Source organism: Helianthus annuus, chromosome 17 (assembly GCF_002127325.2).
Source record: "Helianthus annuus cultivar XRQ/B chromosome 17, HanXRQr2.0-SUNRISE, whole genome shotgun sequence".
NCBI lineage: Eukaryota > Viridiplantae > Streptophyta > Magnoliopsida > Asterales > Asteraceae > Helianthus > Helianthus annuus.
In genome coordinates, this window is record NC_035449.2 from 22,757,691 (window position 1) to 22,829,779 (window position 72,089).

General features: G+C 38.2%; 2 protein-coding genes, 3 long non-coding RNA genes and 2 other non-coding genes across 18 annotated transcripts; 6 read left to right on the plus strand and 1 right to left on the minus strand.

Annotated features, from left to right (window-relative positions):
* Positions 1-13,549: 13,549 nt before the first annotated feature.
* On the plus strand, positions 13,550-14,426 carry LOC110925870. Its single transcript, XR_004886343.1, has 3 exons — positions 13,550-13,701; positions 13,852-14,158; positions 14,232-14,426. It is a non-coding gene; the product is annotated as an uncharacterized LOC110925870 (long non-coding RNA).
* Positions 14,427-16,965: 2,539 nt separating this feature from the next.
* Positions 16,966-17,465, plus strand: LOC110925871. Its single transcript, XR_002584827.2, has 3 exons — positions 16,966-17,128; positions 17,215-17,284; positions 17,389-17,465. It is a non-coding gene; the product is annotated as an uncharacterized LOC110925871 (long non-coding RNA).
* Positions 17,466-17,902: 437 nt separating this feature from the next.
* Positions 17,903-18,961, plus strand: LOC110923837 (putative F-box only protein 15). Its single transcript, XM_022167894.1, has one exon. The coding sequence runs from the start codon at positions 17,903-17,905 to the stop codon at positions 18,959-18,961; it is 1,059 nt and encodes a 352-aa protein (XP_022023586.1).
* A 251-nt stretch (positions 18,962-19,212) lies between these two features.
* On the plus strand, positions 19,213-23,845 carry LOC110923836. Its single transcript, XM_022167893.2, has 5 exons — positions 19,213-19,624; positions 19,708-20,093; positions 20,479-20,716; positions 20,819-23,646; positions 23,798-23,845. Exons 1-5 carry the CDS (start codon positions 19,213-19,215, stop codon positions 23,843-23,845), a joined length of 3,912 nt encoding a protein of 1,303 aa, XP_022023585.2.
* An 8,083-nt stretch (positions 23,846-31,928) lies between these two features.
* On the plus strand, positions 31,929-35,151 carry LOC110922566. Of its 12 annotated transcripts, none has more exons than XR_004886349.1 (11): positions 31,930-32,186; positions 32,536-32,599; positions 32,684-32,861; positions 32,968-33,096; positions 33,336-33,432; positions 33,902-33,967; positions 34,066-34,185; positions 34,282-34,319; positions 34,421-34,532; positions 34,648-34,705; positions 34,839-35,151. It is a non-coding gene; the product is annotated as an uncharacterized LOC110922566 (long non-coding RNA). The 12 variants fall into 12 exon arrangements; XR_004886350.1 differs by having other exon boundaries at positions 31,931-32,186; positions 34,471-34,532; XR_004886344.1 differs by having other exon boundaries at positions 33,209-33,432; positions 34,471-34,705.
* Positions 35,152-53,398: 18,247 nt separating this feature from the next.
* LOC118489515 lies at positions 53,399-53,505 on the plus strand. Its single transcript, XR_004887535.1, has one exon. It is a non-coding gene; the product is annotated as a small nucleolar RNA R71 (small nucleolar RNA).
* A 12,146-nt stretch (positions 53,506-65,651) lies between these two features.
* Positions 65,652-65,758, minus strand: LOC118489578. The gene has a single exon (XR_004887599.1). It is a non-coding gene; the product is annotated as a small nucleolar RNA R71 (small nucleolar RNA).
* Positions 65,759-72,089: the final 6,331 nt, after the last annotated feature.

A 72,089-nucleotide genomic window follows, 5' to 3' on the forward strand; every position in this document is an offset into this window, starting at 1 on the left:
AAAATAGGATTAAGTTACTCTTTTTACTTTATAAAATATTTCTTTATTTAGCGTCTCGGGATTTTCGACGGGAAAAGATTGGTGTGGTGAAATATGGTGTTGATATATGTAAATCATTGTGTTTATTTATTAAGTAGTTATTATTATTAGAATAAAATGAGAAGTTGCCCTACAAATTAGTAAAACAACCCATGACTCAAAATGTTAGTTGTATTTTTATGCATATTTTATTACGTTTTTAGCACCTATTTTCACTGTATTTTATGCATTTAGACCATACATATTACATCATTTTGGACAATACATGTTTTGGTAAGAATCTACTTTGGTTAGTTTTTTTTGTTGATTTTGTATGTGTGGACGTTGACGACAGATGACAATGAGCGTTTGCGATTTTGAAGGATTTACAATGATAATAGAAGGTCGTTTTGACAATGAGCGTTTGCGATTTTGAAGGATTTACAATGATAATAGAAGCTCAAAGCGACCGTCTCAATAATCAGTTTAAAAAAGAAAACAAGCAAAAATTGACACAAAAAGACCGTGTCAAAAATCAGTTTAAAAAGAAAACAAGCAAAAATTGACAAATATATTCAAGCGGACGCTCGAGTTGTAATGCCTAAGATCAACAAGATATCAAAGAAATATTGAGATGATAATTTCATGACAAAGAGCTCATATTCCACATGGAGTTGAATTAATCTGATAAATTAAATTGGGAAGCATATTGGTCACTTTGCAAGTATCAAAAGAACAAGACAAAGAACGAATCGGCTTGAAGTATGGGCTTTATTTTAATTATAGTCAAGCTACATTTAAAGTATGTGTTGGGCTATATTGCTATAATTAAATTAGAAATATATAAAGAAGAAAAGCAGCCCACATAGATTAGACTATAGCCTATAAGGTGTGAATAGTGTCACGGGGTTAGTTTTCAACCCCCGTGTGGCGTCCCCAAGTCCCCGGGGACAAGCCAATCCATCCCGCTTCTTTGTGTGGGTCACTGGTTTCGTCCTGCCTTGGACTCATCAGGAGAGCGGCGCCAGCTCTCGACCAGTGGTGCGTTCGTCGTTTGCACGACTAGGCACGTACACCTCTTCATTGACACTGACTCCGTCCCCCGATAAAGTCCAGGACTAGCCAGTGACCCAAGCGTTCAAGCACAGCCCATAGCATTGCGATCTTCAAACATTTGGCCCGTGACACTCTCCCACCACCATTTCATGCACGTCCTCGTGCATGCTCGCCGTCCCATACCAGCTCGCATACTTGACAATGCATGATCCCCTTATGTTGAGCATGATTCACTTTGGGAGGGTAGGACACCCGAAAGCACAGCAACAATGATCTTCTGTCGTGCATGTTCAATATAGTACGTCAGTTTTGGTTTTAAGTGGCGCTGACGTCCGCCGCATCGGATTAGGTGCCGATGTTTCACCTTGTTTCAGGAATATGGGGAACCTGAATAATTGTAGCAGCTTTCACAAAACTTCATTTTTACGGCGCTGCTTGGACCGTATATTTTTGAACATAACACGGAGGGCTTCACTGCAACTATACTTGAGCGGCTCTCACGATCCCATACTCGCGGAGTACAAAGACCTTTACCGAAGCAAACCCATATTTGGTCTTCTCCCACCACCATTGCGCAACCATACTCTAAATGTTAAGCTCATTTGGTTAAGAGTCACGTTCCAACATATCCGAGAATCGTTCTGCTCTGATACCACGTTGTCACGGGGTTAGTTTTCGACCCCCGTGTGGCGTCCCCAAGTCCCGGGGACAAGCCAATCCATCCCGCTTCTTTGTGTGGGTCACTGGTTTCGTCCTGCCTTGGACTCATCAGGAGAGCGGCGCCAGCTCTCGACCAGTGGTGCGTTCGTCGTTTGCACGACTAGGCACGTACACCTCTTCATTGACACTGACTCCGTCCCCCGATAAAGTCCAGGACTAGCCAGTGACCCAAGCGTTCAAGCACAGCCCATAGCATTGCGATCTTCAAACATTTGGCCCGTGACACTAGGCTTGGTTATGGGCATTGTTTGATATGTGGTAGGTGTGGGTTTTACTAGTCCACACCTAAAAAAGTGGGATGTGGAAGGGGTGTGGTCAGGCCGGCATTGGATGCCATGTGGCTCCTAATTTTCTTTTTTTATATTAATCATAGAATTTAATAAAGTAATTTGAAAAACACATTCTATTTATATGAAATAACTACAATAAAAAAAATGCATTACACTATTAAAAAAATCAATCATCTTCATCTTCATCTCCATGGGAGTCGAATCTATGAAGTGTTGAAACATGTTCTACCAAATCAGCTCGAAGGTTTGAATTTATTTGTCTTGACTCGATTAGATATTGGTTTTGCGTTCTCTCTTCGTCACTAATGTCTTCATTATTTGATTCGGGCTCCTCGCCATGATATTCAATGATTGCACGCCCTTCATCCTCTAAAATCATGTTGTGTAGAATGGTGCACGTGTACATCACATTTCTTATTTGATCTTTTTTATACAATCGACAAGGCATGCTCAAAATGCGCCACCTTTGATGCAAAACACCAAATGCTCACTCGATGTCTTTGTGTGCCGCCATCTGAACTTTGTTAAACTTTATTCTTTTAGGATCTAGGGTTTCATCTCTTGAAAATGATGTCATAAAAACAGCATACTAAGGGTAAATTCCATCAACAAGATAGTACCCATACTTGTATTCAACCCCATTTACAAAAAATGTTCCTTTCGGTCCAATACCTTTGAAAATGGGCGAGTGGTGTATAATGTTTATATCGTTATGTAAACCGGGCATACCAAACAATGCATGCCAGATCCAAAAATCTTGTGATGCAACCACTTCAAGGATCATTGCCGGCATTCCATGATATTCACTTGTGTGAGAGCCTTGCCATGCAGTTGGACAAAGTTCTCACTCCCATTTCATGCAATCTAAACTACCGGGGAGACCATGATATTCAGCATGATGTTCCAAAATTTGTTGCATATCACTAAACGTCGGTTTTCTCAAGTATCTTTTCATATATAGTTCAATGATATACGCACAAAAATTGTGAAAACTTTCCCTAGCCACTCGTGCCGACATTTTTAAACAGTCGTTCATTATGTCGAAACTATTGCTGTAAGCTAATTGTCTTAGGGTGGCCGTAACCTTTTGCCATGTGGTAAATCATAAATTACCACGCGCATCGGGTCTTTGTCGGAAAAAACATAATTATCCTCTAAACCCTTTGATATTCTTAAAAATAAATTTTTACTCATACGAAAACGACGCCTAAACATTCTTTGATCATACGTTGGTTCGGGTGAGAAATAATCGCTTATTAGCAAAACGTTTGCGGTTTCGCGTTCACGAATAATATACTTCCTCCGTTTGGGTTGGGGTTAGGAAGTCCCTTCATTTACATCTTCAATAATAGCTTTCACCACCATCGACACTGTTGATAATAATAATTCTGTCCTATCGTCCGATGAGGATGACAAAAAAAATTATCATTCGCTTGAACTTAAAGAAGCCATTATATATATATTTTTTTGAGTTTGATAGTGGTTTTTCAATTTTTGGATGGTAAAAATGAGTAAGAAATGAAATGTTTATATAGGAAAAAATTAAAAGATTTTTTTTTTTAAATAGCCATTGGCCAACGGCTATGCCTAACGGCTAGCCATAACGGTTACCAAAGAATAGCCAACCATGGCCAGCCACGTCACCCCAGGCCAGCGCCCCAAGCCATGCAACATTGCCATGCTAAGCTGACAACACTGACCAAAACGCAAACTCGGGGTGGAGCAGCCGGCCTTAAAGGGCTAAAACGCAAATGGGCTACGCTCACACCCCATAGTCTAATCATGGGAGTAGGTTTCAAAGAGAAGTGGAAGTCGAAACTTGTGGGGTTATTAAATGACCTTCGACGGAGATTGATGGGAGGACTATGATTAACGGTTATTAAACACCAAACGGGCCACGCCCACACCCCACACCTCATAGCATTACCGAATTAGGATATTTTTTTTTGGGTGTTACGAATGATTATTGTTTAGTTTCTTTTAAGTCTTTATTTTTTGGGTCTTTATTATTTACTTTTCCATCTTTAACATATTTATTTATCTAGCAGTTATGTTCAGCTACATCAAATTTAAATTTCAATACTATGGTTTGTTCTTTGATTTTGATTCAACATTATGTATATGTTGGACTGTTAATAAATTTGATATTAATTTTTCTACTAAAGTTTATCCTTTTTAAAACCCTACTCGAGTTTTACTTTTTGATACAAAGAACAAATAGCATTGGCGTCTCTGAGAATTTACGTACCCTGTTCGAGCTTGAAAATGTGCCCATATGCTTTAACGATAAACAATATAATTATAAAGCATAAAAATGTATTGGGTTGGGCCCAATAAACCTAATGTTAAGTTGGGTAATTATAAAGCATAAAAATATATTTGATAATGAGCCTCTATATTGGATTTGGTATATGTGTACAATTTTTTTTTTTTTAAATAACATATATATATCGAATTTTTTTTTTAAATCTCTTTTCCCTCGAAATCACAAGCCTTGTGCGGAAGTCCTCCCCACACACCATAAGAGCCGCCCCTGACAAATAGAATTTTGTGTTTGTTTATTAACTCAGAATCATTATAAAATCATTCAATCTAATGGAACATTCCAAAAAAAAAAAAAAAAAAAAAAAAAAAAAAAAAAAAAAAAACAAAAAAAAAAAACAAAAACGTGAATGTTTAGCTATAATCGATAATTCTGTCACTGCAACCCGCATACTAAGAGTTAAACGGCATGAGATTAGAGTAGCGGGTTGGCTCTAATTAATGAACTGAGCTTGGTTAGACATTAGATTGAGTGAATGTTCGAACGGCACGACATCTAGTATCGACACACGCCACTTAACTAAAAGAACAGTACACCATAATTGTTAATGATCGTAAGCCTAATCAAACTAAGAAATTGTCTTGGTGTTGAAGTTAGTTTTTAGTATTTGAATTACCCATATAGTCTAATTAAAGTTTTGTTTTATAATAGAAAATCTAAATTTTATTAGTAATTAATTTAAGAAATTTTGTTTTCGTTAATTTTAAATTCAAATCAAAATCCTCCTTTTAAAACAATCGTGTGTGAAAACGGTGAAAAGTGTGAGAACAGTGAGAACGGTTATGGATCGTCAGATCAAAACAATCTATGGACTAAATGGCGCAGTGCCATTTTCGTAAATAACATCAATTTTATTAAGTGGATGTGTTTCATTAAGGGTAAAAAAGTTTTTTGACTTCTCGACACAAAACGCCAAACTCATGAATAAAACACCATTAAATTTCCGCCTTAAAATACAGAGCACACATCATCCTAATCTAAACGCCATTAAATATAAAACGCCAAACTTTGTTTTTAAACGATAAAGCTGAACAAACAGTAACTGAAATGACGGAACTTAATTACTAGCATTTATTATAATAAAATCTTTAACAACCCTCCTAAAACCCTTTTAAAACACCCCTAACGTTCCTATTATACCTCGAATACTTGTTAACGGGCTTAAATTACCTTAATATTTATAAAAAACAAATAAAACAAATAAATAGAGTGTCTCGCGGCCCGCGACGGGAGAGACCTAGGGTCTCGCGAGGCGCGACGGTCATTACTTGTTGGACACTGCATTGCGCCACGTGTCCTAGCTCGTGGCAGGTCTACCCCTTGACTTGACAAACCTAAACCCTAGCTATAGGGGGCTCGCGGCCCGCGACAGGCTTACCTTGGGGCGTCGCGGGGCGCGACGGAGTGTCGGATCAGCCTAAAAAGGGGGTTGAGAGCTCATTTGCAAACCGTTCAAAATTCTATTTTCTCTCAAATTCTCTGATAGTCAAAACTCTCGGGTATTATACCCCTAAAAAGCGAAGCTCTGCCTCGTTGTAAGTATTATAACCCCCGATCACGTATTTGTTACCCTACCCGATTGATCTAGGGCTCTGTAACGCATGTCAAAGCTCTACCTGACTCAGTTCGTTGGAGTTCTGTCTCGTGTTGTACGGCTAATGTGATTTGGGTTATCTTACTAACGCGTGTGCATTGTTTAATTTTAAAAGATAATAACCAGGAGAAACACCAGGAAGCTATAGTTTTATCTAAGTCAGCAAAGTGAGTCATTCTTATTTTTGTAAACCTTTTTGTGAATACATTCTCCTTTCTAAGCAAACTGTTTTTACAAAACCTCAAATGTTTTCAATTATAATTACCAGTGCTTGAGTCTATGTATTCTACAATTACTGCCGGTATGTTGGGGTTTTGTATACATTATTTTAATCTGTTACTATTGGACATAGAGTTAGCCAATGAGTAACATGACCCACAAGTCAGGTGTTGACAATACTGAATGAGTAATTGTGTAGATATAAATATTATAATCGCTCTCAATACCGTGAAATTATAAAACTGGTTTGATTAAACTGAGATGCACTCGCCATGCTGATAAAACCTTTTTAAAACGGCAGGTAACTTAATGTGAAGCTAATAGAAGCCAGCTGGAGAGCACTGAAGGCTTAGAGATGTGGCTATAAAAGTTACCTAAATAGAAAGCAGATTTTATTTTCAATAAATTTAGGGTTTATCCTACAAATATATTGTAATTGGAAACTTGGGTTTTATTCCATCTACTTATTATATATAAAAAGTTTGGTGTTTTCACTCTAATAAATATTTCCTAACTACGGTTCTGAAGTCTCATTTGTGCTGCCAAATTAATAAACACCGATACCACCCGCTCTGAGTATCCCGCGGTCGCCCGCTCCCGAGACAGGGGTCGGGGGCTGCGACAGAAGGTGGTATCAGAGCTACAGCCACTGGTTTAAGCCAATGAAGTGTTCTGCTGACACTTAATTTCTAAATAAACTATGTTAGGAAATAATTTATGTGATTATGTGTAAATATGTATATTATTATCTTGTGTTATTTGACAATTTGTTAGTTTACAGTATGAGTGAGCAAGGTACATCCGACGCTTATCGTCAATTAGCTAGTTCCCCAAAAGATGTAGGAACCTCATCTCAGCCAAATCCCTCAGGATACTCAGCTGATACTGAGGAAGGAATATTTATCTTTAAGGCACAGTCTGAGGAATCATTCCCTTCTAAAAAGAGAGGATGGTTTAGTAGAGGAGCACATGAGAGAAGGAAAAGGATGGAGAAATTACAACAACAGAGAGCGATAGCAAAAGCCAATAGGGAAGTGAATACACAAACTCAGGAAGCAGTCAATAGACCACTGTGGGAAGAGGAACTAGATAGACAGTTAGCAGATTTCCATATGCTAGTAACTACATCAGTAGACTCTAATCAGAACCAAATAGCTAAACCACCACTGTTACCCTTATTCCCAGACCAACAAATATTAGAACCAAACCAAGAAGACCAATTTCCAATCCCAGATGTCGACCCCTTTGAGATCCCCAGAATTCCCCCACCAAACCCCATAGCTCAGTATACCGACTTGAACCCTTTATACCCATTCTGGAACAGTGGCTGGTATAAGCAGAGTATAATATGCAACCCATACCCTTACGGAGACCCCATACCTCGATACCCTGACCCAGTACCAACACCATTACCTCTCATGAGTGAAGAAAATGTGCAGGAAATTCGCCAATGAGGCGATAAGTTAGTTGAAGAAGGAGATAGAATTCGTCAGATAGGAGAGAAACTCGTATGGAAGCATGTCGAGCGTGAGATACATGATTGGATACATGACACCTAGAATAATACATAGATATGTGTGTAATTTTATATTTTGATAATATATATATATATATATATATGTATATATGGCTAATTATAATGAGAAAACCCATTCTAGTTGAGAAAACCCAGAAAACTCTCACATGTGGCTAGGATTGATCCACGTTTGATATTAGATTGAGAGGAGACAAGGGCATAATTGTCATTTTCTTTTAACCTATTGAGTGTATGAGATGTGTAAGTCTGCACACGCAGACTTTTCTTCTTTTCATCTTTTCATCTTTCTCACATTTAATACCATTGTACTTTATAATCTCTCACCTCTCTCACATATCTTCTCATTTGTTTTATTACATATCCATAGGCTCCTCCATATCTCACATCTCATTTATCCCCACCAGAAATTGGAGTGAAAGAAAGAAACTATTCTCACCATTAAAGAGTTTTTGCATTTAACATGGCAGATTTGAACAGGCAACAACCTCGGACTGTTGCCGGTGGTACGGGGACACTCAAAGATCATCCGGGTTCACCCTTAAATGTTGCCACACATAATCTTTTACCTGATTTTGCATTTTAATGAAGATGAAGATGCATTGGGTGAGAGTAGAGTTGTTGAAGATCCTGAACCTATTTCTTCAGAGTTTCTAGGTGAGTGATACTTTTTTTCAGTTTTATTAAATGTACAGCTTTAAATGCATACGAGTAGTTGTGTAAATTAAGGTTTTCTTGTTTAGATTTTCATTGGATTCTTCTTGATTTTTTTTTGTTTTTTGGTATTTTTTTATGTGTAGCCTCGGCTCTGAATCAAAATGGCACAAATGGTGATGAGGATGGTGTTCAGAATTGTACTTTTACACAGCTGCTATCCACAGGTCATTGTTTATGTGAAACCATGAATTTTTTTTTTCTATAGGGTTATTGTAACACCCCTAGTTTTAATGTTTGTAGTTTGTTATTATTATTATTATTTTTTGTTTTTTTGTTGGTAGAGGAGGAAAAAAAACAGATGATGTGTTGGTTAGTTTGGTTGAAAATGTGGTAAACTTGTAGAAGGTAAAAACAAGTGTAACCATTTTTATTTTTTATTTTTATGAAACAAGCTTTTATATTTTGTAGAAGGTAAAAACATGTGGTTACACTTGTATTAATTTTTTATATTTTTTGGAAGGGGAAAACATTCGAGATTACATTTTTGGATTACATAAAAAAAATGCATCAGCATCTACACTTTTTGGTGAGATCAAAAAAATGTACCACCATGTTTTGTTTGCATTTTAGGAAAATGTATTAAACTTGTATTGAGAATACAGTAAAATGCATCAGTTTGTTAGGTATCATGTTACAAGTAAAAAATTTTTTAACCTATACGTGTTAAAATTTATTAAACAATACCTTTTTTGTAGGTATTCATGCGGACGAGGAATTTTATGTTCACCACACACTCAATGGCACTAGAATGTGGTGTCCTAATGTTCCTATTGTTTTAAAGCCTGTTGTTGGCTGTGTGTATGAAACGTGGAAGGACGTTTTCAGTATGTACAAGGACTATGCTATGTATTCTGGGTTTTCTATTCGTAAGGGGCAAACCAAGAGATGGAAGGGGTTTTGCAAACTGGCATTTTTTTCCCTTTAACATATTATTAACTTTTGTTTATTTTCTTCGCCGCGCAAGTACAACATCATTTTTGTTCTTTTCACTGGGGTTGATAATCATAAACAATGTGTGGCATTCGGTGCTGGCTTGTTATTCAATGAAACCACTGATTCTTACAAGATCACGTGAAGCCATCTACATCTGAGACGCGTTGGCAACTTTTGATGGAGGAATATAGGTTACAAGATCACGACTGGTTGAATGATATGTACTCAATTAGGGACCAACGGGTACCTACCTACTTCCGTGATATCCCAATGTGTTGTCTGATGAAGACTACATCAAGATGTGAAAGCTCTAACTCAAGCTTCAAGGTCAACTCTTCTAGCGCTAACACACTAGTTAGCATTGTTTGTTGAGGTTTTTGCCATTGTTTGTTGAGATTAATAAATAGGTGGTACTTAGTTGGATTATCCTTGTTAGTATGTTAATGACATTTTCGGTAGTATGTACTTGTTGATGTTTGGTTGAATCTGAGAATTTTCTATGTTATGGATTTTTTGGTTTTATTTTTACCATGTTACATTTTTTTCCCTGAGATTTTTGTAGACTTTTGTTGTGTTGAATCTGAGAATTTTCTATGTTATCGATTTTTTGGTTTTGTTTTTACCATGTTACATTTTTTTCCCTGAGATTTTTGTACATTTTCCTTGAGATTTTTGTACATTTTTTTTCCATGAGACTTTTGCTGTATCTAGTGATCGTTGATTTTCTCCGGCAATTTTGAATATATTAGGCGATTTTTCTCCGGTGATTTTGGGTATACATGAACATGTCCGATGATTTAGGTTAGATGAAGAAGGGTTGATGAAGACTTGGAAGAGAGAGAATGTATATTTTGTTTTTAAAGTTTTGAAAATAATGAAGCGTGATGTGATTGTTCTTACACCATGCAGACTTTTGTCTCTTTGTAAGAGATTGTATTACTGTTTCCTATATTACCCTTAACATACATCAAATGAAATAAATAATAGAGAAAAAAGGAAACAAAAGCAACTAAATGCTCAAAATCAATCTCAGCCATATATTAACTATGATCAATGGTTATTAATGGGTTTTCAGGGTTTATTCAACTCAAGTGGGTTTTCAATTATATATATATATATATATATCTATACTACTTTAATAAGGATATGTGAAGGACAAGATGGTAATTGAACAAGGTGTTGAAAAAACACTTAATGCACAATGTACAACTGTTAAGGCACAAGAAAACACAAACCCTTTTACCCTTTACAAGGGTATACATCTGCCGTCCAAATGTTTTACTTTCTCACACGGATCAACATCGGGACCGTCCATTTGACTTCACACGGATCACCATATGCTTTCTCTCTCAATGCTCACACATCTCACAAAACAACATCAGATCTTCTTCTCTCTCTTCTCTCTCTCTTTTCTCTCTTCTCGGCGATCTAGGGTTTCATGAGATCTATCACCAGATCCGTTTGAATCTATCACCAGATCCGTTTGATGAGCAGATCAAGGGTTTCATGAGATGTTCTGGCAAGGGATCCACAGATTTGAACAAGGGATCCGTTTTATCTGGCAAGGGATCCACAGATTTGAACAAGGGTTCCGTTTGATGTTCTGATAAGTTGCTTTATCTTTAATCTTGATGTAGATTTGTTAGTAGATATCTTACCATGTTCTTTTGTGATTCTTACTTTTCAGGTGAAGCGGTTGACGGATGTTCGAAGGACGAAATCTGAGGTTTACGAAGGATTTTCTCATGTGTTTTGTGATGAATCGACTCAGGTTAGGTTCTAAATGTTGATTTATCTTTAATCTTGATGTAGATTTGTTAGTAGATATCTTACCATGTTCTTTTGTGATTATTACTTTTCAGGTGAAGCGGTTGACGGATGTTCGAAGGACGAAATCTGAGGTTTACGAAGGAGTTTCGCATGTGTTTTGTGATGAATCGACTCAGGTTAGGTTCTAAATGTTGATTTATCTTTAATCTTGATGTAGATTTGTTAGTAGATGCGGTTATTTCAAATTAGGTTGAAAGTCTTGTGATATTTGAATTTGTATTTTTGGTGATGATAGTTAGATTAATTTCAGATATGACATAGTGAAAGGATAAATTGTTTTTGTAGTTTTGATTTTACTTTGTTCTGTTATATTTTGATCTTTTGCTTCATTTTTTGGGACTGATAAGTGTCATGGTTGTGTGATAATTATGATATTTAGGTCATTTAGATATGGAATTGTGAAAAGATAGATTGTTATGTATTTTTGATTTTGGTTTGTTCTGTGGGATGCTCGATGAGCAGATCTAGGGTTTCATGAGATGTATCACAAGCTTTATCTGGCAAGGGATCCACAGATTTGAACAAGGGATCCGTTTGATGTTCTGATAAGTTGCAATGAGTGTTATATATCTTACCATGTTCTTTTGTGATTCTTATCTTTAATCTTGATGTAGATTTGTTAGTAGATGCGGTTATTTCAAATTAGGTTGAAAGTTTTGTGATATTTGAATTTGTATTTTTGGTGATGATAGTTAGATTAATTTCAGATATGACATAGTGAAAGGATAAATTGTTTTTGTAGTTTTGATTTTACTTTGTTCTGTTATATTTTGATCTTTTGCTTCATTTTTTGGGACTGATAAGTGTCATGGTTGTGTGATAATTATGATATTTAGGTCATTTAGATATGGAATTGTGAAAAGATAGATTGTTATGTATTTTTGATTTTGGTTTGTTCTGTGGGATGCTCGATGAGCAGATCTAGGGTTTCATGAGATGTATCACAAGCTTTATCTGGCAAGGGATCCACAGATTTGAACAAGGGATCCGTTTGATGTTCTGATAAGTTGCAATGAGTGTTATATATCTTACCATGTTCTTTTGTGATTCTTATCTTTAATCTTGATGTAGATTTGTTAGTAGATGCGGTTATTTCAAATTAGGTTGAAAGTTTTGTGATATTTGAATTTGTATTTTTGGTGATGATAGTTAGATTAATTTCAGATATGACATAGTGAAAGGATAAATTGTTTTTGTAGTTTTGATTTTACTTTGTTCTGTTATATTTTGATCTTTTCCTTCATTTTTGGGACTGATAAGTGTCATGGTTGTGTGATAATTATGATATTTAGGTCATTTAGATATGGAATTGTGAAAAGATAGATTGTTATTATTTTTGATTTTGGTTTGTTCTGTGGGATGCTCGATGAGCAGATCTAGGGTTTCATGAGATGTATCACAAGCTTTATCTGGCAAGGGATCCACAGATTTGAACAAGGGATCCGTTTGATGTTCTGATAAGTTGCAATGAGTGTTATATATCTTACCATGTTCTTTTGTGATTCTTACTTTTCAGGTGAAGCGGTTGACGGATGTTCGAAGGACGAAATCTGAGGTTTACGAAGGATTTTCGCATGTGTTTTGTGATGAATCGACTCAGGTATGTCACTCGCAACTCGCAAGGAAACCTTTTTTTAGGATCTGAATTTAATTAGTTATACCTTTGGTTAACGACTGTCACGATCACTATTATTACAGAACAAGCTCACTCCGATCTTCTGGCTGCCGGAGAAAGTGTATCTGCTTGGAGAGTCTCGGAATTGGCTTTTGCGACGCTGAACGCTGCTTCATTCGAATCGATGGGGGCTTCATATGCAGAATGTTCCCTCACTTAGTGGTCTCATGCTCACTCAAGCAGAGGTAAAGTAAAGTTTATCATCATTCATCAATTTTCTTTTATTTTTTGTTTATAATAAAGGTTTTTATATTTGCAACTTGACAAAATGTGATTTATATTAAATTTATTTTAAGTTAATAGTGTACTGGTTATAACTAATATCAAATCTTTACTAATACTTGATTTCTTTTTATGATGGTTGACTTTGCGAGAACTAACGGAGCATTAGTGTCAAGAATGGGCTGAGATTCGAATTCAGTCGGTTTTTCGCTCTTTTTTGGTAATTTCTAAGCCTTGAATATTAATTTTTAACATGCTATGCTACTGAGAGAATATAAACTTGACTATATTCTCTGTTTTTTTATCAGAGGTAAAGTAAAGTTTATCATCATTCATCAATTTTCTTTTCTTTTTTGTTTATAATAATAAAGGTTTTTATATTTGCAACTTGACAAAATGTGATTTTTATTAAATTTATTTTAAGTTAATAGTGTACTGGTTATAACTAATATCAAATCTTTACTAATACTTGATTTCTTTTTATGATGGTTGACTTTGCGAGAACTAACGGAGCATTAGTGTCAAGAATGGGCTGAGATTCGAATTCAGTCGGTTTTTCGCTCTTTTTTGGTAATTTCTAAGCCTTGAATATTAATTTTTAACATGCTATGCTACTGAGAGAATATAAACTTGACTATATTCTCTGTTTTTTGATGTGTTTTGTTATTTTTATGCCTTTTGTTTTTTAACTGATCTTAACCCATTTGACTTATGCTACAGACAAAAAGGGATCAAGATCGGGACCGTCCATTTGACTTCACACGGATCACCATCTGCTTTCTCTCTCAATGCTCACACATCTGACAAAAAGGGATGCCAAAAGCAGGGAAGTACAATCTACAGGAAAAAGCAACACTTTACTTTTGTGTGAAAGACAGCTTGCTTGCTGCAGTCTCTATAATATATCAACACTCTTCCATACACTGTTTGAAAGACAGCACTGCTTCCTTCAGTCTCTATAAATAATCCAGAGATATCTACACTCTACTCACACTTTACAAACTCTCAACTACACTCAACTGAAATTGTAAGTTTATCTCAGTTGAATAATCCTACTTTCAAAACATCAACTTAACAACTTCTATTTACTTCGATTTCAGAATATATCAACTCTTTGCATTCGGATCTTGCGTTGTTTCTCGGCTCTCACATCAAGGTTTTAAAATTTTTGTCGGCTTTTCACATCTCCCTCTTGCATTGTTGTAAGTTCTTTCAAATATGACATAGTGAAAGGATAAATTGTTTTTGTAGTTTTGATTTTACTTTGTTCTGTTATATTTTGATCTTTTCCTTCATTTTTGGGACTGATATGTGTCATGGTTTTGTGATAGTTATGATATTTAGGTCATTTTTGGGGATGATAAGTGTTGTAGTTCAATGAAAATTATGATAGTTAGGTCAATTTTAGATATGGAATAGTGAAAAGATAGATTGTTATGTACTTTTTATTTTAGTTTGTTCTGTGGGATGTTTTGATATATTTTTTCATTTTTCGGGATAGTGAAAGGATAAATTGTTTTTGTAGTTTTGATTTTACTTTGTTCTGTTATATTTTGATCTTTTCCTTCATTTTTGGGACTGATATGTGTCATGGTTTTGTGATAATTATGATATTTAGGTCATTTTTGGGGATGATAAGTGTTGTAGTTCAATGAAAATTATGATAGTTAGGTCAATTTTAGATATGGAATAGTGAAAAGATAAATTGTTATGTACTTTTTATTTTAGTTTGTTCTGTGGGATGTTTTGATATATTTTTTCATTTTTCGGGATAGTGAAAGGATAAATTGTTTTTGTAGTTTTGATTTTACTTTGTTCTGTTATATTTTGATCTTTTCCTTCATTTTTGGGACTGATATGTGTCATGGTTTTGTGATAATTATGATATTTAGGTCATTTTTGGGGATGATACGTGTTGTAGTTCAATGAAAATTATGATAGTTAGGTCAATTTTAGATATGGAATAGTGAAAAGATAAATTGTTATGTACTTTTTATTTTAGTTTGTTCTGTGGGATGTTTTGATATATTTTTTCATTTTTCGGGATAGTGAAAGGATAAATTGTTTTTGTAGTTTTGATTTTACTTTGTTCTGTTATATTTTGATCTTTTCCTTCATTTTTGGGACTGATATGTGTCATGGTTTTGTGATAATTATGATATTTAGGTTCATTTACTTTGTTCTGTTATATTTTGATCTTTTCCTTCATCATTGCAGGAATTTTTTTTAAAACAGTACTGTATTCAAAACAAAATAAAACGCCGTATTCACAAAACAATACTGTATTCACAAAGCTGTATTCAAAACAATACTGTATTCAAAACAATACTGTATTCAAAACAATACTGTATTTAAAACAATATTGTATTCACAAAGCTGATTGTTATAGTTATTATGTGTATGTGTAAATTATAGTAAATTGTTTTTGTAGTTTTGATTTTACTTTGTTCTGTTATATTTTGATCTTTTCCTGCATTTTTTGGGACTGATATGTGTCATGGTTTTGTGATAATTATGATCTTTTCATTCATTTACTTTGTTCTGTTATATTTTGATCTTTTCCTTCATCATTACAGGAATTTTTTTTAAAACAATACTGTATTCAAAACAAAATAAAACGCCGTATTCACAAAACAATACTGTATTCACAAAGCTGTAGTCTCTATAATATATCCTCACAAAACAATACTGTATTCAAAAACAATACTGTATTCAAAACAATACTGTGTTCAAAACAATACTGTATTCAAAACAATACTGTATTTAAAACAATACTGTATTCACAAAGCTGATTGTTATAGTAATTATGTGTATTTTTCAGTTTACAAATCACTCCAAACACATATCAATTGAGAGGTATGGGCGGTGGTTATCCAATTCCCGTTGAATCACTAGGATCAACAAACCATTTAAACCTTCCTGATTCAAACCCTCTAACTTCAAACCCACCTCCGGTGTCAACCCCACCTCCGGTTTTAACCCCACCTTCGGTTTCAACCCCACCTCCATTGGCAAACCCTGAATATGATGATCCATTTGGTTGGACGGATGAAGAGTTGAATTGGGCGTATGACTATACCTTCGCTCAACTACAATTTGGTGGACTACAAATTGAGGGGTGCCATCGTCCGGTGCCAAACACTCCTATACTTCCTATGCATCCTCCACCTTCAAACCAACCTTATTTGGAAAACTACAGTCAAACACAAGAACTACCGACCTGGGCTGAAGGGTACGAAACTGACCCTGGGGCGGTTTACGAACCACCATTGGATGAAAAAATGGTTTGGGAACCTTAGAACAAGTTTTATGATAACTGTAGTTTTTTTTTTTTCTCGAATTACTTTGAATCTTAATTATGTAACTTTTAATTATGTATTAGTTTAAATTTAAATTTGTTGCTGTTTAATTTTAATCATGTTTTAGTTTAAATTTTATTTCTGGAGTTTTTATTTTTTTAGTTAACTAATATTGAACACTTAATAGGATATGTCTGATCATTTTTCCGTTGAAGAATTTTCATCATTGACAAATGATAGAGCATGGTATAATATAATCTTTGTTAAGGTGGAGTTTATTTGGCATGACGTCGATGGAAAGAGATTAGTGGTTATATTTCTTGATCAACACGTAAGAACATTATTTTAATTTACTTTGTGTTATATAAGCGTTTTTCCACCACTAAATTTCTTTTCATTTTAGAGACAAAAAATTGTTGCGTTCGTCCCACAAAATTTGATACACAAATATAATGACGCGTCATTGATGGGTGGTTTTTTTTCATTGAATCATTTCCAAATTGAGAATCTCAACTATCTTGAGTGCCCAAAGTACCAGAATTACGTGTTAGTTTGGTCCGAGAAGAAAATTGTCATCAACGAATATACAAAGCTTTCTTCACTTACGCTTACGATTCCAAGGGGTGCTTCTTTATATCCATTGGTCCCTTCCATTATAGAATTGAAGCATGACAGGAGACCTCAAATGGATATTGTTGGTACATATTAATTCTCTATCTATAATTTTTATTAAATATATAAAACTTTACATATGGTCTATACGATTTAACTGATTTGGTTTTAGATGTGGTTGGGAGAATAATAGAAGGCAAACGTGATCGATGTTGTTTTGAACTTTCTCTTCAAGATAAGACGTACGTTATTATTTATTATTAACATATTACAAACATAATATTTACGTTATATGTAAGAAAATATTATTATTAGAAGAACTTTAACCCAAAATCGTAATATACAGTGGTCACACAATACAATTGTTTTTGTCTGCCCTGAAGCCTTCCGATGTGATACGTTCCATTCGAGCCGTGCAACAAAGGTCCATCATATATGTATCACGTCTTAAGTTGGTTCATCTACCAGATAGTATGTTATGCTTTACACATGAACATTCTAATAATTAGTTAGATCTAATGGCTCATGTAGTTTAATAAAAGTTATATTTTATTTGTTATTTCAGTTAATATTTTGAAGTCTACGGAGTTGAGTACGATTACGTACGAACCGGATATGGTCGAGGCACGGGATATGTAAATTATGGATCGTTATCCAATTTGTGTTTAAGTTAGAAACATTTGGTGTTGTTATTTGTTTAGTTGTTGAATATTAAAGTCTCTCTTGGTGTTTCGTGTTTTGCTTTTTGTTTCCCTCATATTGATGTAATTGTAGAAGTATTTATAATCTATCACCAAGGTATAATCTTCTTAGATTGGACAACTAAATAATCATTATCTGTATTAAACGAATGTATAACCATGGCTGACCTTCCTACTCATACAATCGTGTTTGAGATATTAACGAGGCTGCCAGCAATGGATGTAGGTCGTTCTAAGAGTGTATGTAAGCAATGGTATGCGTTATTGTCAACACAAGATTTCGTAAAGATACATTGTTCTCGCTCAGTAGTTTCATCTAACCAGAGAGTTCTACTAATTGACGACCTAACGTGTTCTGTTCGTCCAATCATCTCTAATAACAATGACTATGGTCCAAGCTCAACAGTTACATTTCCATTCCATCACCAAAATAATGATGTCTCAATACTTTCACATTTGAACGGATTGTTGTGTGTTTGCTTGAATCATACATACGAGCTGCTTCTTTGGAATCCAACAACTACTGCTTTCAAGCGTTTGTCAACCCCTGATTCTCATGGATTCTATATAAATAACCTTGATGCCATTGGTTTGTACGTTGACGCTGACGATGATTACAAGGTCTTGCATATAAAGCGTAGGAGTGGTGTACTTGGTGTCTATGTTTATTCTAGGGAAGTAGACTCTTGGAGAAATATTCCTTTCATAACAAGACAAGAGTACCTAAGCCCTCATTTCAATTGGTCAGCTGGCACATTTTGTGGTGGTACTCTATATTTCACTGTTTGCGAATGTTGGATTGGAGGTACGAATGTGGTGATTTGTTTTGATGTTAATTCGGAGCAGTTCAAGGAGATAAGCTTTCCACCCGTTCCTTCTAATGGAATGGTTCAAGGTGTTTTAGTTAATGTAAAAAATGTGCTTCACATGTTTGCTAGCACTGGCATGTTTGAGATGACAATTGACCTATGGACACTACAAGGGGATTACTGGATTAAGGTCTTATCATGTCCTCCGATCCCCCCGATATCATTGTCATTGTGGTGCGATATAACACATTATGTGACAAATGGTAATTGGTTTGTGATGACTAAATTAGGGAAGTTGTTTACAATTGAAATGGATATGAAGCCCTTCGAATGTTTTTATCCCGTTTCTTGGTTTCGAGGTTTTAAGGGTGCGGTGTTTGTGCAGACCATTGTTTCACCAAGTATTTAGATTGGCTTTCACTTAATGTTATCATTATGTATGTCAATGTTTTAAGGATTTGTGTTTTTTTTTTCTCTAAGTCATGATATTCCGTTTAAGTCATGTATTTTAATGTTATCATTATGTATTTCAATGTTATCCTTCGGTTTGTTTTTCTCTAAGTTATGTGTTGGAATGTTGTTATGATTTGAGAATTTCATCATCTATGATAACTCTCTTTTATTTAATTTGCAAGGTATTTGTCATTTTTTCAATTTACAATGACTAATGGACTCTCAAACCCTCGAAATCATGCTTCTAGCTCGAGTGCATCTACTAAAGCTGAAAAACGAAAAGAGTATCAAAAAAGATACTATGCTGCACGCAAAGAAAATAACAAAGTATCTAAATTTGGGAGTGGTGATGCCCCCCAAAGTGCTTCATCAATATCTTTAATGAATAATAGGTCAACAGAAAGGACACCGTTAAGAAGTTTACAAACTAATATTACTCAATTTCTACAAACAACAAATGAGAACGCCTCAAGTGTTTCTACTACAAAATGCAAGGAGTACAATGAAGGATGTTCTAATACACCAAACAATAATGGAATGCGTATTTCAAATGGCAGTCAAGTCAACCAAACCCCGATAGATGATGTAATTGACGTAGTCAGGCGTAGAACATCACGAGGTTTCTATTTATTTAACAAAGATTTCTTTTTCGAACTTGACATCTTTTACAACCTTCATTACTTAATACACCAATTTTTTTAGGTATTCAAATTCATCCGCGTACTTTATTACCCCAATTTGCTGAAGTAGTTGATCAACCTTCCCTCCAACATGGGAGCGTAGAAGATGATCCTTATAATTTTGTTTACAATGGTGTACCTGGAGAGCATCGTGTTTTAAAGGAACGAGGCGCATGTCCTAATTGTGGAGCAAAACGATTTCAATTTGAATTTGATACCTTTTGTTGTATGAGTGGGAAAACCGTGTTAGCAAACTTAGAAATTCCAGAGGAATTGTACCGACTTTTCACGTCTCAAGATGAAATTGGAGATTTGTTTAGGCAAAACATCCGTGCTTATAACACCAATTTTTCTTTTGCCTCAATGGGTGTGACATTGGATGATACATTGAACAATATGAGAGACGGCGTATATACTTTTCGTGCACATAAAGGAAATATCACAGAATCGACCAATTAGTTCCGAGGGATGGGACTCCTAGGTACTTGCAGTTGTATTTTTACGATCCTGATACTGAGTTAGATCACAGACTCCGATGGCCAAATCTTGATCGGCGTATTACTCAGATTTTAACACGCGTTCTTTCTACAAACCCATATGTCGATACATTTAGAAGACTTGCGGAACTAGGACCTCTGGACAACTATAGAGTCACTTTGAATACTTCGGTTGAACTTGACCAAAGGGTGTACAACCGACCAACGACATCGGAGGTATATATAATATATTATATTAATTGCAATTATTTAATATAATTGCTTATTTTACTTACTTATAGTTCACAATTATATAGGTTGCTGGTATTTGGGTTGAAGGTAATGACAATATCACTTCGTATAAACGAAGTATTGTAGTGTACGGTAGGTCTGAATATAGACAAACTATTCAGCCGTACTTCAGTTGTTACGATCCATTGTCGTATCCTTTATTTTTTCCTAATGGTGAGTCGGGTTGGCATGCTAACATACCACGTCAAGGAGTATCAATCAATGAGGTTCGCAACAATGACAACATCGAAGGAGAAATGGAAGGTACCAACAATTTGTTATCCTTTTTAAGTGAAGATCATAAAAATAGCGTAATGCGTTTTATTTTTATTAACTGTTTGTTTTTAATACATCTTCATCGTTCAGAGGCTAACACACGAAGTGGTAGAACAACCGTGGCTATGCGAGAGTACTACTGTTACAAGTTCCAGATTCGATCTACCGATAATGTGCTTTTGTTCGGTGGTAGGCTGCTACAGCAGTTTGTGGTTGATGTTTACATCAAAATTGAGACGTCACGCTTAGAATTTTGTGAGAGAAACCAGGAAAAAATTCGAGCCGAATTGTACCAAGGTATTGTGGATTGCGTCAATACTGGCGAGGTTCATGCAAACAGAGTCGGGAAAAGAATTGTGTTGCCTGCATCTTTCATCGGGGGGCCTCGCGACATGCGACGTCGGTTTCTAGATGCGATGACGTTAGTTCAAGACGACGGCAAGCCTGATGTATTCCTTACAATGACATGTAATCCTAAGTGGCCTGAGATATGTGATAACTTACATGTTGGTCAAACTGCTACAGATCGTCCAGACCTTGTTTCAAGAGTGTTCCGGGCTAAATTAGAAGATCTTAAGGATCAACTCTTCAAGAAACATGTCCTCGGGGAAGTTAAGTCATACGTCTATGTCATTGAATTTCAAAAGCGGGGTTTGCCGCACGCACATTTTCTCCTAATCATGTACCCGCAACACAAGATCAATAACGCGGACCATTATGATAAGGTTGTGTGTGCTGAAATTCCTAACAAACTAACACATCCCAGATTGCATGAGATGGTTGTCAAGCACATGATTCACGGTCCTTGCGGCAATTTACGATCAAGCAGTCCTTGTATGCAGGGTGATCCTAAAATTTGTCGTTTTCACTATCCTAGACAATTTAACGAACAGACGACACAAGGAGAAGATTCGTATCCGTTGTATCGAAGGAGAGACACCGGGATAGAAGTGGACCTACGAGGACAAACACTTGATAATAGATGGGTGGTCCCATATAACCCAAGGCTTTTGATGATGTTTAACTGCCACATGAATGTTGAAGTTTGCTCAAGTATAAAATCTGTGAAATATCTTTTCAAGTATGTTTATAAAGGACATGACAAACAGGTTATTCAAGTCGATCAAAGTGAGCCAGGGGTTGTTATTAATGAGATAAAAAGATATCAAGATGCACGCTACATATCGCCCCCAGAGGCTATGTGGCGAATTTTTTCCTTCTCTCTTTCTCAAATCTTTCCTGCTGTTCTAGCCTTACAACTTCATCTCCCAAATAATCAGATGGTTAGATTTAGAGATGATGACTTGATGCCTAATATTGTTGATAGGGAAAGGGATAAGAGAACCATGCTAACAGCATTTTTTGATCAGAATAGAAACGATGAAACAGCAAGGGTACATTTGTATAAAGATTTTCCAAAACACTATACTTGGAATGGAAGCACACGCCGTTGGAGTCGTCGTTTCGGTAAAAAACAAAGAGGTCGTATCGTTTCCGCTAATCCAGCCGAAGGAGAAAGGTACTACTTACGCCTACTTTTGTCAAATGTCAGAGGGCCTACTTCTTTCGAACATCTTTGCACAGTTAATGGTCAACGGTGTGCGACATTTCGGAAAGCAGCTCTTGAGTTAGGCTTAATAGAAGACGATGAATATCTATCACAATGTCTCGAAGAAGCCTCTACGTTTCAGTTTCCCAATGCTCTTAGAAGGTTATTTGCGACCATAATGATTTTTTGCCAACCTGGAGATGTTCGAAAGTTATGGAATGACCACTTTGATTCACTATCTGAAGATCATCGGTTACACTGTCAAAGTATAGAACGAGTTCAAAATATGGTTCTTACCGAAATAAGTGTCTTGGTACAATCCATGGGTAAAAATTTCAATGAATTCGACCTTCCTAAGATAACTGACGATGTTAACTTACAAGATGCAGGTTATCGTGAGTTACAAGAAGAGTATGGGATTGTTTTGGAACCTGAACACTTGAGTGCCAAACATTCACTTAATCCGGACCAAAAAAATGTGTTTGATGAGATCATGATGCATGTTGATAATGATCTTCCAGGCGTGTTCTTTATTGATGGTCCAGGTGGAACTGGAAAAACATTTTTGTACATTGCCTTGCTTGCTGAAATTCGGTCACGTGGTCTTATTGCTCTCGTAACAGCTTCATCAGGTGCAGCGGCTAATAATATGCCAGGAGGTAGAACGGCTCACTCGAGATTCAAGATTCCTCTTAATCTTGAAAATAATTCAATGTGCAATATTAAAAAACAGAGTGGGGCCGCTAAACTGATTCGCTCTGCCAAAATAATCATATGGGATGAAGCGTCGATGGCTAAACGACAAGCGATAGAGGCAGTCGATCGTACATTCCAAGACATTATAGGTGTTAGTCTCCCATTTGGTGGAAAGATAATGGTTATGGGAGGTGACTTCAGACAGGTGTTGCCGGTTATCAAACGTGGCACTCGAGCACAGATTGTAGACTCCAGCGTACGAATGTCACCTCTTTGGTCTTTGACTAAGAAGATGCGGTTGACCATAAATATGAGAGCGCTGAAAGATCCATGGTTTTCTAAATTTCTTTTAAGAGTCGGCGATGGAACTGAAGAACCAATCGAAGGAAACTATATCCGCATGCCCGATGACATGACAATTCAGTGCAACAACAGAGAAAACGCTATAAAAGAATTGATCCATGCCATCTTTCCATCAATTGAAGATAATGTATATTCTTCAGATTATATAATCTCTAGAGCAATATTGTCCACTAAAAATGATAGTGTTGACGAGATTAATAATCAAATGATTGAAATTTTTCAAGGGGAGGAAAAAGTTTATTACAGTTTTGATGAAGCTGAAGACGATCAGCGCAACTTCTATCCGGTCGAGTTCTTAAATTCGCTAAATGTTAGTGGATTGCCGCCTCATAAGCTTCATTTAAAAATTGGATGCCCAATAATATTGTTACGTAATATCGATCCATCACATGGCCTGTGTAATGGCACGCGGTTGATATGTAAGGGTTTCATGCGAAATGTTATTGATGCGGAAATTGCAGTCGGTCAACATGCCGGAAAAAGAGTTTTTTTGCCAAGAATCCCTCTAACCCTTTCTGAAGATGACATGTTCCCATTTAAGCTGAAAAGAAAACAATTTCCAATTCGACTTAGCTTTTCCATGACGATTAATAAAGCTCAAGGTCAAACAATTCCGAACGTTGGTATTTATCTACCGGATTCTGTATTTTCACATGGACAACTTTATGTCGCGTTATCAAGAGGGATTTCAAGACAAAGTACGAAGGTGTTGGTACATCTCGCCAAAGAATTCAAACAACGCGGAGTTTACACATCAAATGTTGTCTACCAGGAAGTGTTGCGTGATTAATTAATCGCATCCGTATCAAAACGAAGGTAAGTTAGTAGATTATGTGCCTTATTTGCTTCCTGAAATTACTTTTTAATTACTATTTTAAAGCACCTGTAAGCGTGTAACATTTTGTTATGTGTCGAAATCTGGTACAGGAGAGGAGAAGATACAAGAAAGTCATAAGCGAACGGATGTATTGGTAAAACAGGAAGAGATACAAGAGACTCCCCGCATTTTGTTTTTATTGTTTTGTCTAGCTATTTGACTGTTTTGAACTCTTCTTGTTTTTAATTACATCTACTTCCTTGTTTTGTACTATTCTTGTAGAAGATCACGAATAAGAAAACTAACTTAAGTACTATACGATATATCACGAGACGACGGATAAACTAACGGTAAACGAGTATCCTATTGTAAATCGCCACTCCCGCCGCATCGCGCGGGTAAGTGACTAGTATATATATATATATATATATATATATATATATATATATATATATATATATATATGGAGCGCTAAAATGAAAACCACCTCCAGTTGTAAGGACCGAGAGAACCACTTTCTAGCCACTAGATCAACAAGATGGATGGATTAGATTAAAAGTAACTAAAATTAATATTAAATACATTTGGTCTTATTATGTCTTTAATATTTTAATATAAAAGGGTAGTTTAGTAAAATTGTTTTTTTTTTGTCTTTTTGTCTTTATTATTTTTTTATTACTCTTTTGTATTATTAAATTAGTTTTTATTTTTTAGACATAATTTTTTTATTAAAAGCATTTTTAAATTCAGATTTTTTTAACAAAACAAATTTTTTTGCGCGTCGGTTTTTGCACGCCTTTTTTACGCCCAACTTTTTAACGCGTCGTTTTTGCACACCGTTTTTTTACGATCGTTTTTTAACGCGCCGTTTTTTTCGTTCCGTTTTTTACGCTTGTTTTTTTAACGCGCCGTTTTTTACGTCCCGTTTTTATTAAAAGCATTTTTAAATTCAGATTTTTTAAACTTTTTACTTTTTACGTTTTATGTTAAAATTTTTACGTTTTACGTTAAACTTTTTACGTTGTACGTTTTATGTTAAACTTTTTTTGTTTTACGTTAAACTTTTTACGTTTTACGTTTTTACGTTTTACGTTAAACTTTTTACGTTTTACGTTGAACTTTTTACGTTTTACGCTTTAAGTTAAACTTTTTACATTTTACGTTAAAAACTTTACGTTTTACATTTTACGTTAAAAAGTTTACGGAACCTTTTCTTCCAACTAACGACAATTCACTGAAAACAACGGAAGACAGGATCAATTCTCAAACACGCAATATCAAAAACACAAATGGTTGGGCATCCAGGATCAATTCTATAGCAAATATAAACCCTTTCAAAACGACAGAATCAATTCTCAAACCCGTAATATCAAAAACACAAATGGTTGGGCATCCAGGATCAATTCTATAGAAAATATAAACCCTTTTGTGGACTGAACCTGAATCTTGACCCGAACCGAACTACTCGTACTGGAACTGTAACATACTCGTCGCTTTGTCCCCAAGTTTTTACAGCAACACCAACAACATTCTCAAATATTTTTTTAACTCTAAACCAAATATATTGTGCATATTGTTTACCTTGTGCATATTGTTTACCAACTGATAGTCACGTACATACTTTTAAACTAATATTTTAACATAAATTAGGAATTTGTGTTGTGTTTGGTTGTAGATATTATCTCCAAAATAACATGAACCAAACTAAACATATCGATTAAACAGAGCAAAAAAAATGTTCACTATTACTACCAAAATCTAAACCCAAAATAACATATCGATTAAACAGAGCAAAACAACAAACCAAGCATCACCTGCAACTCATTCATCAAACCCTATTATTCATAACACTCAACTACATATCAAACATCCGATTGATTATTATCCATACGCATTCTTCAAGCCACCTTGACCTGGATCGTCTTCGGCTTCTTGGGCTCGGGCGGAGGCAGCTTCTCCACAGTCACCGTAAGCACACCGTCCTGACAGCTTCAATCAACCCCAACTACCTCTCCACCACCACAGCGGCGGCGTTTTCAACAACGACGGCGGCGATGCGGGGGATACGATGGTGGAGGCGGTGGTGGTAGTGGTGGTGGTGGTGGAGAGGCAGTTGGGGTTGATTGAAGCTGAAATGTCGTATGGGTTGATGATTGATCACCAGATGAGAGATGAGTGATGAGTGATGAGTGTTAGGGTTAGTAGAATGAGTCTTGATGCAATTGCTGTGTTGAAGAATGATTTATGGGTGATATGGTGATGAAGACGAAAAGGAAAGAGGAGAGAGGAGAGAGGAGAGGGGAGAGAGGAGAGATGAGAGAAAGGTCTGCAACTTTAAAGAGGAGAGAGGAGAGATGATAGATTGGACATTTAAAGGAAATTACCAAACTACCCCTTTTTCTGATTGGTTGAGAGTGGTTCTCGCGGTTCTTACAACTCTCTCTCTCTCTCTCTATATATATATATATATATATATATATATATATATATATATATATATATATATAGGACAAAGATCCGTTAGGAACCACCCTTTATTGCGAGAACCGCGAGAACCAGTGTGAACACAAACAGTAATACCTAAAAAAATCTAAAAAACACCCAAATTTTTTTTTTAATTTTTTACTATTTTTTATATAAAAATCGCTACTTTTAGTATCCAAAATTTTTTTTTTAAATTTAAAAAAAAAAAAAAAATTTTGGCTACTAAAAGTAGCGATTTGAACATAAAAAATAGTAAAAAAATAAAAAAAAATTTAGATTTTTTTTTATTTTTTTAGATTTTTTAGGTTTTTTAGAGTCTAGTTTTTAGCATTTTAGCCTGGGTGGGGGGGGGGGGGAGGTTTAGGTTTTTGGGGGGTGGGGGAGGGGGGTTTAGGTTTTTTTTTGGGGGGGGGTGGGGGGGTTAGGTTTTTTTTAGGTTTCAGTTTTTAGCATTTAGCTTGGGGGGGGGGGGGGTTAGGTTTTTCTTTTGGAGGGGGGGGGGGTGGGGGGGTTTAGGTTTTGGGGGGGGGGGTGGGGGTGGAGGTTAGGTTTTTTTAGCTATTTTAGGTTATGTTCACATTGGTTCTCGCGGTTCTCGCAATAAGGTGGTTCTCGCATGAACCTTACCCTATATATATAGGGGATGGTTCAAATGAAAACCACTTTTATTGTGAAAACTCGAAAACTAACTAAAAAAACCTAAAAAAACCTAAAAAACATACAAATTTTTTTTTAACAATTTTTTTTAGAAAAATCGCTACTTTTTATATATGGAAAACAATTTTCAAAAAAAAAAAAAAATTTAGTTGTACTGCACATGTGCACTAATACGGAAAGTCTAAACCACTTAACCCACCCCCACCGACACCCCCCAAAAACCTAAACCCCCCCCCCCCCCCCCAAAAAAAAAAAAAAAAACCTAAATTCACCCTCCCACCAAAAGCCTAACCCCCCCCCCCAAAAAAAAAAAAAAAAACCTAAACCCCCACCCTCCCGAAAACCTAAAACTAAACCCTAAACATAAACCCGAAAAAAACCTAACCCCCCCCCACCCCCACCCCCCAAAAACCTAAACCCCCTCCCCCCCACACCCAAAAACCTAATCCTAATCATAAACCTCCAAAAAAACTAACCCTAAAAGCTAAACTAGACTCAAAAAGCTAATTTTAAGCATGTAATGCACATTGTAGTACATGTTATATTGCACATGTGCACTACTATAATAATAGTATTGAAAACAAGACGACACCATAAATCTTTTTTTATGTCATAAAAAATATGCTCGAATATACTTGAATGAAAGATAAGAAAATTTGTGATCTTATGGTGCCATTTTTGTTTTAAAATGATAACGTATGGAGAAATGGGAAATGTTTGAAAAGTTATATATTTTTTGTTCCAATTTTACCCCTCCTTCATTAAAAGTCTTCCCCCCTCCTTTTTAGTGGGTTTTAGTTAGTTTTCTAGTTTTCACAATAACTAATGGTTTTCATTTGAACCTTTCCCTATATATATATATATATATATATATATATATATATATATATATATATATATATATATATATATATATATATATATATATATATATATATATATATAGGAAACCGCTAAAATGAAAACCACCTCCAGTTGTAAGAACCGCGAGAACCACTTTCTAGCCATTAGATCAAGTAGATGGATGGATGAAATTAAAAGTATTTAAAAATAATATTAAGTATTTTTTGTCTTATTATGTCTTTAATATTTTAATCCAAAAAGGTATTTAAGTAAAATTAGTCTATTTTGTCTGTTAGAGTTTATTGTTTTTTTATTACTTTATTGTATTATTATATTAGATTTTTATTTTTTAAACATAGTTTTTTTATTAAACATTTTTAAACCCAGATTTATTTACAGATTTTTACGTTTTACGTTTTTACGCCCGGCCTTTTCACGCCCCGTTTTTTGACGCGCCGCTTTTACGCCCGGCTTTTTCACGCGTCGTTTTTCCAACGCGCCATTTTTACGTTAACGTTATTTACGTTTTACGCGCCAGTTTTTTACGTTTTACGCGCCGTTTTTTTACGTTTTACGCGCCGGTTTTTTACGTTTTACGCGCCAGTTTTTTACTTTAACGTTTTTTTTTTACGTTTTACGTGCCGGTTTTTTACGTTTTACGTAAAACTTTTTACGTTTCCCTAAATATAAACCATCCTAAACCCTAGTTCTTCACATTTCCCCCCAAATTAAAATCAGAGCTGATATAGGATACAATGACAACGTAAACCATAAAAGAACTACCAAGTGGATCGATATATCCATTGTTTTAATTATTAAGAACTGGTACATGGAAAACTATAATTAAAAAATAGGATTCGATTCGATGCAACTAATAAACAACTCTACAGCAATCTCACTGTTCTGTACACTCTGCACTTTGGAAATTAAAAAATAGAAAGATCCTTGCAAAAAAATAATATTATTCAACTCCGGTGCCGGTGACTATTGTCTGAGCTCCTTCCGGAGCTCCCTTGAAACGGCTAGCAGGCATCTACACTCAAATCCAGCGCCGCAGCCAAAGCAACAAACGCTGCAGCATCCTCTGTGCACGTCACGTGCTGAACCCGGATCTCCATCTCCGGCCTTCCACCCACCTTCGACGACATCACAAACCCCTGGTACATCCATATGTCTGACACGGAGTCAAAACTCCCGCTTGGGGTCGTCATCGGCGAACCCCCGTTCGCAATGTCTATGGTGAATTTCCCATGTTTGGGACTGATGGTGGAGCTAGATAATGTTATCCGCTCAATCCCGGCGTCTGGTAGTAGCTCAAACCGGTAGCCCAGGTTAGGGGTGTTCAAAAAAATCCGGATCCGAAACCGAATCCGAAATATCCGAAAATCCGTATCCGAAATATCCGAAATTTTGGATATCCGAAAATTCGGATATCCGAAAACCGGATAATCCGAATTTTCGGATTCGGATTCGGATATGAATTTCAACAATTTCGGATAATCCGATTATCCGATATCCGAAAACTAATTATTTTTTATAAACATATATAGTATATGAGCATTATATTTAGTTTGAAGTATTGTAAAAATTAGTAAAAAAGTAGTAAATAATTGTATTCGTGTGAATTTATGATCGTTTTTAATTTTAAATGTTGGAAATTTGGAAAATCGAACATAAGTTTAGTTTTAATCTATACACAAAACGGTTTTTTTGATTTTTTTTTATAAATTCGGATATCCGTTTGGATATCCGAATCCGTATCCGAAATTTCGGATATCCGAAAATTGGATATCCGAAATTTCGGATACGGATTCGGATATCAATATTTACTATCCGAAATTATCGGATATCCGATTTTCGGATATCCGAAAACCGGATAATCCGATCTTGAACACCCCTAGCCCAGGTTGGTGGACTCTCTCCACGCCTCCAACCAGGCCCACGGCTTCCATGTGTTGTAGCAGGCCTAGGCCTGATTTCAATTTGGAATTTGGGGGAAATGCGAAGGACTAGGGTTACAGGGGAAACGGGGAAAAGATAAAGTGGATTAAGAAATGACATATCTACCCTCATGTAACCTGCACATGTTTTTATTTAACTGAAAAAAGAAACCGGGTTAGTTCTAAAGGATATAACGTGTAGGATTTTGAAACATAAAGTACAAAACCTATCAATTTTAAAGGCAAAGGATACCGCCTGCAATTTGGTGTAAACATAAAGGACAAAACTTGTAATTTACTCAAAAATTTACGTTTTACATTTTACCTAAAACTTTTTACGTTTTACGAAAAACTTTTTACGTTTTACGTAAAACTTTTTACGTTTTACGTTAAAAAGTTTGCGGTTTAACTTTTTTTTTTTACAAAAACTTTTTTACACAAAAAGGAACGCACCCAGAAAATCGTTACTCGGTAGGTGTCTCAGATAGTTTGCTATCATCATCGACGCCTAAAAAAAATACAAAAACCCAACAAACAAAAATCAAAAAGAACGAGTGGATTCTTGAAAAAAAAACGAAGTTTTGCCTCAGATCCGATAATCAGAGGCTGCAAAGTGGGGTTGCGGGTTCAAAAACCTACCCTCCACCATCTTTGCCGCGTCATCGTCCGTTTTTTTCATCATCACCTCACCGCCCGATTCAAATAAGGCACCAGATTCAACCGATTTAAACATTCAAAAGGAACATGAACATCATTCAAACCCAAAAGGAACATGAACATCATTCAAACCCAAAAGGAACATGAACATCATTCAAACCCAGTAGGAACATGAACATCATTCAAACCGATTTAAAACATTCAAAAGGAACATGAACATCATTCAACAGATTCAAAAAGCCCCAGATTCAACAAAATCAACCCCCAACAAAAACACTTACCGAACAAACACATGAACATCATCGTAAAACAAACCATGAAGAAAAGTCAAAACCACAAAGATTCAACAAAAACAAACCATGAACATCATCGTAAAACAAACCATCAACAAAAACACTTACCAACCCACCGGTCTCCCCACAAACCACCACCGCCTTCCGACATCGGCACTCCACCACCGTCATCGAGCACCCACCACCTCCGACATCGGCACTCCACCACCGCCGGAGATAACAACACAGGTCATCAACGTCAAACCACCGCCGGAGATAACAACACATGTCCCATCATTCACCGTCAAACCACCACCATCTAACCCTAAACTCCAAATCGGAGCTCACTACCCCAAATCGGAGCTTTTGGGCGGTGGTTTTGTGACTGTTGCCCACGCAAATCTTCATCAAATCCAGAATTGGGCGGTGGTTGGGTGGTGAACGGTTGGGTGGCGGTGAACAGCGGTGTGTGGTGGGGGGAGGGGCCGGAGATGATGGTGTATGGTGGTTGTTTTGAGCTTTGATTTGGGTTTTTCCAAATGCAGAAACTTTCGAAGAATTTTCAAGAGAGAGAGAAATGAGAGATAAATGGAAGAGAAATGAAGATGAAACTGACAAATAATGAAAGAGCAGAGAGAAAGAACTATAAATGAAGAGAGATAAGGGGATTTGACATTTGAGGTAAAAGACCAAATTAACCTTATTGTTGGCATAATCTAATTGGTTGAGAGTGGTTCTCGCGGTTCTTACAACTGGAGGTGGTTTTCATTTTAGCGGCTCCATATATATATATATATATATATATATACACACACACTATATATAAGCATTTCTCATGTCTAAAATAGTAATTTAACATCAATTTTTTAAGATGGCATACAAAGAGTCAAGTTTACATACTTATTTTTTTACCATTTTGTTCCATATCTACCCTTCACTCAAAAGATCTCCCAATAGATCTCCCAACTCTGGCCGTCTTTCACCACCACCATAATTGAAACGGAAAGTAAAGAGATGCCCACTTCATCTTCATCTTCCCCTAACCCCTCCAGTCCCATAAAATCCATCACACATTACATAGCCTCTTTGCTTTGCTCCTGGCGCGAACCAATGAGCCACCACTGCCTCCTTCTGCCGGGATTGTAGGTCAGTAGGGTTCCACCCTTCGGTTTCGATTATGGTTAGTGTTTTTCCCATTGTTTCCGAATTAATACTGCTTAGAATTATTTGATATGAAATTGTTCTACAATTGGGGTTAGGGCTCTTAACTTCCTTGGCCAGATTCAATTGGTTATATGTATGTGTGTCTGCAAGTGTAATTTTGGAGCATATTGTTTTTAGTGGATTTATTTTTATGCAAAATTGATTTATAATTGTTTGTTATTTTTCAAAATAGGTGGGTGTAATTTGGGAAGTAGGGTAAGGAGTAGTGTAAGGGAATTGGTGCTAAGACACTCAAATTGCAGGGAAATTGGCCCTAATATCTTCTCTTTCATACCTTTTCTTATAATTTTTTCCTTTCTTTTTAGTGATGAGGGTGTAGGTATGTGGACTGAGGTAAGGAGATATTCTAGATGTTTTCAGGATTTTAAGGTATGAGTAGATTGTTTAATAAGATTTTTCTATAAATTAACATGATTAAATGACATGTTTTCTTTATTTTAACATTACTTGCAGCCCAGAATCAAGAGTAGTCTTCAAGGACCATACAGATTAATTCTTTGTACAGATCTACCAGTTTGGAAGACGATGGTTTGCAGTCGCTGGATTGGATCACGAGATTAGAAATTGCTACCAGAGCTACTGAAGGGTTAGCGTACTTGCATCATGACTGCGATCCTCCCCTTGTTCATAGGTAATTAAAAACTTAATTTTCAGTATTTAATATTATACAAAAATCTTCCGTGTCTTGCTGGTTGTGTAGACATTGGGGCATTAAATTTTTTTTCCCTGATTTACAGAGATATTCAACCAAGCAGCATCCTACTTGACGATAAATATGATGTATGTCTTGGAAGCTTGAGTGAAGTTTGTGCTCAAGAAGTCGATAGTAGTCAGAATGTTCTCACGAAACTGCTGCAAATTTCATTGTAAGTATCATTTCTTTTGTTCTGGGAAATTTGCAATGTATAAATCTCTTCTATGAGATTCGAGCAGAGTTGCCACTATTGACCCATTTGCTTTTTCCCATCAAATTTCAAGATGGCATAGAGGACCTCTACACAAATGAATGAACACACGGAACATTTGTCTCTCGCCACACCCTTTGAGTCTATTGTGCCCTCTGTCAAGATTCCGACGGAACCTCTAACTTGTATTTTACTGACAGACAACCTCGGGAATGCTTGTCTCACATGCTTAAGTTAAAGGGTGCTGACAGAACTATGGGATCATTCAATTTAAAGGATTCCGTAGAGGAAGCAAAGGTTTTTTTCCTTATCTTTTCTTTTTATGTGGTCTACACAAAAATCTTATTCAACCTTTAATTTAATGTAGATACTAGCATCTGATCGCCTTTTGGAGATTTGTCATGGGTCAGTTTGGTTAGGATCAAAACCAAACATATATTCGATTGTTTGTTTTGGAATTTAATAAGTCATACCTTTGGTTATACTGATTATTGGGAAAGATGATTCTGTTAGTTTAGGATGATTCGGTTAGTTTAAGATGGTTAACCGTAGGTGCTCGGTATCTGCCAATTTTCATAAAAAGTAAAATTTGGTTTTAGTGACCATTTGGTTCAGTTTTTTTGTTATAAATACACATATAACCATAGCCTAACATAGATCTTGATTATAAAATAAGTTCTAACGGAACGTTCAGTTATTTCGGACCAGTTGTGGTTTGGTTATTAGATTACTTTGCTGACCATCACTCCTTATTGCGATGTATCAGATAATTAGTGAATCCGGAAATTACCCATTGCAAGTTGAAAGGTTTGACTTCCATACAAGTTGAAAGGTTTGATCAACCTTAGCTGATGTTTAGGGATTTTGTAGTTGATGATCAAGTGAAATGTGAAAAATGGATCCGTGATGATTTTTCTCTATTTCATTTAGAAAAATCTTTAGAAGGGAGGTTGAGGACGATTCTTATTTCCTTTGAATTCTCGCCACGTCGTCTCCTGGCATCTCGTAAGTTCATAACCGTTCAAGATCAATCACTTCGTCACTCCTCATGTAATAATCTTATCTCATCTTTGTTATTATAATTTTTAGAATTATTGTTTGTTAAACGTTGTTTTCTGAATTTTATTGTGTTGTTGCTTCATTCAGATGGGGAAAGTAAGAACGACGAAACAGAATGAATAAAGGTACTCTCTTTGATCGATTTCGAATTGGGTTGTGTTTACTTTGACGAATAATGAACTGTGGTTTGTTCAATTTTGATGAAAGTTGGCTATTTTTGCTACAGGATTATGATATCAGTAATTGATTCATTGGTATGGAAATTTTGAATTGCAGGTGGAGTTTGCCACCGTCACTCCACCATCTAAAGCTACCGCAACCACCAGAACCTGCACTCGGTACGATTAAGGCAATAAGTGTTCGGTACACATTGATTTCATTCACTTATTCATGACCCGTAAATTGTTTGATTTCATTCACTTTCTGTATCGGCCCGTGCACCTTGCGCATCAGGCACGTCTTTTTAAACTAGGCGCTTTACCCGATATCCTGAAACTCTTTGGTGCATAAAGTAAGTGTAAAAAATGTTTTTTTATTCGCTTTTTGGAACTTCTTGTTTTTATCAGTAATTAATGTTTGGATGATTATTTACATATGTGCCAATATCTGTACATTTGATTGTTTATTGGCATCTTTATCAACAGTTCTTAACTACCAAGTTTGCTAATCATACATTTTGCTCAAACTGCAAATCAAGAGTTCAAAACTGTTGCCCGACGTGCCATTCTGAGCTGGGAAACATACGGTGTTTGGCTTTGCAAAAAGTAGCAGAATCATTAGAGCTTCCTTGCAAACTAAAACTTGAGAAAAATTGTTGATTTCACCCCTACAATTTTCCTTATGTTGGATTCGAATGCACAGTCACATGTGATATTCCAAATCATCAATGGATGCACATTCAATTATTGAATTGTCAAATCCAACCCATCAAATAAACGGTACTCATTTATGTAAGTCTTTAACCGCCCTTGACATGTCTTATGCTTGTGTTAATAAACGTCGACAAAAATACATTAAAAATGGTAAAAAAATCCCGTTCTACTCTACAAAAATATACTCAGGTAATTTTATTTTATTTTTTATGAATGTGTATCTACACTTGGAATTGCATCTTATGAACAATGGAACCATCAATGTATATGCACTTCGAATAGTATTTTATGATCATTTATGTATAGAAGCGATAATTCCAACACTGGCTACATATTTACTGGTGTAAATTGTCCACCCCGCCGTAACGTGCGGTTTCCCCACTAGTATATATATATATATATATATATATATATATATATATATATATATATATATATAGAGAGAGAGAGAGAGAGGCCGGTTAACGTAAAATAAGGCTTATCGTACATTACGTACGCGATAACCCTAGCCGTCAGATCTTCATCTCCCATGCGATTTAATACCTCCATGCGAATTGTACGAGCTGTGCCTTCCACATGCGATTTTCTCCATCTACACAGCTCATGCCATTTTTCACATTACCCCATGCTAACCATTTTTTCACATGCGATATTCAATTTTCCACATGCAATTCTACACACCCCATGCCATTTTTCACATTACCCCATGCTAGCCATTTTTTCACATGCGATATTCAATTTTCCACATGCGATTCTACACACCTCATGCCATTTTTCACATTACCCCATGCCATTTTTTCATATGCGATATTCAATTTTCCACATGCGATTCTACACACCCCATGCCATTTTTCACATTACCCCATGCTAGCCATTTTTTCACATGCGATATTCAATCTTCCACATGCGATTCTACACACCCCATGCCATTTTTCACATTACCCCATGCCATTTTTTCATATGCGATTTTGTCCATCTACACACCCCATGCCATTTTTCACACTACTCCATGCTAACCATTTTTCCACATGCGATATGTATTGAATTCGCACCAGATCTACACCTGATCGAACGGCTGGGATGACCGCGTACGTATCGTACGATAAGCGCATTTGTATTTTACTCTTTACATATATATATATATATATGTATGTATGTATGTATAAACTAGCCGTTTACCCGCGCGATGCGATGGGAAACATATCACTTAGGTTGGTGAGTTTAGGCCTATGTACGGGAAGGGAAACATACTCGATTCTGTTAGTTTATCAATCCTCTCAGGTAAATATCAATGTAATAGAATGTTAGGACTTTCTTTCTTTGAATTTTAAAGAAAATCATAATAAGTTTGATATCAAACTACATCTAGTTACTTTAGGAAAGTCATATTTCGGATTCTAAAATTAATAACAATAAAAAATAATAAGCATACCTTAGATATGTCATTTATCCCCAAGTTAAGCCCAAAACTCAAGTACAACTAAACAAACAGGCCCCGTACATGTGAGTACTCATACTCAGCACATATTAAAATTATTAGAACAAAGGCATTATTACAAACCATTCTAAATGTATCCCAATACAAACAAAAAATAACCCTTAACACTTTGATTTAGCAAGACTTCATTAAACTACCCATCACTTCTCTAAAGTAATGTGATACCATGGTTAGAAACATCAATGATTAACCTCAACAAGGTAGCCTTTCTGGTTTTCTTTCAGGATCCACAATATAAGCTTAAAGTGTTAACAAGGAATATTAGTAGGAAATAGTAATTTTACATATATTAGGAAAATGTGGAGTTAGAGGATGATTTTTTTTGATCACATATAATCAAATTGTCATTTTGGATCCCAAACACCCTCAAAACGCTAAAAGCTTATATTAAAATAACAAACACCCCCTTAGATTTCATTTCACCGGTCCATGAACAGTGGATTGATCACATATAATCAAATAGTCATTTTGGATCCCAAACACCCTCAATACTTAATTTGTAACTAATTTTGCTTTTTAATAATAGAGATTGGGCGGCTAGATCGGCTGGAAAACAGAGGTTAGATACCAAAAGTGATGTGGTAAAATTTGTTAGTTTATCTCCATGTGAGCTTGATGCGGGCCTAAGTGTGGAGGATCGGGCCATCTTATATTTGGAGGCCCAAGATCGTGTGACAAAATGAGTTTCACTAAAATGGCTCTAACTTGGGTTACGGGGGTCCGTTTTGGGTGTACGACCAGGCGAAACGATCATGAGAGCGAGGCCTATCTTTCTAAAAACCGTCTTTGGCGAACCGCCATTGACAGTTTGGGTCATCGTTCGGGGACCAAAAACGCTTATTTCTATGAGTTATTTATGGTTCTATGTTTTTTTATTGCTTTTGGTGGACTTTTATTTTGTTCTAGCTTTTAGAGACCCATTTTCAATTTAGCTTGTTATTTATATGAATGTAATGGGAGAAAGCAAATCAGTTTTGGAATATATGAACAGTCATTTTTCTCTCCCAATTCACTAATGTGTGTTGTGTGTGAAAATCCCAATTTTCGGTATTCTTTGTGAATCAAAGAATTTTGGAAGAATCGTTCCTGGTATTCTGTGAGAATCAACAGTTCCGATTTTCTATCCCGTTTTTTAGTCTACATCACTTGATTAAACTAAAACTCATTCAACGTAGCTGACTTTAGTATGCACATCAACTTGTAGTTGGGTTGTGGCGATGGCTCATGCGGTGACTAGTATCTTATGTTTCCATTTTAGGCATTAAGAAAATATTTAAATTATTTTGAAATGCTAAGATTTGTTTGTTTCTGTTGATGTTAATGAGATTTTTCGTTATCAACTAATTGTTAAAGAGTAAATCTAACAGATAAAATCCTCAGGTTTGAGGCGTTTCAAAGAGCACTCTTGTATAGCCTACATATCCGATCTCTATTACCCCAAGTTAACACATATAAACAACTACCCAAGTATATACTTGTGTAAAGGGGCAGACCCATATAGAGTGGGTCGGAGTCCCTAAATCTCAATGTTTTTTTTTTAATTTAGTAGAATCGATATATTAAATTTTCAAGTGTTGGCGGTAATTCCCGACTCATCACAAGTCGGTGATGTGAAAGGGTGGCAAAGGAGTTCAAGTCACAAGTCGGTGAACTTGACGGATCAATGTTGATAAGTTGGTCCTAATTGGTTAAGCTTCCTAATTACATTATAATTATATTTGGTAATGTCTTGGTCACCAAGTTAGGGTTATATGGTAATGTCTTAGTCACCAAGTTAGGGGTAGCCTATATAAACCAAGGTAGGGTAGACATTATTAAGGGTCAAGAGAAGATAAACCAAGTTATGGTTTATGAGTTATTGTAATCAAGTTTTTTGAGTTATATTTTCTTGGTTATAATAAAAGTTCATTGGAGAGTTATTCCATTCGTTCTTGTTCTTGTGTTTGATTATTCGATTGGGACTTGAATTGGTATCAGAACCAAGTTCAAGAACCTTAATCAAATAAGCCGCCGTCGGAAGAAGCCGTCGTTGCCGGAAGAATACCTCACCGTCACCGCGGTGTTTTCGATTGAACTAAGCCGAGTTCAACCGTTGTCACCGCCACTTGCGTTCTCATCGCTGGTTTGAAAAAAAAAAAACAGAGGTAAAAGGTTCTCGTGGAAACTTCTTGAAGAATTAATAGAGGTGACAACACAAAAGTCAAACAGGTGGTTTCTATATTATTTTTTGAGTTACGACTAAAAAAATTGAAACAAAAGTTTTTATGAGCTACGATTGAAAAAAAAAAAGAATAGAAACAAAAAGAAGGTCAAACAATTTGTGTTTTTTTGAAACAACGTTTAGAAAAATAAACAAGTTAGTTTATTTATTTTTTGGTTTAAACTAACTTTGGGTTTAATCATTAAACGTTGTTTGGGTTGGACAAGCGGGTTCAATTCAAGATCTTTTTTATTCAGTTTTCGAGAGGTATTCGTGACCAGGTTTCTGTGAGCAAACGCGTTCGTTTCTGAAAAGTTGTTCAGAAATCAATGACGAATGGGGATAGACCACCACCGGTTGTGGTTAAGGATCAAAATACCACAACTTTACAATGTCCAGTGTTAACAGAAACTAATCACAATATTTGGGCGATTCGTATCAAAGCGATATTCAAGGTTTATGGAATACAGAAAGCTTTAGAACCAGGTGAAGAAGGTGTAGAAGCCAAAAAGGATGACATGGCAGTTGCACTTCTACTTCAGGCAATACCCAAAGAGCTCGTGTTTCAGGTAGCTCAGTTTCAGACTGCAAAGGAAATCTGGGAAGCGTTGAAGACACGGTATGTTGGGGTTGAACGGGTTCGAGAGGCAAAGCTTGAGCAACTGGAAAATGAGTTCGAATCCTTAAAGATGAAAGAAACAGAGACAGTTGATTCTTTCGCGGGCAGAATAAGTCAGTTGGTTACCAAGGCAGCCAGTTTGGGAACCACCTATGAAAACAAAAAACTTACCAGAAAATTGTTAGGTTCCGTTCCAGGGAAGTATGTTCCAATTGTAGCTTCAATTGAACAATTTGCAGATTTGAAGACTATGACGTGTCAGGAAGCGGTCGGTAGACTGAAGACATTCGAAGACAGGATTAAGAGTATCGAGTCTTTAGCAGAAAATCAAGGTAATCTAATGTTTGCCAATGGTGAGTCATCCTCGAAATCCAAATCCTATGAAAATACGCGAGGGCGTGGGCGAGGCGGTTCAAGTTATCGAGGCAGACGTCAAGACCGGGATGATGAGGACCAAGATGGAAGTCAAAGCCGAGATGGTCAAGATCATGGGTCAAAACAAACGGGTCAAAGAAGAACCAATGATGGCCAAAAAGGAAGGAAAGATAGATCACAGGTTCAGTGTTACCGTTGTGATAAATTTGGTCACTTCGCGTCAGGATGTCCGGATCGTATGAAGAAACAAGACGAAGCTAACTTAGCTAAAAACGATGATTTTGATCCATCATTATTCATGATGAGATGTGATCAAGAGACGATTTTTCTAAATGAAGAATGGGTGAATCCAAAGCGTTTCGAGACTGAGCCAATGGAGAAAGACACTTGGTATCTCGACAACGGAGCATCGAATCACATGACGGGTAATCGAGCTTATTTCTTTGAACTTAATGAGCGTGTCACGGGAAAGGTGAAGTTTGGAGATGGATCTTGTATTGATATACGGGGAAAGGGATCGGTATTACTTGAAGGGAAAACGGGGGTGATGTGTGTAAAATGCAACATATAAATTACATCAATTAAGGCATAAAACTAACCCTTTTTAAGTACTAATGTTGGAAAAAGAGTGTTTTTGTCTTCCTTTTGTATTTTCAGGATGAAATGAGCTCAAATTCACAAAAGAAGCAAAAAGACAGCTAATTCTAACAAAAATACAAGAAAAGGAATAAAAGTAGACTGCCCGAACCCTCAACGGCATCTTCCCAAGCAAAGAAGAGAAAACAGAAGCCTGAACACGCCCCGTGCTCAGCCAGCACGGGGCCGTGCCCAAGAAGCAGCAGAAAAGACAAACCTATAGAAGCTTCTATTGCCCACCACGGGGCCGTGTCCAGTGAGCACGGGGGCATGGCGAAAGTACAGCAGGCGCATTAATTGTAATTGCGAATTACAATTAATGAAGAGAGATAGTGTCAGACGGGCACGGGGCCGTGCCCAGCCATCTGTTCAGCCTATAAATAGGAGTGCTTGGTTTCATTCCAACTCATCCCTTGGTACACCACCTCTCTCACACTTCATCCACCACCCACCACCACCATAACACCATCATCCACCACCATCATCCATTGTCCATCGTAGAGTGTGTGAGTCGTCTCGGGATCCAAGATTGATAGTAAGAGTTCTTGACAATCAAGGCCATGTTTGCCTAAGTCTCTTACATCACTTGGTGAAGACAAGTGTTTAGTATAATACTTTTATTTTTAATCTTTTGCACTTTTTATTTGGTTTTGTATTAATGACTTTAATAACTAGTTACTTATGTTGAAGGTGATCTTTCCTTATCGTTTGTCCGTGGTGTCTTGACATTATTTTACTGTCTATATAAAATAAAAGATTTTCACCATTCATATCTCCACGGTCTATATGGAGGTATGTTGGCTACCTGGTCGGGGGTTAAGGGAACGGTTTGGTAAGGGTCTTGCCCTTGTTCAGCGTTTAGAGGTCCTGCAAGGGACCTGAGTCAAATTTAGTAGGATCTCCTTCAATGCCCATAGGTATTGGATGGCGGGGATCCAAACTCTTTGACCCCCTCATAAGTTAACTACTATTAATACTATAACCCGACTATTTAGGACTGTATCCCTGCTGACTCAGACTACTTAGCCGAGGGTAACGTCACCGCCAAAAGCGGGGCCTACCATAATTTGCATTAATAACTTAATTCATTATCTTCCAATAATCCAACCCTTTAGGATTGTATCCTTGCTGACTCAAACTACTGGGTTGAGGGTAACGTCGCCTTCAAAAGAGGGGCCTACTACAATAACTAAGATAATCTCTTAAACAAGTGCAAAAGTGCGAAAATAATCTAAGGTTATACTAATACACGAGTCGGAACCAAGTGATTCATCTTGTCTATCTATTTTTATTTTATTTTTATTTTTCAGCATTTACTTAGTTTTTATTTTCTTAGTTAAAAAACCTTTTTCTAACATTTTGATTTGATTAGACGTTGAGGATAAACCGGTACTAAAAGCTCTTGTGTCCTTGGACGACCTCGGTATCTTACCAACACTATACTACGTCCACGATGGGTGCACTTGCCCATATGTGTGTTTAGTGTTAGTGAATATCGTGTTTTATAAATTTAAAACTTGGCTAAAGGTGTAAAAAGGGCTTAATTATATATCTAAATTATATTACACTACACACGCATCAGGGGGAGAAGCGTCTGTTAACCGATGTTTACTACATACCGGGTTTGCAAAGCAATATCATAAGTCTTGGTCAAGCAACGGAAGGTGGATGCGACATTCACATGAAACGTGATTTGCTAACCATTCATGATGATACAGGAAAGCTTATGATGAAGGTGACAAGGACCAAGAACCGTTTGTACAAGATCAACCTCAAGATTGCAAGTCCCGGTACACAAGCTAACATGATTGGAATAAAGAATTTTGCGGGTAGGGATCTACAGAGAGTTGAACTAAAAGATGATACAGCAAGTCCGAGTCAGAATCTTCTCAAAGATCCAAGTTTAATGAAGAAACCCAAAACTCAAAGTTCAAAGAAAAATGTTCAAGAATTCAAAGAAAAGGTTAAGCAAGAGATTCAAACCCAAGGAGGTACGTTTAATGATCCAAGAAAGCGGGTGTTTGCTTAAGATCGCAGCCGAGTCAATGGTGGTGCGAGTTCTTATGACCAAAGGACGAGTCATGGACAAAGGACTAGTGATGTGTGAAAATGTGTATTAAATTCGAACAAGTTTTAAAAATGGAATCACAACCTAAACCACACACAATCGGCAAGTGCACCGGTCGCAGTGTAGTGTAGATGGCAAGACCGGATATCAATCCGTGGACACTATATGCAAACTCTAGATACTGAACCTCTATCGAATAAGTAGTCAAATTTTTAGATTTGTTTTGAGTGATTTTGAATAATTAATTAACAACTAAAATAAGCAAGAAAATGTAGGAAACAAAACGAGCAAACGAAGCAAACACGCGAGCAAATTGTGATCAAATATATATGAGATAAAGGCTACCTAGGTGTCGAATCCCTAGAATCATGCAATGCTAACGTGACAATGATAACGGTTAAATATCTATTTCCCTCGATTGACCCCCCGCTAGAGATGTCCCAAACAAGAAAGCAAGACTAAATGTGAAGTGCTAGAACGAACAGGCTCGAGCTATCGATACCAAATCCTACGAAAATAGAATCCTTTTGACCTCAAAGACAATAATGTTGAGAGAGAATCCCACAATCGCAAAGCAAACCCAACTTTGATAATTGGAATCCTAGGAAACCCTAATTACGATGCAATAAACGAGCCCGAGCTATCGGTCACCCAATCTACCTACCAATAATTAGCTAATAACCTAGCTCACCCTAATCGTCTTTCGAGTCACAAGATGAGGATGCAAGTTTTAATATCGTGATTTTAATTATTAATCAACTTGGTCAATTTCTCAACACAATATTCAACCCGAAAATCCTAAGATAACCGAATTAAATTAAATCCTAAGTCTAGGGGGAATTTCTTCATGCCTAAACCGCTGAATTTATTAACTAATAACAATCAAAATATACCAACATGCAATATCAAGATCAATATCAAAGAAAGATTATGTAAATCACATCAAATAACCGAAATCATGTCAAATATGCATTACAATCATCTAGTTCATCAAAACCTAGGTAGTTGTGAAGTTTAGCTACTCATAATATTCAATAAAACAACTAAACAAAGTCTGAAAACAACTGAATTCATAGTTCAAGACGAAAAGAAACCGAAAAACTAATGTTTAACAAACCCGAAACGCTCCAAACTCGAACCGAAAACTTCCAAGACTCTTGCACAGCTTCAAGATGCCTCACAATCGTCCAAGAATGCTCCGATGCCGCCTGTGTTGCGTGAATGAATAACCCTAGTCGGCTGCCTTGATTTATAATTTTTTTTGCGAAAACCGACTCTCTTACGAACCGTATGGTGAAAGGCTTGCGGTCCGTAAGCAACTAGGTCAATCCGGGTGCGCACCTCCTCCTTGCGGACCGTAAAGACCTGGTCTCACGGTCCGTAAAGGGTCCTGTACAGCATTATTTTATTTTTTTCTTGCTTTTCCGACACGTCTTTCCGTGTTCCTTTCGCTGCACCATTTTTCTTCCGTTTTCACCGCGAAATTAGCAGGTTCATCATCAATTCCTGCAAATCCATAATTTAAACAATTAAGTATCCAAATCGCGAGAAAACCACATCCAAAATCATAAGAATGTAAGGAATTTGATACGAAAAATATGTGTAATTATAAACATATCAAACATCCCCACACTTAACCTTTTGCTTATCCCTAAGCAAAATCCCAAGCAGCATGTCCAACTTAAACACTTTAACAAGAACGCAAATCTCGAACAAGTTATAACGCGAACCACGAAGTCATCCACCACAAAAGTTTCTCAAGACTTACAACGTTCAAAAGGTGACGAATCATAACATTTTAACTGAAAACGGGCCTACCTAATCAAGCTTTTCTTACCTTCGAGCAATCAACTATGTAATGTCAATACCCCTCACAATTTCACTCATCTCTCGGCTAATAAATATGTAATTTTGAGTGAACTCTCAAAACCAAACTTTGAAGCAACACTGTCATAAGCTTGTACGTCAATCAGATTTCCACCTATTTGTTAAAACTCGACATGGATCAAAAGGACTTTATTGGGTAGGTAAGGGCTAAGGGTAGGTATTGTATATATATATATTTTTTTTTTTCATTTTTTCGGACATAATGGGCTAAACACATAAACACAAGATAAACCGGATATATACGAAACAAATACTAACACATTGGTCATTTTGACCCACAACTTTATTCTATTATTTTTTTTTTCTTTTCCTCTTTTTTTTTCGATATTTTTTTATGTCAAATATAATAATCACGTAACACGATCCGGCTATCAAATCACAAACGGGTAACAAACGAACGGCTAGGCTCAAAGTGGTGTATCTAGGGGTAATGATAAAACGGGTCAAACACAAAGGTAACACAAACAAGGTGATCCTAATGCCTCTATCATATCCATGTCAAATCCTAACCGAAGGTCTCAAACTGTATCAAAACGCACAAGTTCTAAAGTGATGCAACAAAGTTGGTAAACACACATGAAACGAAAGTAGTGAACATATAAATATGAAACATATAAAGGCTCAAATCTCACTATCATGTGGTAGATAAGGGTTACTGATATTGACAATGCACAACCAATTAACTCCCCGGCTCCATCCACTATCCTAGGCATCCCAAACCCTTTTACTTCCCAAAAACCGATTCAGTCAACCTACTATCCTGCAACTTAAAGAAACACGTGCTTTCCAACTCGTAAATTCGACAATTAAACCGCTTTTGACCGACGTTTTGAAAAGGTTTTTCGTTTTCTACGCGCTAAAGGACCGGGACTCACAAACCAACTCTTTTTTTCTTTTATTTTTATTTATTTATTTATTTATTTATTTTTAATAAGTATTTACAGACTCATTTTACAAAATTTCCCCATCCCCACACTTGAAAGACACATTGTCCTCAATGTGAACAAAAAGGAAATAAACAAAGACTATACAACAACAACAATCAGGAAGAGTGAAACTGAAACTCCCCTGATATGCTCGATACACTGCTCAAGATGAAGAAACCGTTCAGCTTACGCGACTCCGTATCATAATATAACCTGTATAATGAACTGCATGGCTAGAAGCAATATATCAAACACAACCATAATATACAATAAATATACAACGTACAAGTACAACAAAAGACCCAACCGGTTACCCTTACAATTCCCCCGAATATATATATCAAGTACAGACCATGATCATAAAAACAAAAATAAAGGGAAAAAGTACAAAGGTAACCCAAAATCCCTGCTGATGCTGACTACTGCTGGCCTGGTGGTGGCTGCTGATCCTGTGGAGGGATGTGAAAATGATCAATGACGCGCTGAAGCATCGTCTTGACCTCTGCCAGTGTATCTACCACCCCATCTACAGACTGCTCTAAACCATCCAACCTCTCCTCCACTGTCCTCGCTGCTCTAGGGGCTCCAGCACCCCTAACCCGAGCTCTCTCCCTATCACCATGCCTAAAACGTGGTGCTACCACCGGGACCTCCTCCTGTGCCTCACCTCCGGCCGCAATACCCAACTGCACGGCCCTCGGCTCAAGAAATCTAGGCGGGTCGCCCGGTGCCAACAATTCTATCATCTGTCTCATGTCACTCAACCTATACAGTGATCCGACAGGCTCCTCATGCAACCATCCTGGTGGGAAATCCTGATACACACCCAAGCTCTCAGCAAGTACACTGATGTATGATCCCATACAAATCCTGGAGTTTGTACCGCGTCCTCGAGCCCTGTCAAAGGCGTGAAGTAAGAACACTGCTAAATTGGCCTCCTGGCCCTCCACCATGCAATACAACGCGAACAGATCATGATATGTAACTTTCTCGAGACTCATGTATCGAGAAAGTACGGTGCAAGCTAGAATCCGATGTAGAAAGCGAATGACCGGATCTCTGATCTGCGAGGCTGGAATCCCTGAAGCCCACGCACCATCTCCTATGGTGGACCAAAATGCCGTCAGCTGTGTCATGGTGACACACTGAGGTAATGTCTCATCTGTCCATCCCATCAAACTCTTAGTGAAGATAGGCTGCGTGGTCTCCTCCAATGTATACAAACCCGCATGGACGGCGAACTGAGCAAGGGACAGTATGTGTGTCCGTCGTCCAAGGGCGAAACTGACTGCAGCAGGCTCAGAGATGCGAACATGATGTAGCCTGAATGTGGCGTGAAACTCCAGTACAAGCTCATGATGATACGCTCTCCTCTCGTCTAACAACCTCCTCCAGCGAGGCGTGATCAACCCCTCAAACCTAGCACGAGCGCCCATGCGCTCCATCAAACCCCAGTCCAGTACTCTAACTCTGTGATAACGTAAACCGAGATACCTCTGTAAGGCTGTGTACTCATCTGAATCTGGGTGAAACTGCAGCAGTGTGTGTCCCTCCTCCGGTGGGAGGTCAGCTGGTGGTGGCATCGCTGCAAACGGATCAGGCATCTGTGGATCCTCAGAATATCGGATCACTCGAGCAGGACGCTCAGGCGGCGGCTGTGGTGCTGGAGTGCGTGAAGGACGTCCTCGCTTGCGAGTCGGCTGTGCTGACGACGAAGATGCCATACCTGCACTCATTTACAACAGTGAGAAATACAAGACAAATAATACAAGACACCGCCACAACACGTTTTTCGATGCAAATTTATTATTATTATTATTATTTTAAATTAATTAATTTTTTTTATTTTTTTTATTTTTTTATACTTGAAGTAACGAAATAAAAGAGTGAAGCGGAAAGCGGAAAAAATATATTTTTGGTGTGCTGGGGGTGGTAGTTGCGGCCGTATAGCATTTCGTTCGCGGCTGCAACGAATAAATATACAACAACACAAAAATTCAAAATTTCGGCATGCCCCCGACGTATTTACAAGAAACCAACCGTCCTCGCCCGAATGGAGATTGAGTACGGGCGAGGCGATCACAATCCTGCAAATAAAACGCAATAGCAATGTTGCACTTTAATGTATATCAATTCAAAGTTCAAGTGCACTGTATAGGGCGCATCCGACGCAACTTAAACAACATACAACAACAAACAAAACGCCTAACTAAGACTGACACGACTCAAACGATACTAAAACACGACAACCACATCAGACACGAGCTACACTTAGACCCGAAACAAGGCAACTATTTATCTATTTTTAAATAAAATGGACTCCCAAAGACGCCTGCTACGACTGACACGAAACTCAAATGAACCCAACACTTTCACGACCCGACACAACTGAAACCGATCAACTTATACGACCTGACCAATATCTACAGACTCGAAATATACACAAAAAAAAAAAATTCAACAGAAATATACAAGATACATACCTGAGTGTTGATTGAGACACGGAAAACGAGACTGGACAGTGGTCAGCGGCTGGAGGTGATGAACAGGCGGTGGTAAGGCGGTGATGATGGCTGAAAGTGAAGGCCGAGAGTGGTGGTTGCGGTGGTCGAGATGGTGGGTAATGATGGCTGGGCGGTGGTGTACAGCAGCTGAGATGGTGGCGGGCGGTTGTGTGACGGTGGAGGGTGGCGATCGGCGGTGAACAGTGGTGGCGGAGGGTGGGTGGCAGTGGTGAGAATCGGTGGTGAAAATGGTGGAGATCGGGTGGAGATGAACGGTGGTGGTTATGGCGATGAAGGTGGTGGAGATCTGGTGGAGATCGGGTGGTCGGCGATGGTGATGGCTGGTGAGGGTGAAATCGGTGATGGTGGGTTCAAATGAGGGAGACGGTCATTTTAGGGATTTTATATTTTTTTTCCGCTGCTGACAAGCTTACGGACCGTATGGGCTATCCCTTGCGGCCCGTAAGAGATGTCAGAACAGCATTTTTATTTTATTTATTATTATTATGGTTATTATTATTATTATTTATTATTATTAATAATGATTTATTATTATTAGTGAATATTATTATTATCATACCGTTAACTCACCTCGTTTCCGACGGTACACCCGCACTCCTTTGCTCAGTTATCCAACTGTGAACTACGCAGCTCAACAAACCGATTAGTACGTACGACGCAAACTGACACAAACAGACTAAATATACACAAAAATAAAAGATACAAAATAAATGGTACAAACTATACAACTCAGGAAATCCCGAGCGTGTAACACACTCTCAAGTGCTCATAACGAGGAGGTCAATCACCTCCTCTTCTCGATCCTCTGTCGGTCCCTCGACAAAATGTTTCAATCGATGCCCATTGACCTTGAACCTCTGATCGTCTTCATTCTCAACCTCTATCGTCCCGTACGGAAACACCTGCTTAACCACATATGGTCCGTGCCAACGCGATCTCAACTTTCCTGGGAACAGCTTCAACCGGGAATTGTATAGCAGCACTTTCTCCCCACACTTAAACTCCTTCACCTACTTCAAGTGTTTGTCGTGCAACGCCTTAGTACGCTCTTTATATGCCCACAACTTCTCATACGCCTCATCGCGCAACTCCTCTAACTCGTGCATCTGAAGAAACCGGTTCTTACCCGCAGCTGGCAAGTCAAGATTGACTGCCTTCAGTGCCCAGTATGCACGATGCTCTAGCTCCACCGGTAGATGACACGCTTTCCCATAAACTAACCTAAAGGGTGTGGTCCCAATAGGTGTCCGATAAGCAGTACGGAAAGCCCACAGAGCGTCATCCAACTTCTCGGACCAATCAATACGACTGTTTCCGACAGTTTTCTCCAAGATCCTCTTAATCCCCCTATTCGAATTTTCCACCTGCCCACTTGTTTGTGGATGATAGGCCGTCGAAAGCCGATGGGTGACCCCATAGTGTTTCAAGACCTTCTCCATCTGTGAATTGCAAAAGTGGGTGCCTCGATCAGATATCAAGGACTTCGGTGTCCCAAACCTAGCAAACAACCTCCTCAAGAATCTCACAACAACCCTCGCGTCATTCGTAGGCAAGGCCTCTGCCTCCACCCACTTAGAAACATAATCCACTGCGACTAGGATGTATCGGTTCCCCCTCGACATGGGGAACGGACCCATAAAATCGATACCCCAAATATCAAAGACCTCAACCACCTGAATGGGGTTCTGGGGCATCTCATTACAGGATGAGATATTTCCTGTCCTCTGACAGGCATCACAACTTCGCACAAACTCATGTGCGTCCCTAAAGATGGTCGGCCAATAAAAACCCGCATCAAACACACGTTTGGCGGTATAAGCAGCACCATAATGGCCACCAGTCGGTCCCTCATGACAATGTCGCATAATGCTGCGCGACTCGGACCCAAACACGCATCTCCTAATAACCTGGTCCGCACCGATCCTAAACAAGTACGGATCCTCCCAAATGTAGTGCTTGACATCCGCAAAGAATTTCTTCTTTTGCTGATACGTCATGCCCTCCACAAGGTCACCTGTAGACAAGTAATTCGCCAGATCGGCGAACCAGGGAAAGCCTTCCTCGTGGGCTTTCAAAAACATCAACGCCTCATGGGGAAAATCATCCCCAATCCTGTCCTCCCGAGTCTTCTCTATCTCGGGGCTCTCTAATCTCGACAGATGATCAGCAGCAACGTTCTCAGCCCCCTTTTTGTCCCTAATCTCTATATCAAACTCCTGAAGCAGCAAAATCCATCGAATAAGCCTAGGCTTCGCATCCTTCTTCGCAAACAAGTACCGAAGAGACGCATGATCCGTTAAAATAATAGTCTTTGACAGCACAAGATAGGAACGAAATTTGTCGCACGCGAATACGACTGCCAGCAACTCCTTCTCCGTCGTGGTGTAATTTTCTTGGGCGTCGTTTAGGGTCTTGCTAGCGTAGTAAATGGGATGAAAGTGTTTCTCCCTACGCTGCCCTAGAACGACCCCAACAGCAAAGTCGCTGGCATCGCACATGGTCTCAAATGGGAGGCTCCAATCGGGAGCAATCAGAATGGGAGCACTCACTAACCTCTCCCTAATCAACTCGAAGGCCCTCAAACACTCATCGTCGAATACGAATGGCCTATCCTTCTCTAGCAGCTGGGTCATCGGGCGAGCAATTTTCGAAAAGTCGCGGATGAAACGGCGGTAGAATCCCGCATGACCCAAGAAACTCCTAATCGACTTCACAGAAGTAGGCGGCGAGAGCTTGGAAATAACATCAACCTTGGCTTGATCAACCTCAAGCCCCGCCTGTGAAATCTTGTGCCCTAGCACAATCCCCTCTCGAACCATAAAATGACACTTCTCCCAGTTAAGCATCAGGTTCGTCTCCTCACATCGAGTAAGCACACGCTCGAGATTACGCAGACAATGATCGAAGGAACTCCCAAACACAGAAAAGTCATCCATGAACACCTCCATGGAGTCCTCGATCAACTCGTGAAAGATCGCCACCATACAGCGCTGAAATGTGGCTGGAGCGTTACACAACCCAAATGGCATGCGTCGATACGCGAAGGTGCCAAAAGGGCACGTAAATGTGGTCTTTTCCTGATCCTCTGGTGCAATAGGGATCTGGAAATAACCTGAGAATCCATCAAGAAAGCAATAGAACTGCTGTCCTGACAATCGCTCCAGCATCTGATCAATGAATGGCAAAGGAAAGTGATCCTTGCGTATGGCATCATTGAGTCTGCGATAATCTATGCAAACTCGCCAGCTGGTGACGGTCCGGGTGGGTATCAACTCATTCCTATCGTTGACGACCACTGTCATACCCCCCTTCTTGGGGACCACCTGGACGGGACTCACCCATGCAGAGTCCGAAATCGGGTAAATCAGTCCTGCATCCAGCAACTTAATCACCTCTTTCTTCACAACCTCCTGCATATTAGGGTTTAGCCTTCTCTGAGGCTGAACCACCGGCTTGAACTCCTCTTCCATCAAAATCTTGTGCGTGCAAAACGAAGGGTTAATACCCTTGATGTCCATCAGCTTCCACGCAATAGCCTGCTTGTGCTCTCTCAAAACACTCATCAGCTTCTTCTTCTCCTCCTCCATCAATCCAGCAGAAATGATGACGGGTAACTGCGATCCCTCGCCCAAGAATGCGTACTCCAGATGAGACGGCAACTCCTTCAACTCCAGGGGCGGGGGTGCCTCAACAGACGGTCTCTCCTTCGGAATCTCCTCCTCCTCGATAACCTCAAACACCTCGAATCTAGGGGAAGGCTCGGTAGCCTGCAACAGAGGGTCCTGCTCAACATCTAACTCAGTGACCTCACTCCCCTGATCATCCATACTAGCATCATGCGCATCAGACGCATCTCTCCCACCTATCTCGCTGAGAAGGCCACCCACATGTGACATAAGAGTATCGATAAAGTATAGAGTGTCATCATGCTGCTGGGTATGCCTCATAGAACGCTGAATGTCGAATGTGACCTCATCCTCATCTACTCGAAGAGTCAACTTGCCGTCGTACACGTCAATGAGTGCTCGTGCCGTGGCAAGGAATGGACGACCTAATATCAGTGGGACCTCAGAGTCCTCGTCCATGTCAAGGATGACGAAGTCAACTGGAAACACGAATTTGTCGACCTTCACCAACATGTTCTCCACGATGCCCCTAGGAAATTTCACCGATCGATCGACGAGCTGAATACTCATGCGCGTAGGGGAAGGCTCTCCTAGGTCAAGCTTAGCGAAAATGGAATAGGGCATGAGATTTATGCTAGCACCTAGGTCAGCAAGCGCATTGCTGACAGTAAGATTCCCAATCAGACATGGGATGGTAAAGCTACCAGGATCAGTCATTTTCTTTGGCAGCTTGTTCTGCACGACAGCAGAACACTCCTCACTCAGGGTGACAGTCGAAAGATCCTCTAATTTCTTCTTATTCGTAAGAAGATCCTTCAAAAACTTCGCATACTTTGGCATCTTCGCCAAAGCCTCGACGAGCGGGATGTTCACGTGTAACTTCTTCAGCATCTCCATGAAACGACCATACTGCTCCGCGTCCTTACCCTTCACTAACCTACCAGGGTAAGGGGGTGTCGGCTTGTACACCCTCATCGGCTCCTTCTCTGCATCCTTCTTCTCTACTGGAGACCCGCTGGACTGTGCTGTACTTGCTGGGCGCAGCCTAGGGTGCACTTTGCCAGCAGGGGTCTCCATCTCAATCACCTCGTCGACCTCCGGGTCCTCATCGACTACCGGCTCGACCTCTACAGCTCCTCGACCACACCTCGTAGTAACAGCCTTTGCAGTGGCATTTGGATTACCCTCAGTGCTACTAGGGAGACCACCCGGGGGTCTCTGACTCAACTTCTCTGACATCGCACCTACAGTCCTCTCAAGATTCTGGAAAGCCATGCTCTGATTCTTCATGAAAGTCTCATGCTCCAAGAATCGCGACTGGTTCTCCTGATGTCGTGCCTCCTCTCTGGTCATGAACTGAGTCAGTAACTGTGTCTGCTGAACCAGGGTCTCTTGATGCTGCTTCATTGTCTCCTGGTTCTGCCTCAGCATCTCCTCCAACGTGGGGCTTTTATTCGTACCCGAACTCGATCCTGCTCCTGCGTCCTGAAACAAGTTCTGACGCTGCTAAAACCCCGGTGGGTGGTTGTTCTTCCAACTGAAATTCGGGTGGTTCCTCCAATTCAAATTGTAACGCTCCCCAAAATTTCCCTGATTTCGATTTCCCACAAACTCTACCTGCTCTGGTGTCTCAGTAGGAGCAATAGGACACGCGGTCGTGTCATGCTTACCAGTGCATATCTCGCATAGCTGCTCCTTCTGTACCTTCATATCACTCACCTGCTGTTTCAAAGCATCAATCTATGCTTGCATCCTGGTGACCTCATCGACCTTGTGCACTCCTCTATGTGTAGTGGATGAATCTCTAGACTCAGGAAACTCGTAGCTACTCATCGCTATATCCTCGAACATATCCATGCACCCATCAGGTGTCTTGGCGGTCAGAAGATTGCCACCGGCAGTAGTATTCAGCATATTCCTCGTAGTGGGTGTCACTCCATGATAGAATCTCTCAACTAAATCCCAATCCTCAAATCCGCGATGAGGACACTTGAGTAGTAACTCCTTGAAACGCTCCCATGTCTCGTAGAATGAATCTCCCTCCTTTTGGCGAAACTCTTGGATCATGCTCATCAGACGAGCGGTTTTGGAAGGAGGGAAATACTTACCTAAGAATTTTTCTTTCATACCGGCCCAGGTAGTAATGGATCCCGCTGGGAGGGATTCCAACCAAGCATGAGCGCGGTCAGCGAGCGAGAATGGAAATAGGCGCAGCTTGCAGGCATCCTCGGTGACACCTTGCTCCTGGAACGTATCGCAGATAGCTGAAAAGCGCGAGAGATGGACATTCGGGTCCTCAGAAGGTAGTCCATGGAATTGGATGGTGTTCGTAACCATCGTGATGATCTGGGGTGGAATCTGCCAGCGATTAACCCGATAGCGGGTCGGGTAATGCTGGAACGAGCATTGGCCGCGTTCGACCTGGCGTAGTCTGCGACGACTCTCCAAGCTGGGGCTTCGTTGTCACCCATAGTAGAAGCAGAAGATGAAGTGTGTACCTAACTAGCTCGGAAAATGCGAAGGCGCTCGTGGAAATCTCGCTCGGGCTCAGACGAAGCAGCAAACGAAGGTGGCCCCTGTGAACAAGTGTGGTGCATACAATGAGAAGAAATCTAATCTAATTACTAAAGCAAATCTAACTCGAAAGGCACAAATTGCAAGCAAAAGGCACCTAAAGGCAATGGAAATCTATGAAAGCAAATAAACAACTAAATAGACGACTCGGGTCGTTCTCTAAAGTGCCAGTGTCCCCGGCAACGGCGCCAAAAACTTGATGTGTGAAAATGTGTATATTAAATTCGAACAAGTTTTAAAAATGGAATCACAACCTAAACCACACACAATCGGCAAGTGCACCGGTCGCAGTGTAGTGTAGATGGCAAGACCAGATATCAATCCGTGGACACTATATGCAAACTCTAGATACTGAACCTCTATCGAATAAGTAGTCAAATTTTTAGATTTGTTTTGAGTGATTTTGAATAATTAATTAACAACTAAAATAAGCAAGAAAACGTAGGAAACAAAACGAGCAAACGAAGCAAACACGCGAGCAAATTGTGATCAAATATATATGAGATAAAGGCTACCTAGGTGTCGAATCCCTAGAATCATGCAATGCTAACGTGACAATGATAACGGTTAAATATCTATTTCCCTCGATTGACCCCCCGCTAGAGATGTCCCAAACAAGAAAGCAAGACTAAATGTGAAGTGCTAGAACGAACAGGCTCGAGCTATCGATACCAAATCCTACGAAAATAGAATCCTTTTGATCTCAGAGACAATAATGTTGAGAGAGAATCCCACAATCGCAAAGCAAACCCAACTTTGATAATTGGAATCCTAGGAAACCCTAATTACGATGCAATAAACGAGCCCGAGCTATCAGTCACCCAATCTACCCACCAATAATTAGCTAATAACCTAGCTCACCCTAATCGTCTTTCGAGTCACAAGATGAGGATGCAAGTTTTAATATCGTGATTTTAATTTTTAATCAACTTGGTCAATTTCTCAACACAATATTCAACCCGAAAATCCTAAGATAACCGAATTAAATTAAATCCTAAGTCTAGGGGGAATTTCTTCGTGCCTAAACCGCTGAATTTATTGACTAATAACAATCAAAATATACCAACATGCAATATCAAGATCAATATCAAAGAAAGATTATGTAAATCACATCAAATAACCGAAATCATGTCAAATATGCATTACAATCATCTAGTTCATCAAAACCTAGGTAGTTGTGAAGTTTAGCTACTCATAATATTCAATAAAACAATTGAACAAAGTCTGGAAACAACTGAATTCATAGTTCAAGACGAAAAGAAACCGAAAAACTAATGTTTAACGAACCCAAAACGCTCCAAACTCGAACCGAAAGCTTCTAAGACTCTTGCACAACTTCAAGATGCCTCACAATCGTCCAAGAATGCTCCGATGCCGCCTGTATTGCGTGAATGAATAAAACCTAGTCGGCTGCCTTGATTTATAATTTTTTTGCGAAAACCGACTCTCTTACGAACCGTATGGTGAAAGGCTTGCGGTCCGTAAGCAACTAGGTCAATCCGGGTGCGCGCCTCCTCCTTGCGGACCGTAAAGACCTGGTCTTACGGTCCGTAAAGGGTCCTGTACAGCATTATTTTATTTTTTTCTTGCTTTTCCGACACGTCTTTCCGTGTTCCTTTCGCTGCACCATTTTTCTTCCGTTTTCACCGCGAAATTAGCAGGTTCATCATCAATTCCTGCAAATCCATAATTTAAACAATTAAGTATCCAAATCGCGAGAAAACCACATCCAAAATCATAAGAATGTAAGGAATTTGATACGAAAAATATGTGTAATTATAAACATATCAACTAGTCGAGTACAAGGTCGCAAGAATGGTCGAGCTTGGAAGGAGCCGAAAAACACAGCTAGAGATCAATATGAGTTCTATGAGAATCAAGACAAAAAAGACATGTTAGAGCCTACTTATTTCGAGTCGGAAATTAAGGGGGTGATTGTTGGCGGTAATTCCCGACTCATCACAAGTCGGTGATGTGAAAGGGTGGCAAAGGAGTTCAAGTCACAAGTCGGTGAACTTGAGGGATCAATGTTGATAAGTTGGTCATAATTGGTTAAGTTTCCTAATTACATTATAACAAGTTGGTGTAACCCGCGCGTTGCGGCGGAAGGTTGATTATTATTTATCAAGTGCTAAACTAAAAGCAATTAGCCTTCGGTGTAAGTTGGAATTGAATATGGTGAAAAAATATTTGGGTTTGAGGCCATAGTTCTTAAGTTCTTCTCCAATCTCAACCGGGTTTTACCTCAATGAGCTTTTGGGCGGCGGGTTTTCAGGTTTTCCCAGGAACTGAATATGGTGAACTTTGGCTACCAAGTGTTGTTTGTGGTTGACTTTTGTCATTGGTTTACCCTGGGTAGCCGAGCTTTATTTCGTTGGCCGTTCAAGAAAAATAAATAAATAAAAATAACTATGCTAAAGATAAGAGATTCAAGAAAAATGGTACACGTGAAAACAAAATACTCATGTACGCGACCCTAATCACAATTTACATGTTAAAAATACACAACTTTTGATAATCAATTCAACACGTAAACGGAATTATACAAAGTATACTAAATGATTAAGAAATTTGGCACATTAGTGAATATTCCTAAAGAATTTCAAGTCTATGATGGTAAGAATATATTAAATTCAGACGAACCCATTATAATCAAAAGAAAAGAATGAAGTAGAATCCATTCTTTCAAGTCATTCTTATTCTGAGAACATTTTTATAGTTTAAACATAAAAATGTCTAAACCCAAAAAAATTGTAAATTTTTTGCCAACACCTTGGAGGCCAAAACTACGAAAGAACTCTCAACGGAAAAGGTTGATTTCCGGTACAGTCCGGCTCACACAACTCTCTTACACATCATAGCCACTTTACCAGGGTTAGTTGATCCAAAGAGGATCCACTTGGAATCAGGTTCATAACCATAACGCGCAGTGAAACTTTCCGATCTAATCGTCTGTATGTGTACAACCCCGATTATCTATAACTTTGAAATGGTTTGTAGCAAATAATATGGAATGCATTTCAGATTTAATAACCATATATTATTGGTAAGAATTGTCAATACATCCAACTCAGTAACAATACATAAGAGAACATCTAAAAGTTTTGATAATAGAATATTTCCTATTTAAAAATAAAAGAATTGTTGTTAAAAAATTTTAAAAAATAACAAAGAGACAACCAAACCACCAAATACATTATATCTTCCTCATTAAGGGTTAGGCTTTGCAACCCTGTTGGTCATGTCTTTAATGGTATAACTTCACAAAGAAACACCAAACCATATACATAACCATAAGCCATACATTAAAAATAAATACATAACATCATGAAATGCACTTTTTGATCGTTTGCCTATATTTTAATAACTTCAATATGGTAACTATTGCAAAGTGGATTACTGGAAGACACTTGTTGGTTGTCATACAAAAATATAATATAGGCAATTCACGGGGAATTTAAAAATTAAATCAATAATCACTTTGTGATTTTTCTACCCCGGCCTCAAGCAAATGATCAAATCTTTTGCAATCAGCGCTACACTTTGTTTCCAATGCTTCGTTCTTATTTCTTGATGCCAGTGTCGATTAATTGCACCACTGCCATGTTTCTTATCCTTCTTCTCTTTTTGATAACACCCGGTTCAAATTTTGTTTCGCCGGTCTTCTTCATATTCGCAAACCGCGAATTCAATTCTCCAGACACACTTCTACGATTCTTTAATTACAACAGAAAACACAGACCTATTTCAATAATTAATCGCAACCTGGTTCTTTTCCATTTTCCGCTTTAATCGGTAATCGAAATCACAAACTTCCTGTTGTGTTCTCCTTCTTAATTCATTCTTCTCGACCTTCGCTCTAATACCAATTTGATGTCTCTTAAACGGATCGATTAACACATAAAACGAAATTAAGAACACACAATCAATTGACGAAAACTTTATCGTAATATTATTTACTAGCGTATTTATACTTGCCTGTCGGAACCCCACCGGGGAGCCGTCATGTCATTTCACCGAAGAGCACGACGTACGGTTTATAATTATAACCAAAGATTGCATACGGTACCGCTTGATATGTTCTTTTATAAATGTTATAAATGAAGGGTTGCAACCTCTAAATCTAACACCGTAATCGGTTGAGTGGTATGCAAAACTAAAGAGATGCGTCACCCTGCGATCTCTCATCTATACATGAAGTGGTTTGGATGCCGATTGGTGTTGTTGATTTAGTATTGATATTGGTACCCCTAGACGAAGCGTTGCGTACTTGCGTTGGTGTTGAATGCATTCCTTTGAAAAGAAACGAACCTATATGTCGGTTAAATTGGATTGCAAATTCACAGAGAGTAACAATATTAAACAAAGAGAAAGGTGGCATAAATATTAAACAAAGAGAAAGGTGGTGTGATTCGCATACGCATTAAATCTTGTCGGTTCATTACTTATTCTCATCAACACAAACACAACCGTTAAAATAGAGGAAGTCGAAGGGACATGTCTCAAATATAACAGGAAGTCGCGTCCTTCGAAGTTTATCATAACCAATCTGATGAAAAGTTGCCAGTTGATTTTTGTATAAGAGTATAATTATATTTGGTAATGTCTTGGTCACCAAGTTAGGGTTATATGGTAATGTCTTGGTCACCAAGTTAGGGGTAGCCCATATAAACCAAGGTAGGGTAGACATTATTAAGGGTCAAGAGAAGATAAACCGAGTTATGGTTTATGAGTTATTGTAATCAAGTTTTTTGAGTTATATTTTCTTGGTTATAATAAAAGTTCATTGGAGAGTTATTCCATTCGTTCTTGTTCTTGTGTTTGATTATTCGATTGGGACTTGATCAAGGACCCTATAAGAATAATTACTTGGACATCATGGTATTGAAAGTGAGACTGGTGGAGTGGTAAATCACTTTGTTTAGTAACAAAGAGGTTTTTTTTTTAAAATTCAATTAAAACTAAGGTTTTTAAACAAAATTTATACAACAAGCAAAATTTAATTAAAAACTAGGGTTTTATTGTATTTTCTTATGTTCCTCGTCTTGTCCCGACTCGATCCGAATGACGACTGACCCGAAAATTCTAACATTTTGTTGTGAAAAATCTTAACACCGAAAAAAAGGGATCCCAGTGAAAAAAAAAAATTAAGTCTACTACTGCTTGTGTAATTCTCCAAGATGACACTTTTCAACTAAACCATGGAGTCTTCCAATTAGTAGTGCAATTTGGTGTAAGATTCCTCCCATTCTAACTTTCAGCAATTTGGTGTAAGATTCCTCCACCTATATTGCCCGGGACAATAAAGAAGAAAAAATGTATCCAGGCGATTGTTCACGGTGACCTGGTGCATTTGGTGAATGCGTAATGCAGTGATATTTATTAACGAACCTCCTGCAATTAGTAAAATCTTGGAAGAAACTGAATCGTTGGGGTAGCTTTGGGTCAAATACCGGTCAAAAGAGGTAAGCTTGGTTTCTGAAGATTTGCAAAGGCTTGAGGTGTTTGGCTAATTGGTTGTATTGGGTGTGCCGTCTGGTGTTCCAGTTAGACATTGTAAGCTTTTCTTTTCCTTGTAAGTTTGGTGCCTTGCTCCTGGCTAGTTAGTTTGAATAATATTTTCGGTTGGTCGTTAGAAAAAAGTAGTGTAACTACGAGTCTGATACTTTATTCTCATAATATGGATTTGACATGAATCTATCGGTTGGTCGTTAGAAAAAAGTAGTGAACTACGAGTCTGATAGTTTATTCTCATAATATGGATTTGAGATAAATCTAAAATACCGCCTGTCATCACTGACTGAGCAATACCTAACTTCTTGTGTACCACAACGTACATTAAAATATCATGTGTCGTTGCATAAAGAACTTTAGCCATGTCTTTCTTTTTATCTTGAATCTAGTATGAGTTTTCCCGTAACCTAAAAGTGGCTTTCCAAAGGCGTTTTTTGTCATTGTTAATTCCACATGGGACATTATTCCACATGAGACATTATATAAGAAATAAAGCACCTCAAAAGCTTAACCACACATCACTTTCGAACACTATAAAAACAAAATATACTACATTCATTAAGAATTTTCTTTCTTGCTGACCATATCTCATTTCTGATTCTAATAACATACGGTGATCGTACTTAAGTGTTTAGTGTTCGATGCTAAAATTATGGATATATCAGCTTGATCTCATCCTTCATACATATGTAGTTTCACTGCTAATATTCATCCCAAAGTATGATCTATAAATAAAGAATATGATCAGAGAAAAAGAAGAACAAGATACGTAAGATAATGGACCGCATAAACAGTGGTGGACCCATACATTTTTTTCATGGGGTGCGGAAAATTTATAGGATTTTAGGCCCCCTAGCTATATAATATTTTTTTCGATTCGTGGCGGACCGGGTCGGGTTATGTAAAAAAAAACAAACTCAAATTCATATAATCATTAAAAGCTCGTCAAACGTAATTACAAACATATTTTCTCAAACATCGTGTTTGGGAGTTTTGGAAGAGGATTCTCCACCTTTCATTTTTAGAAACCGTTCCATAATAAAATTACACATAATTCCTATTTATAAAAGCAAAATAAATCATTCTATTCTAATCTAAATTATAAACAATCACTAACTTTTTACGAACAATTTCGTCTTTTTATTTAGTAACATATTTTATGGTTTTCGATTAATGTAAAACACGTGATGATATTCTTTTGTGCATGCTACTTTAATTATTGGGTTTTAACTTTTGATTGTTATACAGAATATCGATACCATACCTATACGGTAATAAATCAAACCGATATCGACCGAATATAGGGCAATTCCACTAGTTAAGATATCATATTGTAGATTTAATATATATATAAAGACAAATCTTAAAATAACAATACAAAATGTACGTTCTTCTTTGAAAAAAAATATTTTTGTTAAAAGCGGAAACAAAATAGATCTAAAAGAAAACAATAATTTGATAAACAAATGAAAAACGACCAAAACAAAAATAGAAAACAAAAAGCATGTTTGAAAAATATCCACTATAGAAACGTAAAAATGTAAAAAGAAAAAAGAGAACAGTAAAAAGTAAATAGAAGAGGATAGTTTAATTCGACGTTATATATCAGCTACTTTTAAAAGAAACTTTCTAGTAGAGTTGTTTAGTTACCAAACTACCCCTAGTTAGTCATCTTCTCCAATACAACATTTGCTGCAACTTGCAACCATCGGAAAAGTTCTTGATGAAATCCTTCTCATATTTTTTTCTTTTTAGTTCAAACATTCTTTGCTTTAACCTTCTGCTCTTTCGTCAAGGGGTGTGGTCGGAATTTTCCAAAGGGTGCGGTCGGAATTTTTGCCGAAAATAGCACTAAAATTTTATTTTTCAAGGGATGCAGCCGCCCACCCACACCATAAGGTGGGTCCGCCCCTGCGCATAAACACATCTATGAAAACAAACACGAAGAAAAAAAATAAGATCATGGTTAGTTAACAACCGACAAACTCATAGAACATAATTATAATTGAATTAAAACTCCATGTAAGTGTATAACAAACTCGAAACATATATATATATATATATATATATATATATATATATATATATATAAGGTGGTGTTCTAGAGTGAACACTAATGTATTTGCGAACTGAGTGAACAAATCCTGGTCATTGATCTACACACGTGTATGGCCAGGATCTCATCATCAAATCGTAAAGTACACTAGTGTATTTCAACATCAAATCCTGGCCATTGATCTACACACGTGTATGGCTAGGATTAGTTCACTCAGTTCGCAAACTACACTAGTGTTTACTCTTGAACCTATTCCTATATATATATATATATATATATATATATATATATATATATATATATATATATATATATATATATATATATATATATATATATATATAAGAAGTATATCGTACATTACGGCTTAACGTAAAACGTGTGTGATTTGTTCTATAACATGCGTAATTAATGTTTTCAATATGCGTGATTATTGTGTTTCAACATGCGTGATTTTGGATTTTTGAGTTATAACGTGCGTGATTTTAAAATGAACGTGCGTAATTACCTGTCGTACGTGATGTACGTTAAGCCGTAATGTACGTTAACCTTTCTCTCTCTCTCTCTCTTTATATATATATATATATATAGAGAGAGAGAGAGATAGAGTAAGGTTCATTTGAGAACCACCTTTATTGTGAGAACCAATGTGAACACACCACCCTCCCTCCAAGCTAAATGCCAAAAACTAAACCTAAAAAAAAAAGCCTAACCCCCACTCCGCACCCCCCTCCCCAAAAAAAAAAAAAAAAAAAAACCTAAACCCCCACCCAAGCTAAGAGCATTCACATCCTGGGAATCAAAATCTGTGTGTGGGGTTTTTAAAATATAAAGAGTATAAAAACTGGTTGTGAGTAGAGGAGAGAGAAAATGTTACTGTTCATTCATCTGTATATTTGGGGGATACTGTTCACCCACTATAATTTCTTAATATATATTAAAAGTGGTTATGAGTGAAGGAGAGAGAATGTAATGATAAAGGTATAAAAATATTATTTAATTGAAAATGAGAGAGAAAAAGTATTTGTTTTTAGTGAAAATATATCGATATAGGAGTTGTTTTTTAGTGGAATGTATAGTTTTAGGGAGCTGAATGTGAATGCTCTAAAATGCTAAAAACGAAACCACCAAAAAACCTAAAAAATCTAAAAAACACACAAATTTTTTATATTTTTTATGTAAAAATCGCTACTTTTAGTAGCAAAATTTTTTTTAATAACAAAACATAGCGATTTTAATTTAAAAAATACTAAAAAAAATTGTGTGTTTTTAGCTATTTTTGGTTGTCTTCACATTCGTTCTCGCGGTTCTCGCAATAAAGGGTGGTTCCTAACGGATTCTTCTCCTATATATATATATATATAGGGGAGGGTTATCTTGAGAACACTAAATATTACGAGAACCGTGAGAACGAATGAAAAAACCGCGAGAACTTAGTCAAAAACAATTCAAATTCAAAAAATTTTTCTACCCTTATCTTTATTATTTGAATACAATGTTAGAAATTTAATTTACACGTTTAAATTTACGTGAATTTGTAAATAAAAAAAATTTACACATGTGTAAGTTTGCCATTTACACATGTGTAAAAAATCTAAAAAGAGTGATTTTGAAAAGAGAAATGAATTATTTGATGTTTGATGTGTGCAAAATGCAACATATAAATTACATCAAATGAGGCATAAAACTAACCCTTTTTAAGTACTAATGTTGGAAAAAATGTGTTTTGGTCTTCCTTTTGTATTTTCAGGATTAAATGAGCTCAAGTTAACAAAAGAAGCAAAACGACAGCTAAATTTAACATAAATACAAGAAAATGAACAAAAGTAGATTGCCCGACCCCTCGACAGCATCCTCCCAAGCAAAACAGAGAAGGCAGAAGACTGAACACGCCCCGTGCTCAGCGAGCACGGGTCGTGCCCAAGAAGCAGCAGAAAAGACAAACCTGTAGAAGCTTCTATTGCTCACCACGGGGGCGTGCCCAAAGTACTGCAGGCGCATTAATTGTAATTGCGAATTACAATTAATGAGGAGAGATAGTGTCAGACAGGCACGGGGCCGTGCCCAGGCCTCTCTTCAGCCTATAAATAGGAGTGCTTGGCTTCATTGCAACTCATCCCTTGGCACACCACCTCTCTCACACTTCATCCACCACCCACCACCATCACAACACCATCATCCACCACCATCATCCATTGTCCATCATAGAGTGTGTGAGCCGTCTCGGGATCCAAGATTGATCGTAAGAGTTCTTGACAATCAAGGCCATGTTTGCCTAAGTCTCTTACATCACTTGGTGAAGATAAGTGTTTAGTATAATACATTTTATTTTTAATCTTTTGCACTTTTTATTTGGTTTTGTATCAATGACTTTAATAACTAGTTGCTTATGTTGAAGGTGAGTTTTCCTTATCGTTTGTCCGTGGTGTCTTGGCATTATTTTACTGTCTATATAAAATAAAAGATTTTCACCATTCATATCTCCACGGTCTATATGGAGGTATGTTGGCTACCTCGTCGGGGGTTAAGGGAACGGTATGGTAAGGGTCTTGCCCTTGTTCAGCGTTTAGAGGTCCTGCAAGGGACCTGGGTCAAATTTTGTAGGATCTCCTTCAATACCCAAAGGTATTGGATGGCGGGGATCCAAACTCTTTGACCCCCTCATAAGTTAACTACTATTAATACTATAACCCGGCTATTTAGGACTGTATCCCTGCTGACTCAGACTACTTAGTCGAGGGTAACGCCACCTCCAAAAGAGGGGCCTACCATAATTTGCATTAGTAACTTAATTCATTATCTTTCAATAATCCGACCCTTTAGGATTGTATCCTTGCTGACTCAAACTACTGGCTTGAGGGTAACGTCGCCTTCAAAAGAGGGGCCTACTACAATAACTAAGATAATCTCTTAAACAAGTGCAAAAGTGCGAAAATAATCAAAGGTTATACTAATACACGAGTCGGATCCAAGTGATTCATCTTGTTTATTTGTTTTTATTTTTATTTTATTTTTAAGCATTTAGTTAGTTTTATTTTCTTAGTTTAAAAATCTTTTCTAACATTTTGATTTGATTAGACGTTGAGGATAAACCGGTACTAAAAGCTCTTGTGTCCTTGGACGACCTCGGTATCTTACCAACACCATACTACGTCCACGATGTGTGCACTTGCCCATATGTGTGTTTAGTGTTAGTAAATATCGTGTTTTATAAATTTAAAACTTGGCTAAAAAGTGTAAAAAGGGCTTAAAATATATATCTAAAATATATAACACCTCGCACACATCAAGTTTTTGGCGCCGTTGCCGGGGACACAAGGATTTTAAGAAAGTTAGGAATCAACGACCTAATCATTTTTTATTTTCTTTTTAATTTTTTAGGATTTTCTTAGTTTTTCAGCTTCTGCAGAGCTCAGCACGGGCCGTGCCTGGTCAGGCACGGGCCGTGCCCAGCGTTGTTACTGGCAGTTTTTAGTTTTCCAAGTCACAGAAGGCTGACCACGGGGCCGTGTCGGTGCAACACGGGGCCGTGTCCAACTCTCCAGTAACCGGGATGTGGAAAACAATCACTGTAATTCCGACCACGGGCCGTGTTCACTGAGCACGGGGCCGTGGTGAACCTTCTGACCAGCATTCTTTTCTGTTTTTGTTGCAGGACTTGGAACCAGACGCCAACCCTACGTAGTGTATGAGCTCCAGTTCTAATAAGGACATAAAAGAACCTCTAGAAGAACCCGAACGCTTTCTCAGAAAAAGACTAAAAGCCAAAAACCAAGAGAAGATTTCGGGGAACCCACTTCCAATGGCGGACCAACGTACCCTCATGGATTATCTACGACCCACCTTCCATGGGCTTGCGGACGAGGATCCCCATCTACATATTACTAATTTCTTAGAAATATGTGATACCTTTCGGATCAATGGAGCATCAAATGATGCCATCCGCCTCCGAATGTTTCCTTTTTCACTAAAAGACCGAGCAAAAGCTTGGCTTAACGCCCTCCCAGCTGGATCGGTAAACACCTGGGATGAACTAGCCCAAAAATTTCTATATAAGTATTTCCCTCCCGCTAAAACGGCTAAATTAATGACTGAAATTAATACATATTCACAAGAGGACGGGGAATCCTTATATGAAACTTGGGAAATGTTCAAGGAGCTATTGCGAAAGTGTCCACATCACGGCCTTGCGATATGGCAACAAGTATCCACTTTCTATAATGGATTGTTGCCACACACAAGGCCAACACTTGCCTCTAGCTCCGGAGGACTTTTAGGTAATCGCCGCCCGCATGAAATATATAATCAAATTGAGGAAATTGCTCAAACCAATTTTCAGTGGCACACTCCCCGAGGCAATAAATCCATTGCCCCGGGCGCCCATAAGGTTGATGAAAGCACTTCTTTACAAGCCCAAATCGAGGCCCTTTCTTCGAAAATAAAAAAATTGGAAATGACAAAAACGGTCTCGGTTATGGCTTGTGAAGGGTGTGGTGGCCACATGAAAATTGGAGTTGTATGAAAGAAACAGACGATCAACAAGAATCGGTAAACTACATTGATAATAGACCTAGGCCGTCGGGTCCTCCAACGGGCACCTACAACCAAGGATGGCGAAATCACCCTAACCTTGGTTGGAGAGAACCCGGCAATAGTAGTAACCAACAAAACCAACGAACAAACTTTCAACAACCAAGAAATGAGTCCCAAAATTTCCCTCAACAACAAGGTGGACGAGAAAGGCTTGAAGATACTATATCTCGCCTCATCTCCGACAATGAAAAGAAAAACTCGGAGAGGTTTCTACAATTAGAATCAAATTTTAGAAACCAACAAGCTAGTATTCAAAACATCGAAAAACAAATAAGCCAACTAGCCCAAAATTTCTCCGAGAGACCACAAGGCGCGTTACCAAGCAATACCGAAACAAACCCAAAAGCGCAAGTTCATCTCATCACATTACGGAACCGCACCGTGGGTCCTACGGAAGGCCCGCCGCCTACCGAGGAGACCATAACGCCGCCCCTACAAGAGAAGGGTTCCCCTCCCTCACCAGAGCCTTCCAAGGCTCCTCGAGTTCCATACCCCGGTAGGTTAATCCGTCAAAAGACCAATGAGCAATTAGCAAAATTCGAAAGTCTACTAAAACAATTGCATGTCAACATTCCTTTCATTGATGTCCTAACCCAAATGCCTAAATACTCTAAGTTCATGAGGGACTTCCTCACTCATAAAAGGAAAATTGAAACATTGCAATTAGTTAACTTAGGCGAAGAATGCTCTGCCCTCGTACTCAACAAACTCCCCTAAAAGAAAATCGATCCCGGAAGCTTCACAATTCCTTGCTCGATCGGGGGCTCCCCCGTTCGTAATGCACTAGCCGATCTTGGGGCTAGCATTAATCTCATGCCCTCATCAATGTTCAAGAGACTCGGCCTAGGAAAAACGAGTCCTACAAAGATGAGCATACAACTTGCTGATCGATCCGTCAAATTCCCGCAAGGTGTCATTGAAAATCTCCTAGTCAAAGTCGACAATTTCGTCTACCCGGCCGACTTTGTCATACTCGATATGGAAGAAGACACCGAAGTCCCCCTCATACTAGGGAGACCATTTCTCGCCCCCGCACAGGCAGCGGTAGACATGAATGACGGAACACTCACTTTAAAGTATGGGGATGATGAAGTAAAGTTCGGGGTTGGGAAGAGAATAGAGGACGATGACCCGGTCAATTACATGAAGGTTATTGATTCAAGTTTGGATGATGCTCTCCGAAGGTGTAACATGGGAAGCAAAACATCCCGCTCACAAAACATATAACCTTACCTTGGGTCTAGCCAAGGACCCTTATAAACGTGGCGCACCACGGAGGCAATCCGCGGAACTATCCTTAGTTTAAGTTTAATATTTTAGTTTTAATGTGCAGGAATAAAACACACTCATGGTGGTCAAGGATGACAAGGGAAACGAGAAACATGGCCCATGCACAAAAACAAGGCCACCCGACAACAATTTCTCCATTACAGTAAGTTCAGCACGGGTCGTGCCCAGCTAACACGGCCCCGTGCTGAACACCCTGCAGACAAATGCCCAGTTCAGGTAACTGGACACGGGCCGTGTTCACTGAACACGCCCCCGTGTCCAGGCTTCTGTTTCTTTTCTTTAATTATTGTTACTGGCACCTGAACACGGGGCCGTGCCCGGTCCCCACGGGGCCGTGTCCAGACTGCCAGTAACATAAATTTTTGCTTTTAACACAATGTTACACATTCAATCAACCTAAAAATCTATTTTTGGGACACATTGAGGACAATGTGTAATTTAAGTGTGGGGGAGATGCTAAAACCTTGAATTTTGCAAGTCCTAATAACAAGACTTACACAAAACTCTATTGGAACCGCTAATCACCCCAAATTTTTTTCAAAATTTTTTTTTCATTTTTTCTACTTGTCTAAAGTTTAAGTTGGGAATTCTAAGACTAACAAGGTCATATTTTTACAAGTTTACAACCGATAGCATCGTGATAAAAAGAACCAACATAAGAAAATTATGAAACGGCATGATAAGCTTAGTTAAAATTCGATTATATATACCTGATCACATAAAAACCCATTCCCACAAAAGTGAGTTTTGAGCCTTTATTGAGCATAAAAATATACATCTTTACGCTAAATGCTCATTTTTCGTTTCTTGTGTGAATAGCCGCTTGGTTCTTACGACTCTAGAACTAGCCACGACAATTCATTCCCGGTCCTTACCAACTTAAACCCAAGTAAGTAAATGATAGAGGCATTAGGACTAACCCTTTTTCTTTCAAAACCATTATTTTTACTTTTCTTTTCACCTACCCAAAAACTCCCCCTAGTTAGCTCCTTTGAGCCTAAACCTTTTCGTTTCTTAACCCAAAGCCCTTTTTACCCACCAAAAACCTTTTTACCCACCAAAAACCCTTTTATTTTTACTCCTTATTTTAGTAACAAGCTCGGTTTTCGTGTGACTAAAAAAAAATTTACAATGAAGTTAGAAATAAACAAACAAAGCTCCGCAAACAAAAGCTTGTTTGAAGAAATACTTCATTAAAAATAAAAAAAAAGTCACAAAAACAAAATGTTTTACGAAAACCGACGCTTTTTACGACTTTCGCCCTTTTCTACTAACCACTAACCCAACTACCCACCTTTAGCCCAAGCCTAACCCTTCACCCAAAAAGTCCTCTTGATATTTACAAAGGTATAAAGTTAAAAAGGATGAGGATTGATTGCTTGGCAAGCTTATGGTAGGAATAAGTTCCATGCCGCTCTCGAGTGATTCACTAAAAATACACCTTTGGCCGAGTGTGAGTGATTTCTCCCGTGAGGTATGTGAACTTGTATATAAATAGAATTTTAGAAAGGTATGTTATGCCTTAATAAATAATTTACCTTATGAAAGGTTTTTAATAAATCATGACGAATAGGATTGTAAATAAATAAAAATAAAACCCAATAAAGATCTTGGATTCCCGACACTCTATGACAATCCAAAACCTTCTCTTCTACCCATTCCATTTGGGAGTATAAGCCACATATTAAAGAGTTTTGCTTGAGGACAAGCAAAAGTTCAAGTGTGGGGATATTTTATGTGTGCAAAATGCAACATATAAATTACATCAAATGAGGCATAAAACTAACCCTTTTTAAGTACTAATGTTGGAAAAAGTGTGTTTTTGTCTTCCTTTTGTATTTTCAGGATTAAATTAGCTCAAATTAACAAAAGAAGCAAAAAGGCAGCTAAATCTAACATAAATACAAAAAAAAGGAACAAAAGTAGATTGCCCGACCCCTCGACAGCATCCTCCCAAGCAAAACAGAGAAGGCAGAAGACTGAACATGCCCCGTGCTCAGCGAGCACGAGGCCGTGCCCAAGAAGCAGCAGAAAAGACAAACCTGTAGAAGCTTCTATTGCTCACCACGGGGGTGTGCCCAGTGAACACGGGGGCGTGCCCAAAGTACTGCAGGCGCATTAATTGTAATTGCGAATTACAATTAATGAGGAGAGATAGTGTCAGACAGGCACGGGGCCGTGCCCACCGGACACGGGGCCGTGCCCAGGCCTCTGTTCAGCCTATAAATAGGAATGCTTGTCTTCATTGCAACTCATCCCTTGGCACACCACCTCTCTCACACTTCATCCACCACCCACCAACATCACAACACCATCATCCACCACCATCATCCATTGTCCATCATAGAGTGTGTGAGTCATCTCGGGATCCAAGATTGATCGTAAGAGTTCTTGACAATCAAGGCCATGCTTGCCTAAGTCTCTTGCATCACTTGGTGAAGACAAGTGTTTAGTATAATACTTTTTATTTTTAATCTTTTGCACTTTTTATTTGGTTTTGTATTAATGACTTTAATAACTAGTTGCTTATGTTGAAGGTGACTTTTCCTTATCGTTTGTCCGTGGTGTCTTGGCATTATTTTACTGTCTATATAAAATTAAGGATTTTCACCATTCATATCTCCACGGTCTATATGGAGGTATGTTGGCTACCTGGTCGGGGGTTAAGGGAACGATTTGGTAATGGTCTTGCCCTTGTTCAGCGTTTAGAGGTCCTGCAAGGGACCTGGGTCAAATTTAGTAGGATCTCCTTCAATACCCAAAGGTATTGGATGGCGGGGATCCAAACTCTTTGACCCCCTCATAAGTTAACTACTATTAATACTATAACCCGGCTATTTAGGACTGTATCCCTGCTGACTCAGACTACTTAGTCGAGGGTAACGTCACCTCCAAAAGAGGGGCCTACCGTAATTTGCATTAATAACTTAATTCATTATCTTTCAATAATCCGACCCTTTAGGATTGTATCCTTGCTGACTCAAACTACTGGGTTGAGGGTAACGTCGCCTTCAAAAGAGGGGCCTACTACAATAACTAAGATAATCTCTTAAACAAGTGCAAAAGTGCGAAAATAATCAAAGGTTATACTAATACACGAGTCGGATCCAAGTGATTCATCTTGTTTATCTGTTTTTATTTTTATTTTATTTTTCAGCATTTAGTTTGTTTTATTTTCTTAGTTTAAAAATCTTTTCTAACATTTTGATTTGATTAGACGTTGAGGATAAACCGGTACTAAAAGCTCTTGTGTCCTTGGACGACCTCGGTATCTTACCAACACTATACTACGTCCACGATGGGTGCAGTTGCCCATATGTGTGTTTAGTGTTAGTAAATATCGTGTTTTATAAATTTAAAACTTGGCTAAAAAGTGTAAAAAGGGCTTAAAATATATATATAAAATATATAACACCTCGCACACATCAATGTTGCAAATTCTTATACAGGATTGACGACTTTTTTGATCAGTTGCAAGGATCGAGCTATTACTCCAAGATTGACCTTCGATCAATATATCATTAGCTGAGGATTCAAGAGGAGAGCATACCCAAGACACCGTTCAGGACTCGTTACGGGCACTACGAGTTACTTGCGATGCCGTTTGGTCTGACGAACGCACCAGCAGTGTTTATGGATTTGAGGAATCGCGTATGCAAGACATATCTCGATAAATTCGTGATAGTATTTATCGACGATATCCTAATCTATTCGCAAACGAAGGAACAACACGAATAACATCTAAGAACCATTCTGGAACTGCTGAAGAAAGAAAAACTTTACACGAAGTTCTTAAAGTGCGAATTCTGGATTCGCAAAGTACAGTTCCTTGGTCATGTGGTGAACGAGAATGGTATCCATGTAGATCCATCGAAGATCGAAGCGATCAAGAATTGGGAAGCCACCAAAACTATGACTGAAGTACAACAGTTTCTGGGATTAGTGGGCTATTACCGACGGTTTATTGAGAATTTTTCTAAAATTTCTCAACCGCTCACATCACTTACACAAAAAGACAAGAAGTTTGACTGGGGAGACAAGCAGGAAGAAGCCTTCCAACTTCTCAAAGACAAACTATGCGATGCACCGATCCTATCCCTACCTGAATGTCCTGAAGACTTCGTGGTATACAATGATGCTTCGCGTCAAGGTTTGGGTTGCGTGCTCAGGCAATGCCAAAAGGTCATCGCTTATGCATCACGACGATTGAAGATTCATGAAAGGAATTATACCACCCACGACTTGGAACTTTGCGCGGTGGTATTTGCTTTGAAGATTTGGCGGCACTATCTGTATGGTACTCGGTGTACTATTTTCACAGACCACAAGAGCTTGCAGCACATATTTAATCAGAAGGAATTAAATATGCGCCAACGTCGATGGGTTGAGTTGCTGAATGATTATGACTGTGAGATTAAGTACCACCCTGGAAAGGCGAATGTAGTAGCAGACGCTCTAAGTCGAAAGGAAAGGGTTAAAACCTTAAGGGTTCGAACTTTAGAGGTGACGATCCGGACGAATCTCACTTCGAGCATTCATGATGCACAACAAGAAGCACTCAAGGAGGAAAATCTTAAAGCTGAATTTCTCCGGGGTATGGAGAAACAATTGGTGCCAAATGAAGAGGGAACCTTGT

Coding starts and splice junctions, on each gene's coding strand:
- LOC110923837 (XM_022167894.1), top strand. CDS start 17,903: ATGGCTGACCTTCCTACTCATACAATCGTGTTTGAGATATTAACGAGG.
- LOC110923836 (XM_022167893.2), top strand. CDS start 19,213: ATGACTAATGGACTCTCAAACCCTCGAAATCATGCTTCTAGCTCGAGT. Junction 20,717..20,818: donor CATCGAAGGAGAAATGGAAG/GTACCAACAATT, acceptor TTCATCGTTCAG/AGGCTAACACACGAAGTGGT. Junction 23,647..23,797: donor AGTTCTTAAATTCGCTAAAT/GTTAGTGGATTG, acceptor CGGAAATTGCAG/TCGGTCAACATGCCGGAAAA.